The sequence below is a fragment of the Poecile atricapillus genome, chromosome 1 (genome assembly GCF_030490865.1).
Source record: "Poecile atricapillus isolate bPoeAtr1 chromosome 1, bPoeAtr1.hap1, whole genome shotgun sequence".
NCBI lineage: Eukaryota > Metazoa > Chordata > Aves > Passeriformes > Paridae > Poecile > Poecile atricapillus.
Genome location: NC_081249.1, coordinates 175,484,397 through 175,555,096, shown reverse-complemented (window position 1 = coordinate 175,555,096; position 70,700 = coordinate 175,484,397). Strand labels below are relative to the sequence as shown.

The window sequence follows — 70,700 nt, the reverse complement described above, 5'->3', positions numbered from 1 at the left end:
CCTGGAAATATCCAGAGCTAATCCATCCTTGTAAATGCTGGAGTCACCCTAACAGCAGCTGAATCAAAAATAGGCTTCTCTGCCCCTGTACCTGTACATCTGGTGTTTCAGAGCCTGGCACTGATGGCTCTGACTCGCAGGACACTGCCCCAGTTCCTTGGAGATGGTGGGTGGAGGATCCCAGCCCACACAGGAGCTTTCCAGAGGGAGCTGGGAAGTGGCAAGGCTGGTTTGCTCTTCCCAGATGCCAATTTACTGTAACACAAGGCAAGTCACCTCCTAGCTACCATCAAAGTGGTAGTGTTTATTCCAGGGGATTTTTGGGGTGGATTTGCCTAGGGCTGGTGCCTGAGCTGGAGAGGCCACTAATTAGAGCAAACAATATTGACTTTCAGCCTCTTTTGAGAAACTGAGGATCACTTTAAAGAGACAGATCCTAAAAGGGCCTTGTGCCAATCCCTCGCCATTCCAGGATGGTTGGATCCAGCCTGGCTCATCCCATCCTGGCCTGTGCCTCCTGCTCTAGCAAGGATTTCACATCCCCACTACAAATCCATGGAGGAGCTGACCTTCAGAGTTTATATCCCTGAGAAAGAGTGACATCATTACAAACAGTGCAGCTCAGAACAATTAATTGCTTGCAATGTAAATATTACAAACAGTATTTTCACCCCAAATCCCAGAATTTCTCAATCTGTGGAGAAGGGGTATGAGCTCCTGCTCCTTCAGCCAGCTACCTGGATTGAAGCCAGTGTTTTTACAGTGCCAGGGAGCAGAATTTGGAGTATTTGGGTGCAGACATAGCAGCTGTGTCTTTGTCACCACGTGCCTTGGCAGCTGGAATGTGGAGCTCCTCAAAGGCCACACCATCTGATTTCCTGGCACGCTGCAATTCCCTGGACCCTTGGCATTTTACAGCCCTCAGAAAGGGTTTCTTGCTCAGGGCTTTGTTAGTGTTTGATGTTTTAAGAACACTAAGCAGACACCACTCTCCTAATCCTGTCAGACTTGCAATGAAGCAGATATGTAATCCTTCATGGGTATTAAATTTAATAGCAATAAAGTCTATTTAAGAATTACACTGTCAAATGCCTGCCTAAGCAGAGGAAAATATTCTTAATTTAGACCTCATCAGGAATCTATTTGCAGTTATTGCCTGTGGAAGTCTCCCCTGCATGTGTGGGGGTAAAGATGAGAAAAATCAGCAACAGGCAGTCCCAGATTGCTCTTCTCTGGACACTTTTGGGGGAAACAATTCCCTGTAATGTATGGCCATATTCACATGAGTGCACATATGTTTGTACAGCTGCTTTTATATCCATAACAGCAGATGTGGGTGCACTCAGGGGCACCCCTGTGTTTGAGGAAAAGCCCCAAGCTGCAGGATGCATATTCATGCCAGGGGAAGGATTCTGGGGGGGTGGGAGGAGAGATGTGCTGGGGGCTGAGAGAGAGGAGGTGGAAACTGTGCCTCAGGCAGGATGGGCAGCTCTGGGAGGGATGAGCAGCGGGTGGGGTTGAATGAGGAATGGGGGGCACAGCCCTGAGGAGGGGAGCAGTGAGGAGAAGTCCTGAGCCTCTGCTTTTGGTGCCCCTCCTAACTGGGGAGCTGTAGCTGGGCTTTGCTTGGGCTTGGCCCAAACATTGGGGGAAGCAGGTTCATTTCACAGATGGAAAGCAGGTTTCACAGCTGAGCAAAAGGCTGAGTTAGCTACCTAATTAAACAATAATTTTAGTGCCTGAAAACTTTAACTCAGCCTCTCCTTTTGGCATGAAATGGGTAAGAGGTCCTTATCTGACCCTCAGTGCCATGGTTGGGATGGAGCCATCGTGGTGGTGGTACCTGAGACACAGCTCATAGCAGAGGAGAAAGTCCCTCAGAAAAAGGCTTTTGTGAGAATTCAGGTCGAGAAAAAAGAGGAGAACTCCTTCATCACTGGCTGTGACCTGTGCAGCACGATGTGGTGGGCAAAACATGGGGTGATCGTTTCGGATGCCGAGTAACTTTTCTCCGAGAAGAATTCCCATCCTCCTCCCACCAGCTGTGGCACAGGGAGCTGAGCAGAGAGTGCTTCGGAGGTGAGACCTGCAGAAATCCAGCTCCTCCAGAGCCTGTCAGGACGTCACATGAACAAATCCTGTGTGACATGAGTGTCCCCTCTCCACCTCCCCTCTCTGCCCCCCAGCCGGCCGGGTAGTCAGGCAAACACCCTGTTTTGCTGTGGTTTACATGAAAACTTCTTCCATGTGACAAAACGCAGCCTGTGGTGTCGCCCAGATCCAACCAGCCGCCGGCACAGGAACTGCCTGATACCACGGGCTAATTAAGGAGCTTTCAAATAGTTTCCACCATAAATGATAAATGATAAAGTGCTGCCTCTCCTCGTGAGAAGCCTTGAGAAAGGTGATAGGATTTGCCATGCCACCCCTCCTCTCCTGCAAGGAGCTACCGGCAGCTGCCTTCCCTGGAAAGCCGCTTAAGGCCGGGACAGGGATGGAAGATGCTCCTTCCCTTTTGGAGGCGTGGATCATCCCCGCCACGGGCTCTGGATGCTGTGCAGGGGATGACTGGCGGCGTGGGGTGACCTGCTCGGGGTGGGAGGCAGCTCAGCTGGCTTTGCTTAGTGCAACAGCCCGGTGCCATCCTCCCACGAGGGTCCATGCAGGGCTGGCATCTCCCGGCTCCAGGCTGCCCCACTCCCGGCTCCAGGCTGCTGCCCCGCTCCCGGCTCCGGGCTGCCCCGCTCCCGGCTCCAGGCTGCCCCGATCCCGGCTCCAGGCTGCCCCGCTCCCGGCTCCAGGCTGCCCCGCTCCCGGCTCCAGGCTGCCCCGATCCCGGCTCCAGGCTGCCCTGATCCCGGCTCCGGGCTGCCCCGATCCCGGCTCCAGGCTGCTGCCCTGATCCCGGCTCCGGGCTGCCCCGATCCCGGCTCCAGGCTGCCCCGATCCCGGCTCCGGGCTGCCCTGATCCCGGCTCCAGGCTGCCGGGTCCCGCAGGCTGAGGCTGCTCCGACACCGGCCCGAGGGAGCCGGGGAGAGCCGGAGCTCGCAGGTGCCTCCCCTCCAACAGCCGCCAAAGCGGGTGGAAATCCCAGGGCTGGGATGAGTTTTGGTTTGATCCTGATTAGGAGAGGGCAGGAGGAGCCCGAGCCAGCGTGGTCCCCGCTGCTCTTAGCCTCAGATGACCCCGGGTGGGAGTCCGAGCGCTGCAGCCCTGCGGGGCGGCTGCTGGCAGCGGAAAACAGTGCAGAAAACTCCTCTGGAATCGCTCTGCATCCCCCCGAGGAGCTCTCGCTCCCGAGGGTGGGCGCTGGAGGCATGGCAAACCTTTTGCTGTAAAGCGAGACTTCGTGGGGATAAATCTTTGCGCAATTTACAAGTCCCTCATCATTTTCCATGCATGTGCTGGGAAACCATCACCTAAATCACACTGCGGGGTCAATTTTACAGTAATACAGGCATTGGATTTCCCACAGAAAATCCAAATGCTTGGAAAACATTTAGTCCATGCAGTCTGACATTAGCTAAAACCTCTGAGATGAACATCTTTTGAATGGAGAATTTGAGCTGTGGAATAAGCAGACTGAAGTCCCCTAAACTTGTTTTTTTTTTTTTACAGAATTAGAAATGTGTGATAAAAGGCACATATTTCTGTGGCTGAGTCACTCCCTTGTAAACAGAGTGTCACATTAATGCTTGCCTTGAAACACCTTCCCTTGGAGCAGCCAAGCCTTGACCCTTCCAGACAGCATGAAAATATCTGTATATATAGTTCCAGTAGATTTGCATACTGTCTGACCAGCTGCCAGCAGCTGCTTAGGAGTTGCCTTCCCTGGAGGCAAGGACACAAACAGGAATCTGCATTACGGCTTCAATTTTCTCTTAAAGTGTAAAATTGAATTTTAAACAAATGAGAGAGGTTGGCTGATCACAGGCTATTCTGTGGTGGATGCTCTGTACCTGCTGGCTGATGGAGGCTGTAAACCTGCTCCTGATGGAGCAACGCTGATTTACATGGGCTGAGGATTGAAACCATTGGATTTATGTTAGACATTGTGGCTTTTGACTCCTGGTTGTGTCCTGGGGAGTGTAGGAGAGGCAAAATTCACCCAAGTAAAAGGCAGCTGCTTGCCTCCATGTCTGTGGCAGAACAATATTGGCCTCTTAATTTCCTACTGATTAAACTGTAGGAAAACAAAATCTGCTTTGCCTGAAGCGATTTGGCTTCAGCTCAAAAGCTTTCTCATCAAAATGAAATATCATTTGCTGTGAAACCGTTAGCAGGAGGATAAATGTAGTTATAAAAGCAGCTATTTGTAAAACCCAAGTGGAGAGCAGCAAAACGCTGTAATTTAGGCGAAAAATCTCCACAAGGACTCTGGAGGGCAAAACTCCTCATAAAGCCCAAGTTTCATCAGGACTGTGTGATGAAACAGAGAATTGTTCAGCTATCCCTCACTCAGATACAGAAGTATTTTCTTTCCTAACATCTCTCTTGGCTTGTCTAAAAGATGAGCTGGTTGGCACAGGGATCCTCCAGTCTGGTGTTGATGTCCCCAAGCTCAGAAGAGCAGTTGGAGACAACTTGTTTGGGAAGTTCGAGGTTGGAAATGGTGGTGTAGCCCCCCAAACACCCACACATGGTGATCAGCAGGGCTCAGGGCTGGAAAATGAAGTATAACCTATGTAATCCTATATAATGCTTAGTAAATAGCAGGTCATTTTAGTCCTGGGAAATAGCCACAAGAGGGAGATGTGATTGGATGTGTCAAATGTATGTCTTTAATAAGAAGGAATCTTGAGAAATTGAGTATTAGTTCAGAGCTCACTAGAAATCCAGGAAAAGGTTTCACCAAAGAAGCCTGCAGTTTTGGGGTGACCAAGTATCTGAGCTGAATTTTGGAAGTACTTTTACAACAACAAAATTGTCTATGATGCATTTCTGCCTTAAGATCTCCCTAGACCTAATGAAAAAATTGTGTTTTCTTGAACACTGCCTGAATTACATTAATAATTTTAAGTGAAAAGAGGGGAAATGCCAAGCTCCCCAAAACCCTAACAAAAAAAAGGAGACAAATTTTCATTTCAGGTTGATTCAAAGAAAATTTTTGATCAGTGAACCAAAAATTCCCTCATTCAGACAGCACAGCTGTAATTATCTTGCCCTTAAGGGCCGACTGACCGGGTGATGCTGAAGCATTTTGGAGCGTGCTAGGGAGATGGCTTGAATATGTTTCCCTTGATCTGTGCTTTCAGTTTAAACAAAACATTTCCTGAAAGCCATCAGTCTGTCACCTTTCCCCTGTATGAGAATCATTTCTGCTAAAAAATAAATCTCCTTCTTTCTCCCCTCTCTCTTTTTTTCCCCCTGTTCTCCACAAACCCAGGCTCTGATACCAGGAGTTCTGTGGGGCTGAAGATTTAAAAAGTGTAGCCAGGGCTGCGGATACTCCCTTTAAAAATATCTCTGTGCCCTTTATATCATCTGGCTCTTGACTGTCATTGTAACAATGGGGGAAAAACTTTTTTTTTCTCCTCTTAGAGCTGCTCCTGTTACATAACTGCTAATACAGGATCTGGCTCCTCTTGCCCATCTGTCCTTGGGGCTTTCAGACCTATTTACACACAAACAGACTAACACCCATCTGAAAGTCATCTCGGGCACAAAGAAAGGATCCTTTTGCTTCCCCAAAATAACAATCCTTCTCTGCAGGGCACTGAATAACTCTTTGGTGAAGTGAGTGCCAGGTTGGTGCTTAGGTTAATCTGCTTAGATCGACTACCACAGTTGTGCAAGGGTAGAAAATACCCAGTCAAGTGAATTACATCATCCAGGGAAAAGCTATTCTAAAGAAAGCTCTTGCTTTATAAGCCTGAGCAAAATCCTGCTCAGGTAAACATTTACATATATTTACAAGCAGAAGCTCATTGCTTTCCTTGTGGGAAAAAGAAAAGAAAAATGGGATCTTTGAAGTTTTTTGGCTAATAGAAAAACATCCAACTAAATTAATTAACTGGCCAAGATCCAGAATGAATTAAAAACCCATTACAATTTTTCTCACATTAGTAGTACTAAGTAGGTAAAGTCCCCAATCCAGAAGAAAGGAGATCAAGGTGTTGCTTAGCATTGTATATAAGTAATGGCACTTCCCTGGCTATATTGGGTCTATCTTTGAAATGCTGTAATTCCTTCTACTGTCACACCATATTTTAACAATCTCCATCACTTGATGCTTCACTAAAATATTTTGTTCTCTCTGCAGTCTTAAATGCAATATGAGAAGGGGCAAAAAATGAAATTAGGGTGGTCAGGGGAATTTAGAGACTGTAAGCACATCTGGATTTAAATATTTAACCCCTGCTGACTTGTTTTTTACTGTCCTGTTCAGAAAAATTTTCAGTGTAAGATCTATTGTTAGTGGTGATGCCTGAAAAGGGCTGGTGGTGATGTGCCTGGCTGCCAGCAGCTCTCTGGCTCATCTTTCCCCAGAGGAAGTGCTTGAGCTTTAGCAAAATGAAGGATAGGATCAAAAGCTAAGGAAGGTCTTGTGTCAGAGCCTGAGCTGTTGCCATCATCCTTGGGTCACATCCTTGGGAATTATAGCCCAGAGGGCAAGCACCACAACAGTCTCAAGAAGAGTTAAATGCCCCACAGATGTGTGGACAGGAAGGACAGAGTGTTGGAGACAGAGCAGATCCTGGGGTCTCTGTTACATTCCCTGGCCCAGAGCCTGCTCCAGCTGCCTTACCCCCTTGCTGGAAGGAAGTGGTTGTGCAGTGACACCTGAACACATCTCACAGGGGTCAAGCACAGAGCCCTGAACCCAGCCTTGGCAGTGGCATCATCCCTCCCTCCATGCTGGCTTTGCTTTTGCAGAAAGTTTTGCATCATGCCAGGAGCTCTGCTTCAGCTTCCTGTGGTTGCACTGACAGCTTTCCTCTAGCAAAGCTCCTTGTCATGGTTTGAGCCTTAGATTACACTTTGGGCCCAAATATGCAAGTGTGTCACATTAGGAATTCCCACAGAATAGAGTAAAAGTAATGTAGTTGGACTAAGTTCATATTTAAATGCAGCAGCTTTTTTTTTTTTTTCCTAAGCCCTTGTAAACTTCACCTTGATAGAAGATTATATAAGGGTTCATATTAATCCTTTCTTTTTTTTTTCTTCTTCCTCCCAAATTCATCTGATCAAGCTCTTGTCAGTTTTAAGAACACCAAACAAATCCATTTGTATTAATTATCTTTTGGAATAATCTTGTTTTATTACCTTTCCCTCCCATGCCTTTTCATCCTCTTTTTCCTGTGGTCTTGATTCACTTTGGCTTAAAGTCCCATGAAATGAGAACAGCCACATTAGTAACAATAAAAGGATAAGGTTTCTACAAGGGTAATTGAGCCTTTTAGGATTTTATCTGTCTGACCATGCTCAGACTGCCTGACTATTAAGCAAATGTGAAATTCAAAACTAGGTATTGTATGATATATTGGCTTCTACATTGCACCCACGTGATCAGCTGGATGGGTGATTCATCATTACAAGGCTCAGTAGTGCTCAAGAGCTGGACAAGGCAGCATTAATCTGGTTCTCCACTGGCTGCCCTGCCCTGGACTGCTCCAACCCAGCTCTCCTCTGCCTCTCCCTTCCCACTTGTTCACCAGTTTGATCTCCCAGGTGCTCCCAGATCTGTCTCCAGACCATCACTGCAGATAAACTCACTTATCCAATGGGTAAATACACCCATAGACATGTCGTGGCAGGTTGAGGGTCATAATATCATGTCAATACTATTCTGTGAGTCACACTGAGTCCTTGTGTTCATAAGAAGGAGGAAAACCCTTAGTAAGTGTTATTACTATTGGTATTTAGTGACAGCCTTGTCACTGGTATAGGTGTTCCCATGTAAGTATATATTAAATGCCCATTTAAAAACTCAAAATCCTCAATCTTTTTTTTTTTTTTTCTATGCTACAAATGAGCTGATAAATAATTGCAGCCTCTTGGGATTATAACATGAATTGACATTAAAAAAAAAATATTTCCAGCTCCATCTGTTTAGCTTACATAACTCATGATCTCAAGCAATCTCAGGGGCAGGATTTTCTGCATAAATAGTACAATTTCCAGTAAGGAGATTAAGGCTTCTTTGCTGGGAAAGGAAGAAATTACCAAAAAAGCTGTCATGTCAATGGACACAAATAAATCACGATCCAAAATACACAGGAAGGCAAATTTATGTCATTTAGTCCCTCTGCCTCAGATTCTCCCTCCCCACCTGTCAGAAAAAAGCATTTTGCCACAAAATACCATTCATCCTTTAAAGATTTACAAAATGCGGTCAGCTCTGTTTTCCACATGTTAACTCCTTAAAAAATCAGTGCTGCTATTAACATTGCACATTTTTACACTTTTAATCCAGGCTCCGTTTTTTTAATATCCGGTGGCTTTCTGTAAGTGCTGGACTTCAGTAAATCCAAGCTCTGGGAAGCATAAAATACATTCCACCAGGATAAAGAGAGGCACCCAGAGCAGCTACCATGGGGAAGCCTGGCAGCAGATCCTGCTGTGTGTGATGGAGAGAAAAGCTCTCCCCCGGCATCTGACAGCGCTGTGTTCATGCTCCACGAAAGCACACAAGTTTTAGGTTAAAAACACAGCATTTGTGTGTGTGAATAAGGAAAAACCTCCTGGTTTGGCCTCTTTCTGCACACAGACAAGCAAGTGTTTCTGCAGACAGACTGTTACCACACGTCACATCCTCCCGAGGCACAGCTCCCATTAAAAAGCTGCTGGCAGAGAGTGTTTATTAAAGAAACTCACAACGCCGGCTCTCCTGCGGCAGCGATGGCAGCGCTGCCCCACACCCAGCACTGCACAGGGTCGCTGCCCCACTGAAAATGCCCTTTGCTGGAGAGGAAAACAAAGCAGAGCCACTTGGGAAAGCCCCAGCTCAGGCTGGACCTCTGTGTAGCACTGGTGGATCGCTTCCCCAGCGCTGCCCAGACCTCTGCCAGGCTGTTGGCTCTCTCCAGGGCTCACCCTGATTCTGTCCCTCTTTATTTTTCATTTCCTGCTGGAGCTTTTATGTGCAACAAGACCCCTCCTATCTTTTATGCCTATCTTTTAGCATGGACCAAGCCATGGCTACTCAGCAGATCCGTTTCCCCTCCCTGGTGTCTTTTCCTTGGAAAGCCAAGCGAGTCTGGTGTGTGGTTAACAGGAAATGTTGTGCTGGTGGCTCCCATCTTGCTGCTTGTGCATTACCATCCCTCTGCTGAAACCACTTCATGCCTGAGTCATCTGTTCACATCCCTGTGCTCTAGGGCCACTTCCATTCTTTTACTCATCCCCTGTGCACTTCAAGAGCTCAGAGACTTCCAAGGATATCCTGGGAAATCCTCCCTCTTCCTAGGCTTAGCTATTTGCTTCTCCACCAAAATGTCCTGCAAACAAATGAAGAAGCCCTCACACTGCTCTCACACAAGTCTCCAGGATTCTAAAATAACTCTTTATCTCCTTCTTTCACCATACAGGAAGTGAACTTGCCCATGCTGATATGCAGAAGGAGCAGAGCAGCAGAGGGGGAACAGCTTGTCTGGAAGCTCCTGTGTTTGGCAGCATCAACAAACTGAGTCAAACTCAACGTGCTTTGGAGCACTGTCCCGTTTCATTCCTGGGAAATTGCTGCTTATGACCTACCACAGCAAAACTTCAGAGATGACTCGGGAAAACAGAGATTATTTTGTGTATGGGGGAAATACAGAGTCAGCACCTTCCTGCTGCCTGTCCTCCCCTCTTCCATGCACATCCCCTCAATTTGGCAGTGAGACAGTCCCCATCTGCAGGGGTTATCACACCTGCTTCCCTCCCCAGACAACAGCTTCCCATCAAAACCCCTTTGCCTCAATTTCACAAAACCCCATCCCAACTCCCCTGCACATCCAGCAGGGTAAATGGAGACATGGGTTTCCATGGCTGGTCCCCATATTCCTGGAGATAAGCTGAATATTGAAGGGGAAGGCCCTGGGTTTCCTTGTGCTGTGGCTCTGTGGACACACTGTCAGCACTACAAAGAGAACTGACTGAAGAGTTGCAAAATGCCATTGCATGTATCACTGAACATTTCCCATCATCTGAAAAGAGAAAGGACAACTTCTGGCCTGGTCAAGTGGAGAAGAGAGCAGTTGCTGGAGCAGGAGCTGCCTGGGAGCAGGGAACAGAGCCAATGACCTGAACCCAGCCCCATTTAACTCCTCCTGCCCTGCAGAAGCTGCAGTCATTTCCTAAAGGTCAAAATGGTGTTATAGCGGGACATGAACTCTGGTGTTGTTTCAGAGGGATGGATCAATACTCCTGGCATGGGAAAGTGGCCAGAGATGAGGCAGAGCCCCACTGCCATGGAGAGGGCTGGCAGCACTGTGTGGCTTGCAAGCCAGTTTACAATATGGACTTGCTAAGGTACTTATGCTTTAATTGCTGTTTAGCAATGAGGTGTTTGGGAGGAGTTGCCCAGACAGGAGAGATTAGAGAGGGCCAACAGAAGAAGAGATGCTAATCGATGAGATGATGGACTTTCTCTGGTCTGATATGTTGGCTAACTCCAGGAAATTATTTTTTTTCCTCATACCCTTCCTATAAGCCAGCAAGAACTTGGCCTGATTTCACTGGTATTCAGCACTTTGAAGGTGGCCACATCCAACCTCAGGATGTGTCTGACACTGGCCACAGCCCTGGGACCAGCAGCTGCCTCTGCTTAGCAGCACTTTTCAGGTGATTATCCATCTGCACCATTAATGTTCTTGCACTGAGACGTGCGGTTTTATAATTTATTTTAAAAAATAAACCAGTTGTGCTGTCTCAGACATGATTGACAGAACTTCATTACTCTCTCCACAGGGCTGCAGCAGCAATTTCTTTACCATCACATGCAGCAGAGGCTGCAGGACGCTCAAAAGCTTCAGAAACTCTGAGGTCATGCGGAAACTTTTCACATTAATGAGGGCTCCTGAACAGAATTCTGTTCTGCAAAATAAACATTGCTCCTGGGTAGTTTTTGCTCATTTAGGTCACTTTCAAACATTTTTTACCATCAGTTTGCTTAGCAAGGAAAAACAATAAAAGTTGTATGATGCAAGCTACTTGTCTTTTCTTCATGGGGTAAAAACATATGAGGGACTTTTTATTTGTAAAAAATCTCTGTTAGGAAGATTGTGGTTACCTCACAGATCTGTGAATCCAGAAACTGTGAATCCCTGAGAAGCTGACTGGTTGTCTGCATGATCTAGAAGAAGTCAGTGGGCTGACAATAACCTTTGGGGGTGAGCCAAGCCCACTTTGAGGGGAAAAGGGGTGGGTTTTGTTGGGTTTTATTAATGTGGCTGTTTTCTCACATCTCTGATTTTCCACTGAGAAGCCACAGGGTCAGAGCAGGCTGCCTGTCCCTGCCTTTCCTGCAGCTCAGTGCACTGGGACACCTCACATGGGCTCTGCCCCCTCCTCTGCACATACCTGTGGGGAAGAAAGGTCACACCAAGATGCCGTGGAAGGGGCACTGCTCAGCCAGCCAAGCTGGCTAGAGAGGAGCCTCAGATGTCTCTGACGTGATTCCCTAAGGGATTGGTTTTTGTTTGCTCATTTTCAAGCTTATATCAATTCAAAACCTTTCAAAAGCGTTCCTGTTAGACCAGAATGGATTCTTCCCTCTCAGAAACCCATGCTCTACTCCTGCAATTAGGCTTCTTTTCTGCTGCTTTGGGAGAAGTTGTTCAGCTGCTGGTCCTATCAATAATCCACGAGCTGCTGTACTCAGGCCTATGCTTGCTTTTACCTGGGGGAGATTGCAGCAGCACTGCCTTCTCTCACTTTTGCGTAACAGCTCCAGTAAAATAAATGAGTAGTAGAGATGCTATTGCCACAATTCTCTTGTATTTTTAAAAAGGAAGCCATGAAATGGTGATGAAATTTAACTGGTTTTTGACCTTGCCATCCAGTTTTTTGATGATGTGCTTTGTTCATGATGAACCAAGGGCTTCTCAACTAAAAATGAAAACTACATCCATGAATGAACTTTTTTTCTTCTTTCCAAGACAACAGGAAAATCAAAAATTGATTAGCTTGTGTTTCCCTGTCTGTTGTGTGCATGAATACTTATATTTACTAAAGGTTTGCCCTGAGCAAAAGCAGTCAGCATAAACAATTTTTCATTTGGTTCTGAAAATGGTGAGGTCTGTGGTCATTCTTATCATGATCAGGTTCTTACAAGATCTTTGTTTCCCACGCTCATGAGTTGACTCTTATTGATGAACATTTCATTATTTAGTGCATGATCTCAGATAGCAAAGTGAGGTTTGATGCACCAACTTTGTCATTATGGTCCTGAATTTTGCTTAGTCAGTTCCTTGGCAAACTCCTTCCATCCCGTGTTGACATCAGGGGTTTCCTGGGATCTGGGCTTAGTTCCTACCAGAACCATGCCAAAATCTTCATTAACAATATAGGGATGTCCCCAGCCCATTCTATGCCACCATTACATTACTTCTGATTTTCCTACCTGCCAAAGTGCTCTGACAACCCAATGCTGGTGGTCCTTGTATCACTGACCATCACTTCACCCTTCCTGCGCTCCACAGCATCTCCAGCTAAAGGAATGAGGAGTTTGAACAGAGAAATGGCTGGAAAGCCATCAAAGGGATGCTGGTCTCTTGCTGCTGGCTAAGGTGGGTAGCACTAAGGAGAAGAGACCAGCCAGAATGCTCAGATGCTGCTTTGTGGCCAAATACCTGCAGCTGCTCAGTCATTGCCCATCCTCAGCTCTCACCTGGCCTTGACATTTTGTGACAGGAGTTGTTTTGCTGGGAAGTGTCTGCTACGCCTTTCCTAAGTGAAGAACTCAGTCTCTCTTCCAAAGGACCACATCCACAGACTATTTACGTATCTAAGTCCAACAGATTTTTATCTCTGCTGCCTGGATACCTTTGCATATCTGGACCTGAGTGTTTTGTCTGTGGTTGTGCAGGAAGTCTATGGTAAGCAGAGAAGTGAAAACACAAGGCAAGTTAAAGCTGTAACTACTTGTGCCACTCTTCCCTGCACCGGGAATTTTTTGGGATCTGGAGAAGATTTCAGTCTTCTGTGAATTACAGCAATATGTTGCCTCTGCATTTTAATATTTGGCTCTAAAATAAAACCCCATATCACTACAGCAAATGATGCCTATTGATTATCCTCTCAGAAGCTGGAGAGCTCATTTCAGCTGGCACTCCTGTGGCTGAAAGCCAGCGCTGCAATTGATCACTTAATTAACTGGACGGAAATTAAAGGAACTGTAATCTGTGTCTCAGCTCTGTTGTTATCAAGCTGGCAAAGTGCTTGTTTCTGCCTAGAGCAATGATCAGCTCCTTGACCCTGTGATTTAGAAACACCGGTTTAAGCCTTCCCCCTCACCTACCCACCTGGATTTCTGAAAGGCAGGAAGCAACACAGCTGGATCCTTCCTCCATCTTTTTGTGCTTCCCAGGTTCTTCAGGGGTGCCTGACACCTCTCACAGTGGGCTGCATCAGCTAAACCCACCTCTCACCACCTCTGTGAAGGTGAGATTAATGTGAAGAACCATGAAGGCTCTGGATTAATAGCTGGAAAATCTGGAAAGTCTGGAAGAAAAATGGATGTACTATAGAAGTCATTTATTTAGGGGCTGAAACGAGAACATGGGAGCTCTTGAGTTTGACATTTCCTTAAAAGGATTGAGATAATGATTTTTATTTTGCTGCTTCAAATAAGTAAGAGGGAACAGTGTGTTTGAGAGGGAAATTGCTGGTCCCAAAAATTTGGCAAGCTCTTAAAGCTTTGGCCTAAACAAGCAACTTGAGTGGTCTATGAACACAGAGAGGAAAAAAAGAAAGACGTAAGAAGACATTGTTTTAACAATTGTGTTGCCATATCAAGAGAATAGACAGCTGCCTCAAACTTGTCTTTGCATGCCCAAGTAATATGTCAATTACCTCGTTCCCCCATAAATGCCTACAGTCCTCCAAAAGGCATGTTAAAACAGACATAGTCATTAAAGCTTGCACTGCATTTTCTAATGTGTTGCTGGGAAAACAAACAAACAAACAAATAAAACCTCAAGCCTTTTGTCTTTTAGCTAGATCCAAGTTGGAGAAATGTTAGGCAGAAACAGTTAAGAAACTGTATAATTGGAAAGAAAGTGTGTTTTAATGTCAAAACAGGAAAAACCCCAAACAGAATTTGAAACTTCTTTATGTTGGATCAGGTAAAAGAGTTTGGTCACCTTTACATTTTCATTTCAAGTGCAGCCCATTTAATTTCATCTTTCATTTTGGACTTTCTTTCTCTGTGTGAGAAACTTGTGGTCCAGGCTGTAAAATAACAAAGGGCTTCGTAGGAGGGATGAAAAGGATCAAAAGAAGGAAAAAGAAGCCTCTTTCTGAATGTTTCTGTGGATCATAACTAGCTGTAGGAGTCAGAAATCTGCATGAAATTGAAACCACTCCTTCTGAGAAAGGCATATTCCCTCTGCTCTGGGTTACAACTTATGCAAAGACTGTCACCCCATTCATGCTGCTGCTGCTGGCTGCTCATCTGGCTTCCCTTCCCTGTCCTTAAAGCATTTCACTTGTGTTTATAGTGCCTTCAAAAGGGAAGCAGCGCAGAGAAGAAAGTAAAACTAGCCTGGTAGGTCTGAGGTGTTACGAGCTGATTGGTACATGGGGAGTGTCCTGCTGGCTCCAGACATGTGGGACAAAACCACTTTGTTGGTCACAAGGAGAACCAGCTGGTGCCCTGCTTCCCGGTGTGATGACAGACGTCACCGCAGCCTTGGTCACCACAGGCTCACAAGAAAGCTGTGCTTGGAGTGTGAGAGCAGAGCAGAGGACGAAAAGGAGGTGTTTGTGTCTCCATCTCACACAGCGAGACTGGTGGTCATGAAAAGAGCACTTGGTAAGCTCAGGAGTACTCAGGATAGCGCCGAGGAGCACCAAACCCACTGCTCAGGCGCTCTGAGTGGGGAAAACTGCCCAAATCTCTTTTGCCTGGTTTGGTGAGAGAATTTAAACCCAGCTCCTTCATGTCCCCAAGTGTTCCTCTGGAAACTGCAGTTAAGGGGCTAAATTGAAACAGCTCCCAGAGCAGAAGCTTTGACCAAGTTGTTGCCAAACCTTGCTCTAAGCTGGACAGGACAGAGGCTGAACAAGACCTCCAGGAGAGCACTTTATGCCCCAGACTTTGGCTGCTGTTTCCAAGTCCCATTGCTGTACTTTGCTGCAGGGTGGAGTTACCAGACAATCCTGAGCACAGACATATCTTGAAAGCCAAAACCTGGACCTGGCTTTGACAAGGTCCTTTTTTTTTCCCCATATTTGCATTGTGGTTGTCTCAGTTGCTCCCTCCTCAGCTGGTTCCTGAGGGTTCCAGATCTGCCAGCCCACTGCATGGGGAACTGGACTTCATGCATGGCATGCAGTGGATTCCTCCACTCAGCACTATGGCAAAGGATTGCAACACTGAAAATAGAATGCCTTTCTCCAAGTGAGCTGTGTAGAGTCCTACAAGAAGCCTGGAACCAAACCTTGGCCCCTAGAGCCTTTGTTCAGGGCTTTGACCACAAACCCATCTTTTCTGTAAGGACATTTTTAAAATTCCATGCTGTTTTTTGTCCACATCATGAAAACCACTGTACAATTGGCAGCATCTGCTCAGGAGAGACCTGGGATAGGCAGGAGGCAGTCAACTGGTGAAAATGTACATTGTAGCCTCCTGAGTGTGCCTGCCTTACACTTTCATCTGTTGAACTCCTTTCATGGGTAGAAAATCCTCCCCCAAACCTAATTGCACTGAATTGGACACAGTGCTTTTATTACACTGCAGTATTTGTTACCATATTGGGGTACCTGTGTAGCAACAACTGTCCAGAGAGTATTTCCAAATGCCTAAGTGTACACTGACCCAAGCAGGCTTTAAGAGGTGGTCATAGTTTAAAAATTGTGGATTGTGCAGATGCAAAAGGAAAAATAAACAAGACCTTGGCACAAGAAGGAGAGAAGCACTGAGGTTAGAAAAGACCAGAGGAAACAACAGTTGCCAGAGGGAGATTTTGCCTCCTGTCACGTACTCTCATTTCAGACAATATTTCGTATTTGAGAAACAGCAGCATTAGGCTTCCAATGCCAATGGTTTTGTTTGAATTCAATTCAAATTTCAGTTAATTTTTCTGTTGTGAAATGAGTTGACCACCAGAGCTCTCAGGTTCTTGCACTCTTCCACTATTAAACACAGTAAATTGTAGTAACAACTATTAGCCTGTGTCACAGAGCCCTGGGTCTGCACAGCATTTAAGACCTCATGGCATTCCTCTGTCAACTCAACACTCCACAGCAGTGCTGTAAACAAGACAGGTTTTTTGGTCAAATATTGATAGACTAGAATGTACCCTTCATTATAGCTCAAATTCTGAACCAATGAGTGTTAATTCCCTACATGTAGGAGGCTGTGCAATGGAGCAAAAGCCCAGGAAAGCCAATGCTGAGGGCAGGCGGTTTGTGACATCCCCTGTGATGTGAGCTGCCAGCCCCAGAGAGATAAATGGAGCTTCTCTTTACCACCCTCTGCCTGCCCCGGTGAGGCCCTGCTCAGAAATGGTGAGTGTTCTTGGGAGGTAAGATGCCTTAATTAAATCCCTGATTTCTTCCCACCAAAGTCAGAAGTTCTGCCAGTTGCTATTGCCGGGGATGCATTTCTATCTTGAGAGTAAAAGCCTCCAGAGCCCATCGCGGTGACTCCTGACTCATCAGCAAACAGATCCGAAGGCACAGGCAGGAGCACCTCTCACATCTTCACTCCAGCTCCTTCTGCTGCGGAGACGCTGCCGCTGTCCTCGCCGAGCCGTTTGCTGACTCATCAGCTTGTGCATTTGCCCTAATTAGTCATATGCAAACACCATTGTATTCAGGAAGCTCTCTAACGTAAGCGTGAGTATGAACTTAGAGCAGCAATAAAGGTCAAGAAAAGTGACTAAGGTATCATATACTGTAATAAGTTTCTGTTATCAGCCACTGGGAAAGCGGGAAAGAAAGTGTATATGCAAACTTTTAGAGGAGTGACGCAAAAGTTTAATAAAGGGAAGGATGTGTGTGAGGGAGAGCATTTGTTTAACATCTCTCAAGAGCTGCTACAGTATGAAATGCTTAATTGCAGAACAAGCTTCCACTAACACCCTTCTGAAACACAGCTGGGTTTTGAAGCATTATTCTTTATTATGAGCTCGGGGTAAGCATGTTTGGCATGAAAGAAATGTGTCTTGTAAGGAGACCACAACACTTACTCACAGCTCCCCAGACAGCTCATGCTGGGAAGTCTTGATATCTTTGAGCAATCATTTGAGCAGCATTAGGAAAGCGTAGACTGGGATTTTTCTCCGGTGATTTTTACTCAGAGGTCACTAACACATCTCAAGCTGTTGTGTCCAAGTGATTTAAAGTGAGCAGAACCTTAAGAATACTCAATGAGAAACCCTTTTGATGTATTGCACATTATATGAATTTGGGTAGTGATAATAAAGGTGCACAAGTGAATCCTAAGACATCCATGCTTATAGGCACTAAAATTGCAATTCAAAGAGTGGCAAGATTGAAAATAAAATCTTATTGGGTAGGGTAAAGTGAGTTCTGTGGGTTACAACTGGGCAGTCCCTGGTCCAGACCGCATTAAGTGCCTCTTGGTCTTTGAAGGGCACTGAGATTGCAGTCAGAGTACAGAAGAGGCTTTCACTTTCAAGTGTGCCAGGCTCACCAGGAACCACTTCAACCTCAACCTGAGACATTAGAGAAGCTGCAGTGGCTGTTCTGCGCTGCACCAGCCACCTCTAAGGCACAGGAAGTACCTCTGTTATCACCACTGTACTACCAAAACTCCCCGAATACATTCCAGAGGCTCTCATGGGGAAGGTGACACTGAGCTGGCCTTGTCATTTCTGCACCCACCAGGAGATCCCTCTTCATTTAACCAGAAAATTCTCTAGGGGCTGTTATGGTGACTCTGTGAACAGACTGCACAGCTGCCGTACACAACTGAATTTCTTCCTATGTTTGAGCTGCCTAAACCTCATTTTGAAAGATAAAGTTGTCTGTGAGCCCTTGGGGAGGGCTTCTTGGTACTTATGCAAGACACTTGAGGTTGAGTCTTGCTTAGATTGTTTTTCTTCTCGAGGCCCTAGTGAGCACAGAACAACAGAAATATCAGTAGTTCACAGCCACACTGCCACGGGCTATTGTGTTGTCACAGCTCATAAGCAAAGTAGAGCTGGGCTTTGTCCATGTTTGGATGGAAAACCTTGAAGGAATAAAAGGAGTCAGAAGCACCTGTGCCTCTTCTGCGTATCTGACTGCTGTGGGCAGAAGCAATCCATTTCATACAGGAACTCCTTGTGATTGCTAACAAATGTCACAGTCACTGCTTTTTATTCTTTTAAATAAGAAAATAAATGACCCCCCCAAATACAGAACACCCATGACTGTATGCCAAAAACAACTGCTTGTTACCTGGAAGTTGGGAATCCACAGCAGAAGTGTTAGGAAGGTGCAGTACTGAAACACCATCACTTTGCCCTGCAGGTGTTCCTTATGTCACCACCACACATGCACACAGCAGCTAAAGAATGCCACTTATGCCTGTCAAAGCTGCTTTTTTTTAAAGGTATCATTACTGCTGAGCTGCAAACTGAGTAGTCTCGTAAGGTTCAGCTCCAGACGGTCACTTGAAGTCCTTGCTAGTGGAAGTCCACAAGATGTAAAGGAACCCCTGAGCTCTGTGGGGTCACTCCAGCTGGAACTGTGCCTTTCCTGCCTCTCCAGAGTGCTCACACACGCATGACCCTGAGCTAAGGGTACAGAGCTAAGGCTTTTAACTTAAAATGTGTGGGCTCTGCCCCCAGTTTTCCTCTCCTTGCTCCTCCACGGCTGTATCCTGGCCCCTGATCCAAGAGGCCACTCGCCTCTGTGGCAATGTCAGTGCCAGGTGTCGCCTGTGCAGCCCCTCCTGCTGAGCCTCCAGCGCCAGCCAGGGTTAGCAGGAGATCCTGGGGCTCTCAGATGAGCAGTGCCTGAGGCCAGCCTTGCCATGGGGGGAGCAGGGAGAGGAAAATTGGATGCATCGGGATGATGGCATTGGATTTGGGCCAGCCTGGGTGGGTAGCAGGGAAGGCAGAGGGGTCACTGTGCCTTGGCACAGCCCTAGTCCAGCCTCCTGGCTCTGCTGTTTAGTTTGGTTGGGGTTTGGGAAGTTGTAAAACTTGCTCGAAATGTGCCTAATTACCTACTGGTTCCCCTTCTGGGCTGCCCTGCCGTGGAGTTGACTGTTCCCTTTAATTAATATGAGGTTCTGAACCCTTTAACTGGAAATGGACTAGAAAACATGTCTTGTGAGGAGTGGCTGTGGGAGCTGGGTTTGCTTCATCTGGAGAAGAGGAGGCTCAGGGGGGCTTCACTGCTGTCCAAAACTCACAGAGAGGAAGTTGTAGGGAGGTCTCTGCTGCCGTGGCTGCAGTGAGAGGACGGGAGGACATGCCCTTAAGGCAAGATTCAGATTAGATACTAGAAAATAAAAATTTCACAGTTAGGGTGGTCAGGCATTGGAATATGCTTTTCGAGCATGGTGGAATCACCGTCCCTGCAGGTGTTTAAGAGGTGCTGGGGGATGTGGTTTAGGAACTACAGCGCCAGGTGGATGCTTGGACTGGATGATCTTAAAGGTCTCTTCCAACCTTCGTGATTCTATGAGTCTAAACGTCCTGGGCTTTTATTGTACTACGACACCTCGGGGAGAGGCAGCGGACTCAATCACTGAACGAAGTTACGAGAGAAAAGAAAAAAATAAGGAAATAAAGAAAGGACTAACTCCTCGCGCCGTGCCCACGGCGGTGCGATTTGTGGCAGGATCCGCACGGGCGGTGCTCGGCGCGGCAGCGAGCGGAGCGGGCCGGGCCGGGCCGGGCCGAGCCCCCGCCGGCGGCCGCTGTGGGGCCGGTGCGGATCCGCTGTGGGGCCGGTGCGGAGCCGCTGTGGGGCCGGTGCGGAGCCGCTGTGGGGCCGGTGCGGAGCCGCTGTGGGGCCGGTGCGGAGCCGCTGAGGGGCCGCTGTGGGGCCGGTGCGGAGCCGCTGTGGGGCCGATGTGGAGCCGGTGCGGAGCCGCTGTGGGGCCGGTGTGGGGCCGGCCGGGCCCGGGCCCGCCCCGCACACAGCGCCGCACGTGAGGCGCCGGCCCCCGCCCAGCTGAGCGCTCAGCTGACCCCGCGCGCAGGGGCCGGGCCGCGCCGCCGCTCCTCACTGGCGCAGCGCGGGCCCCGCGCCGCCCCCGCCGCCGCCGCGCCCGCACCTCCCCGCAGCGAGTGCCCCGATGCTCTGAGCCCGCGCGGCCCCAGACCCGGCCAGCGCCGCCATCTCCCCGCGCCCCGTGGCGGCCATCGGAGCCGCGGCCGCCTCGCATCCAGGGAGCCGGCGGGAGGAGAAGCTCATCCCGCCGCCATGGACAGCCCCGGCGGCGTCACCGACAAGAAGAGGTACCGATGCCGCGCCGCCCGCTCCCCGCCTCCCCCCCGCTCGCTGCTGCCGGCCCCCGCCGCCCCCTGCTTTGTTACCGCCGCCCCCTCCTCGTCCTCTTCTCTGCTGCCCTCCCCGCGCTCCCCTGGCCCCGCGGAGCTCTCCGCTCTTCCATTCCTCCTTCTCCTTCTCGTCCACGTCGCCATTTTGTCGGCGGGGGGAGCGGGCCGGGGCTCGGGGCTGGCGGCGGGGCCGGGGGGGAAGCGCCCGGGGTCGGCCGCGGTGCCGGGGAGCGAGCCGGGGGCTGCTCCGCTCCTGGAAATGAGCGGGCAGGGATTGATCGTGCCCCGTGCCCGGCGCGCTCCGAGCCCGCCGTGCCCGGGCTTTGTGCGGAAAAGGGCCGGTTCGCAATCTCGAGATGTTAAGCTTTAAAAAATCCCCAAAAGCCGCGTTGTGGAGGTGTAAGGAGTGAGGGGTGTGGGGAGGGTGGCGGGTGGACAATGTGAGTTGAGGAGTATGAATAATTCACCGAGGATTGTAAGCGCAAATTAGGGGAAGGCGGGGGGGGGGGGAATAAAAGCCTTTGTTAGGCGGTGAAGTTTAAGGAGCCGGGGGGCTCGGGTGAGCAGGTCCCGGCGGTGGGGCTTTGTGGGGGGATTAATTGCCGTATTCGCCATCTGCAGAAGGTTTGTTTATAGGGATATCGATACCTTTTCTCGGCTTTAATTATTCGAGATGGGTTCTGCCTGCCCTTGTATCCAAGGGTCATCTGAGCAGGTTAAGCGCAGTAAGTGTTACAGCGTGTAAGTTGTGTCGGGAAGGAGCCTGGCCGGCTTGTAAAATGGATGGTGAGCTTTGTGCTGAGCTGGGAGGAGGGATCGGGAGCGCCGGGACAGCACCGGCTCCCTTGGAGCGCCTTTGGAGCCATCACCGGGCTGGGATGGGGGAGAAGCGCCTCTGGCTCCAGTGAAATCCCAACACGGGGGCACCTGGGGTGGCACTCAGCCTTTAGTTGCTCTGCTCCAAGCTGATGGCTCGTGGGAAGCCTGGGAGAAAATGTTGCAACCAAAATGATTAATCTGTGCCTTGCTCTGCTGCCCTAATTTAGTGGCAGGTATAGGAAGGGGGTTTGAGACTTAAGTTGTTTTCTGATACTTTTTTTTTTTAATTGGGTTCTTTTGTTTCTCTCTCCATTTTTTCTTTTTTTTCTTTTGCCCTTGAGCATTTGTTATTTTTTACTTACGTTCTGCCCCACTGGAGGACTTTTTCTTTTTTTTTTTTTGCAATTTCCTTATCCTGGATGTAATCTGCTTTCTTCAGAATGCAAGAATCAGTATGCAAAGCTTATCCTTCCTTCCTAAAGGCAGGGCTTAAGAAAGAGAATTTGTTGTTTTCTGTTTCCTGCAGACAAAGTTCAAAGTTGGGAATGTTTCTTATAAAGGAATATTCAGATTAGTCCTGTTGTAGGGCTTTAATGGAAAACATAAAGCTGTGTCTGTGGTACATTCATCCTGGGGGCTGTGGATGTACAGTTGAGCGAAGATGGCTAAGCAAAAAAGGAAGGATATGAGCTCAGCAGAGAACTTAATGGAAATATCAAGCATTTCTCAAAAACCTGGGGTGTTTTTGAAGGATTTAGGTTTGACAGTGTTCATATTCAGAATACCTTCAAGGGAGAAGTCCTTTACGTCCTATTCTTTATCATCTTTGATGATAAAACTTTCGCTAATTGTATATACAGTATACCTAAATTTTGGCATGGGTTAAGATCCTTTATTCCTTGCCTCTGCCTCTGCTTGTATGTGGATAGTGTTTATCTCTTGATAGTTAATGTAAAGCTTGTTGTTTACTTAATTATGTGCTGTGAGATTCAGAAAATATGGAATTTGACCAAGTTTATGTCTCAATCTTTAAAGCAAAATTTAGTCATAGCAGTATCTGGAGGTGTGGATTTTTATACTGGCTTGTTGAGTCCATTTTTTGATGTGGTTCCAAGCTTCTCATATATGTACAGGGGTCAAGATTCCCGAAGAAATCAAGTATCAGCGCCATGATTAGATACTGAATTATTTGGGTTTTAGCCATTCCTCAGTAGTTGTATCACTTTGATGTGCTCCTGGGTTTTCCCCCAGGTGCTGCAAGGACAGCGTTTCAGTGCATGGAGTGGGTGAAACAGAGTTGTTGGGAGCTTTGTTTGCTCATCGACTCTTATTTGAGCCAAATTTAAGGCATTTGGTGAGAAGTATGAGATTTTTCTCAATATTTTTTTAATGAACTCCAGTGTGCAGATGGCTGATGCTATGAAAAGCTTTTCTTCAGGTGTGTGCTGTGACACTTCACTATTAGCAGAGGAATTCTGGTGCCTTTTTAAGTAAATGAGCCATTTAGGGTTATGGGTTAGTCCTTACTTTTGTAGTGGCTTGCAGCTGGTAGGTAACCCAGATTAATTTTTCTAGTGTGCTGCAAGTCTTTATAGCATAAAATACATATTTTTAATGCTATAGATGCTAAATAAAAATAATAAGGGATTTCTGGGCTATTCATTCTGGGTAAGATAGTATAAGCCAGTGAAATTTAATATCCTGACATGAATGCATTGCAGAAGAACTTCATCTTTTCAGTTTCTCAGAGTTGGGCCTTGAAACTTATTTTTAGTGTCTAAGGGGGATGCTTTAGAAGACCAGGGGTTTTCTGCTGGGTTTTTGCCACTGAAGTCCAGCTCCAGAACCTGTTTGAGAAGCCTGTATCCTGTGCTGATGGCTCTGGGGGGCAGTGGCTACCCTTGTTTTTTCTTAAACCTGTGTGAGGTGTTTAGGATTGTATGTGCCACTGCTTTTGTCTGTTAATTTCTCTCAGCGTTGGGGGAACTGAGCCACCATTGCTAGAGTCGAAAGTGAATACAAAACCCTTTTGTATAATCTGGGCTGTAAGAAGAGGAGGAATCTTTCAGTAAATCTCCTGTACAGTCTCCCCACAGGTATGGGGAATGCTGAGTGGTTTCTGGCTCATTAGAACAGTGGTTTTACTGCTTTCTGGATTTTTCTGGATTGCTTGCCTTGCCATAGGGCTTACCTGTGTTGTCTGTTCTTTGCACTGCCTCAAACATGAAAAGTTTTGTGAATTCCTTTAGTAAAAATGACCAGAAATGTTTTTCCAGTGCCCACTAAAGATGGAGGGGACAGCACAGTGCTACTGCCTGTCCTCATCAGCATCAAGGCACTGAAAATCAGGGAAGAATCGCTGTGGAGGATTTGCCTGCCGCAGAAATTTTCCATAATTTTGCTCTGCTGGTGCTTTGGTTCCATTTATCAGTGCAGGTCTGATAATTTGGCAGTGAGCTGATGGAAGCAGCAGGAGGGTTTTCTGGTTTTTGTTTACAGTCATGCTTGCTTTGCCCTTTAAAACACTGTCTCCAGTCTGCAGTCTGGGTCTCTTGGTTGGGGTGTCTGAAATTCCTTTAACCAGTCCACACTTAGCCAAGGGGGCTGGTGCAGCTGTGATCAGGTGGTGCAGGTTGTCGGGGGTGGTCTTTTCTAAGAGGGTGATGTGATAGTGAGAGGTTTTTCTTTGAAGCACTTTGAAGCTTGTCTAGCAATTCAGCCTTCTGTTGAAATGCTTTTTCTTTCCGGTGTCTCTGGAGGCACACCCTGGACCATTTTTGGAAGGTGTTGGTGGTGGGGGAACAAATGTAGCTGCATACTCTTACATAGGTACACTCTTAACATCTTAAGTGTGGCAGTTAAGTCAACTGTTGGTTTAAAGGTGGAGGTGTGAAGTGGATAATCGATTTTATTCTCTCATTTAATTGCCATCCCCATCTTCTGGTTGGTTTCTCTCTTATCAGAAGTGCCCATCAAGGGCTTGATTAGGTTAGGCTAAGGTGGCACGTCCTTTGTAAGCCTGGAGGAGCTGAGAAGCTGTGCCATGCCGTCTTCCTGCTGCCACCAGGAGAGAGGCCAGAGGAGACCACGCTGCTGTCATGTGTGTAACGCATGGATTCTCCTACAGGTGCTTGCTTCCTCCCCTGCACGTTGTGCAAGCAGCCCTAGACCTTTGCTCCTCCCTATCCTTGAACTGTAAAGCCTGGAGTTTATGCGTCTGGTTCCAAGACTCTAATTGCTGATGGTGAAGTGGAAAAAAAAAATTAGTCAATAAATATTAATAACACTGTCAAATGTCAGCGGAGTTGCAGTGTAAGCCCAAAACTTTTAAGATTGCGCATGTTCCCTTTGGTGTGCTTCCAGCCTGGAAGCCTGGAGGACTCTTACTGAGCCTATGTGATACAGTGAATTGAATTCTTGAGTGTGTTCATGTTGCTCAATGGTAATATTGCACCAATTTGTGTTAGAATGCTGGATTTCAAGTAGGCTTGCATGAGATTTTTGGTATTAAAGGGGAAATTGAATGACAGAAGTTGCTGATTTTTGAAAATCCTTTTTTTTTTTGTACTACCAAAGAGAATTTGACAGTATTAATTTATTCCTGAAGAGATTTGGTGTTAGGACACGCCAACAAAATAATTTTTAGCTGGTTGTAGAGTGTGCATGGCAAAGTAAACCCAGGAGGGAAGTCCCACATGGTTTAGTGGTGGTATACAAGAGCATCAAGCTTTTCCTGATGATACTTCCAAGGAGATGCAAATACCAATTCTATTACAAGATGTGTTCTTTAAAAAACAAGCAGATTCAAAACGAAAACAAATCTTGCAAGAGCCTTACAAGAAGGCACAGTTAGCCATACCTGTTCCTCGTAAGCTGGTGTCCAAAAGGAAGGAATGTTCCAGATTACAAGTCATCAGCTCAACTGCACCTTTTATCTTCACATACACTGTTACATGGGCAGGTGTTTACATGCCTCAGAAAAACCACCTAGGTAATGCATGGAAAGAACTTGGACCTTAATCATCTTTTCATGTTATAACAGCCCTTTCCTTTTTGAATTCGAGAAACTTTGAGCATTTTTAGCCTCTCCTGAGAAGCTTCCTTTGTATTAGAGTGAGTGGAAGAGAATTTGAGTTTTCCACTGATTACTGCTCTGAAATGGGAGATGCATGGAGGTTTTGTGACACTGGGGACTACAGTAATGGTCCAGGAGAGAAGATGAACCTTTGCACTTTAACTAATGACTGAAAATTCAAGGAAGATGCACGTTTCCAAATCACCATTGAGTATGAAGCCCATTGAGGTTTTTCTCTACTGAGATCTCTGCTATTTAGCTTGGAATAAAAATCTCTACGGAAATTACATTCTGAAATCATTAGGGACATGGAATCAAGCGAATGCATGCCAGCATATGTATTTTTTGAATGCAGTTTACGTAGGTGACGAACACTTCAGGGTTCTTTGATGTGGAGCCACAGCCTTGGTTGAAGCTATGCCTGTTCATACCAGCCTGGGGGTTGGGTTTGAGATCTCAGAGAAAGTGCATTGATAAAGAGGAGTTTCATCATGTGCATAACCTGTCCTTTCTTCCTGTTGAAGTCTGATAACACTGGGACTTGTAGAGGAATGTAGCCTTTTAAAAGCTTGTGATATATTAGTACCAAGAAATTAAAAATGGCTTTGCTGGCATTGGAGAAGAACTGGTGCTTCAAGATGGTCCATTAGTCGTTCCTTAAAGACAGCAAAGCATAACAAACTCTGTGTGTGTGTGTTAGCAGAGATACTGTGCAGCTTCTGTTTAATTTGGTGTGAATGAATGCTCCTTAAGCATTTTGAGAAATGTTGCAACAAATCTTTTAACTCACTGCATTAAAATAGAGCCTGAACTTAAAATGAAGATACAAATTGAGGATGCTGAATCAGTAGCACTGATTATAACTACAACGGTGGAACATTTTACCAAGGAACTTATTTAATAACCTTTTTGACTCAATTTGGAAATGTTACCTGAAAAAGATGACCTGTTTTGTTTACCAGAATGAGTTCTTTCATTGTCAATCCTAAACCAAAACTAGACTGATGTCACTTTATGAAAATTTGTGCATTTCAAGAAGCAAAAGGGTTTGAGGCCAAGCCTCCTGCTTTTGCTCACAAATGAGAATGGTAAATGGACTGTTATGACAGAAGGGGAGTTCCTAGAGGCTTACCCTCCTTATGTTTGCTCCCTGCTCTCCTCCCTTGAAAGACATAAAATAATCCACATCAAATATTAAGACTGCAGCCTCCACTTGCTAAACTAAAGAAAGGAATGGTTTAGTTGGAGTGGAATTTTGGTGTTCAGTCCTTCAGAAAGGACTTTTTCCTTGCACACTATTGAGTCTATTGGCTGTTGAGCTGACATTGCTGCAGGCTTTTTGTCCTAGCTATTGTTGTAAATGTTTCTCTTGACTGCTTAGTGGGTCTGTTTGTTCTTTATTCATACAGAAAAATAAACTTGATATCTTACTTCTGCTCTTTTTTTGGGTTTGTTTTTTTTTTTTTCTTTTTCCTTGTTCTTAAAACCTTTGATTACAAAATACCCTGTTAACTAAAAGCAGTTGAGGAATTTGAGGTGAAGGGATTAAACTTGGATGGAAGCAATGAGGGAAAATGTCCAGCCTCCAGTCTTGAAAACCAAATGCAGTGAACAAAACATTTTAGTGCCATGATTTAGACTAAAATTAGTTACTTTATCAAGAGTCTGCATTTGTCTGAAGGTAGACCAATTCTTGGCTAAAACTGAGAGCCTGACAGATATCTTGGGGATATGTTTTGCATCATTTTTTGTGAGCTTGGTAGAAGCAAAAGCAGAAAGTCTGAAGGGAGGAGAGCACTTAGTGTCTAGTTCTGTCAAGCCCATGTTCAGATATCTCTTTTGAATAGCTCTGATTTTTCTGTAATAATAAACACAGTTTAACTACCATGTATCTTTCATCCTGAAGGGTAAAGCACAACTAATTCAAGAAAAAAAAGATATGCCAGGAAAAAGCCAAATTAAAAAAAAATAAATTCTTCCATACCACCCCTGTATGCCATGTGGTTATTTTAAACCAGTGTATTATGATGCAAAGGTACATTGTGAGCAGGTTACACTGTATAGTAAGACATGGTAGAATCACTTCACCATGATCTAAATTAGAAATGACAATATTTAAGCTTTTCCCTTACACTTTCTATGTGGGGATGTAGTTGGGGTTTCGGGTCAATTCAAGGCCAGATCCAAATGATGGATAATGTTTTCAGCGTGGTGCTGTGCTGGGTTCAGGCCTTTAAGGCTCTGCTGCTGGCTCCTGTGTGCTGTAATTTGTCTGTGGGATGGATGTTTATATGGACTTTGAGATGTCGGCAGTAGGACTTCTCTAGGTGAGCTGACCGAGTCTCCTTTTGCTGCCTCTCCCCACTCCCATTTTTCAAACGCTGGTGGCTTTCAGATCATTTGTGCTGCTGTAGCTAATCCAGGCTGACCTGCTCTCCTGATTTGTTGGAGTTTTATCAGTTAGGGGTTTGTTTTGGTGGTAGTCAGGCTGTGGGAAATGCCTGTAACTACCCTCATGTAAAGAAAATGGTTGATTGCTGTGTTAGAAAGTAACATACAAAGGAATGAATTTTAATAGTTTACATACAGTGGTGTTGTTTCTGCTTGGGTATTACGTTATTTCTGCAGCTAAATCTCTTTTGAATCATTCATACCGTACGTAAGGAATTTCTGAGTTCTTTTCCTGAGTTGGATTAGTGGGCTGTGATGTTCATTAATTCATGAAGAGCAAGACTTTGTTCTGTGTAATCACATGCTTCTGATTACACACGATGTTTGAGTCTGGGTTTTTTTTTTCCTCACAAGAACTCTCTACACAGACTGTAACATAAGGAGAACTAGTAAATAAAATTTGCCATAAAGCAATAATACTTTAAAAGGAAATCGCGTCAAAACAAGGTGGGTCAAAGCTGTAACTCCAAGCTCATGGAGAACTGGCAGCTGAGAGACTGCAGTAATTCTGTAAAGCTGCAATAGGAGGGAAGGAGCACCCCTCCCAACCAATTTGGAAAAAGTTTGCCTGCTGAGGGATGAAGTCTGGGCTGCTGGTCAGGACAGACAAGTGTGTCACTGCAGGGCTGGGAGGGAGAGGGAACGGGGCTCTCAGGGCTGCCTGCGACTCTGGGCGATGTTTTTGTGGGTCTGTCTCAAGATTTGATAGATGGTGCTGACTCTGCAGCTCTGTCCCCCTCACTGAAGTTGATCAGCTCCTTAGCTCTCCGTATAACTGGATTTGAATGGTGTTCTCTTTCATTATAAACCAGTTTTTCATATGGAGTTGTCAATAGAGCAGTTCTTCTGTTTCAGTTTCTTTGTGCCAGGTGCTGGGCCTTCTTTCCATGGAGGAATAATTTAGCAAGTATCATGGCTAGCAGCTCTGGACAAAGCACCTTACAAAGACCTTACAAACAGTGAACAAACCCAAGAGATTGTGCATTCAGCATAGTCAGGAGAGTAGAACTTTGTCTAACACTCTTTGGCTGTAGGTGAGAGTGGTTGGTGGGACATGCCCAGGGCTGAGGCATTCACACTCCTCACGGACACAACTGGTTATTCTGGGTGTTGTGCAGGGTATGGCTGCAAACCAGGAGCTGCCCCTCTGTCCTGTTCAGCTGTGCTGCCAGAAATACCTGGCTTAGGCTGGGCCTGAAAAGGTGACCAAGTTTTATACCAGCCACAGGAATGCATTCAGCCTTAAAAGTTAAATGTGAGACCACTTGCAGGTCTGCTTTCCAAAGTTCCAGTACCATCCTGGTGTTACATACTTTTAGTATATTACTGTTTCGTAATATTTGCATCTTTTTTTTGAGTGATGAAGAAAAAAATGAAGCTGTGTTATAGTGGATATAGTTTGTGTGACTCCATTTGTAAGCCAGGTGTTTCCCAGAGTAGTTTTGCAGTCTGAGAGGAGAGATTGTTACTAACATAGAAATATTATCTGAATATTTTACTGGCAAATGATGGCAATTAGTGGCAGAACTGAAAACTAGTTAAAGCTCAAGAAGATGTTACCACACTTGAGGCACATTACTAATTGGGATTGTTTCTGACAATGTATATTTCTATGAAACTTTAAGAACAAATAACGTGATAAATACAAAGCCACTTGGTCAAAGAAAGCAAATCTAAAGAGAAAAATGTGAATTGCTATTGGAAGATGTTTATTTTTAGAATGTTCTCTAAACTTTTCTCAAGAAAGATGAGCCTGGGTTAGTTAATCATGCACAAGTTATTTTTCATGGGAACTGAAAATGCCTATAGAGTAAAATCTACCTGATTAGAGAAACAGTAAGTTCGAATGGGAGAAAATCTGCAAGCATAGCAAAGTGACATAAAGGAAACCTCTTTATTTTCTTAATCTAATATTATGTACACAGTACAAAAATTTTCTTAACACTGGGTGTTGATTTTAAAAGCTAGAAGGAGACAAAATCAACTGCTACACATTTTAAGTTCTATCCATTGACTATTTTTTTATCTAATTATTTTCAACCAAAATTTACCAGCTACTGGTGGTATTTTCCAGGGTTTGGTGTTTTTGTTTTTTTTTTTGCCTATTTGTCACTGGCAAATAAGGAGGAACAAGCCAACTTATATGTGGTGATTGCTTAGGTTTTCACTCAAGGAGATGAAAAATTGGGGTTGCATTTAGACAACTGGGGGGCTCACTTGTAGGAATCTGCTGTGGCGGGGTCTTTGGGATGGCATGGGGAATGGTGTGTTATCTGGGAGGTGCTGTGGCCCAGATGGTTTGTATGAACATGATGACAGGAGTTGTTACACTCAAGTTGAGAGGCCAGTATTAACATCTGTAACTGGTGGGCACGGAGTTGCTGCTGATGAGCTTCGCTCTCAAGGCTGTTGGGCAAATTCTTGCTGTTAAACTTCATTTCTATTCACCATGATTTGAGGCAGTGAGTGGGAGTCTGGGTTATATCCTTCAGCTGAGCTCTTGGTTCAGCTCCAAGTGAGTCCTGGTCGTGAAATACACTTTTGCTCTGGATATCTAACTCAAATATCTTCTGGAGCTCAGATGTTATTCAGCTATTGCATGTAAAAACCTCTTACATATAAGAAGTGGTATTGGGTTTTAAGAGATCAGTGAAACTGCTTTCAGTGAGCTCTGATGGATAACATGCTTATGAGTCTCTGCTTCTGTGTATTCTGGTGGCAGAAATACAAAATGGAAATGAATGTCTGGCAGTGAAATTGTGCAGGAAAAATCAGACCTCTGAATGCATGCAATTTCCTGTCCAGCACCGGCATTTCTGATATTTTCATTGCTTGTGTAATCCACTCGGCAGATGAGGTTTTCTTCAGGCTCTTGAGATGTTTTTGTTTTGTGCCAGACTGACAGCAGAAGGCTGCAATACAGCTCTGAAGTTTGGGGTTTGTTTTAAATGGAGCTTGGCTCCTTTTCTACAGAATGCTATTTCTGTTGAGAAGATCATGAGCTTTACGCCGGGGCAATTCCAAAAGAATGGATAAGAGAAGTGATGATTTGTTTAAACTGATATTGTGGTACTTCACATCTCACTGTTTAAAATCCCCTTCTCTGAGCTCCCTTTCCTTCCCCTCTGGTGGAGAGAGCTCTCACTTTGGAAATACATTTTCCTTACAGGAATTCAGTGTAATTTCATTGACTACACAGAGAACTGTGGGCAGCTATACATGCTGATGTGTGTGGAGGCCCAGGGGCCTGGTACCAAAATGCCTCAATCCTGGAGGGGCAAAGGCAAAAGGGGAGAGATGCCCCTCTAAAATAGAGTAAGAAAAGGCCTCTGTCCTATGGGACTTTTGCAGCCACATGTTGGTGCCTTTTGGGTTCTGGTGTTCTGATAGTGTGTGGGGATTGATGTCACCCTTGCTCAGCCCCTGTTTACCACTCATGTATCCTCCCTAGAATGTTCTTCCTTCCCTTAACCCCCATGGACTCCATTTTGCCACATTGTTCCACTCCTGTTATCCCCTTGGCTCTCCCAACCCTTATTCACTCCTGTACCCCTTTCCCTTGTCCCTATTGGACCTTGACCCTCAGATCCCCCCCTTTGCCCCTCATTTAACCCCGTGTTCTTAACCCAATCCTTGGTTCTCATCCCTGCACCTATTTGAGGCTGTGTTCAATGAACCAGTTGTTGGATTGCCAGACAAGAACCCATCCCTTTGTCTGAAATCGTCAGCGTTTTCTACGGCGTGCTCCAGGCTCAGAGAACACTGGTCACTCTCTGGGATCTTGTTGCGGCATATGCCATAACAGATGTGTATTTTTTATTTACTTTATGCAATTGTAACAAAGTTTAGAGTAGTTGCAATAGAAAAGATTTTTTTTTTTTTTTTTTTTTTTTTTTTTTTAGTTTGGTGGCATTTCAATGTTGAGGCAACAATGACTTCACTTGGTAATTAAACCTCATTTGTGAAAGACCTTTTCCCTATTAATTTGAGCCATTAAAGAAACGCTCTTTGAAGCTGGTAGTTAATCTTCCTATTTAAATGGCTGGGTTTTACTCAGATTGGTTACAGCTTAGGTTTAAATAGCAGCTAAAAATAGCCAACTGTTGTGCTGTACAGTTTAAACATCTATCTATAGTAGTAGCCTTTCTAGAAAGGAAACACGTAGTAAAAGGGAGAGGAGGCACTGGCACTTGGGCAGCACTGGTTGGTTCCAACATCCCCTTTTCCTTGGGTTTTGCCCATCAGCTCCAGCTGGCAGCACTTGATGATCTTACTCTGAGATTAATTTTTAACAGAAAGCATTATGGGCTGGATTTGAGTGGTATTTCAGTAGGTAATTAATAATTCAATGGTTGGGAGAAGTTTTGACTGTTCCTGTGGAAGGCTGCTGCCAAGGGTGCTAAAACCTGGCCAAAATCTGGAAACTACCCAAAATATTTTTAAGAACATTAGCTTGTCAGAAAGAAAATACAAGGGCTGACATCCCAACTTGTGAGGTTAGTGTTTATTTTCATCTCTTGAGTGCCCTGTATGATTCACACAAGCCTGACAAACCTGTGGACTTGAAGTGCTCAGCTTGATTGCCAAAGCAGGGAAGTTTTAACTTAAAAGTGTCTGCAGTTGAAAAGGAAGCCATGACAAAACTGCAGGAATCTGGGTGGATGGCAACCATTTACTTCCAGTAATTCTCTCTTGAGTTTTTGTTGTAGTATGAACATTTTGCAGGATCTCGGATGAGTAGCTAACAAAAATCAAAGGTATAAAGGTGAATCTACGGCAACATAATTGCTTGGGCTGCTGCTACAGTTTCAGCTGGGATGGAGTTAATTTTCTTCCTAGTAGCTGGTGCAGGGCTGTGTTTTGGAGAATAATGCTGGCAGCACACTGATGTTTTAGTTGTCGTTGAGCAGTGCTTACCCTGAGCTAAGGACTCCTCAGTTCCCCGTGGTGTGCCAGTGAGGAGGTGCACTCAGGAGGGGACACAGCCAGGACAGCTGACCTGAATTGACCAGAGGACGTTCCAAACCACAGAACGTCACGGCCAATGTGTAAACTGGGGGAGTTGGCTGGGAGGTGCCAGTCCCTGCTCTGGGATGGGCTGGACATAAGTCAGAGGGTGGGTGAGCAATTGCATTGAGCATCACTTGTCTTGAGTCTTGTTTCTTTCTTTATGTTGTCTCGCTTGTCATTGCAATTACTATTTTGTTTCAATTATTTAACTGTTTTTAAGTTGACCCATGGGTTTTACCTTCATTGCAGTTTTCCATTCCATCCCACGAGGGTGGGACAGGTAGTGAGCAAACAGCTTTGTGGTACTTAGTTGTGGGCTGGGGTTAAACCATGACAGTTACCTTGAAATACCTTTGACAAAATAGTTACAGTGAAATCTGTGATCCAAGAAAGAGGACAAAGAAAATCCAGATTTTTTTTTCACCTTTGCCCTTGGTTGTCTAACAGAAAGGCCTGTCTTTGGTAATAAATATTTAATCAGTCAGGTTAAATAGCTAAAATATTTTTGGAGCATTGTTAAAGGTCAGACTTCGTAATGGCTATTTCCAGATATACCTGTATGTCAGGAGCCTCAAGCTTCTCAGACCATGATATCCATCACTACAACAGGAACATCTGTTGTCACAGGGAAATTCAATGTGAAGAAATCTGCAATGTGGGGAAATATTGTCACATATTTTAGGCTGCCCTTCTGAGGGACATGAGCTTCTATTCAGAGGAATCAATGGGACTATTGTATGTCCAGAGTTTTTTACAACTATAATTCCCATAAGTTAGTTTTCCAAAGGTATTATTATGTCCATCTATTAATGTTTCTCATTCCCCAGAAATATTATTTTTTTTTTCTTCTGGCAGGAGTAGGAGGAGAGGATGGTGGGGATAGCATACAGTTTTATCAAGTTGGTAGAAAGGAAGGGAATTTTAAGAGAGATTCTGATAGCTTATTCTGTCTTTTTCATGGATTATTAAATATCTTCCATGTGTCAAGGTATTTGTGCTTCCAACATCCAACACAGTATTGTCACACCCTTGTTTCTGCACAAACCGAGCAAGGTTTTGGCCACTGCTGGTAAAGGACTGAAAATGTGTTTTATGGGTCTGTGTTTGCTAACACTGAAGAGGGGAGATACAGATTAGATGCTGGGAAGAAGCTCTTTACTCTGAGGGTGGTGAGGCCCCAGTACAGCTTGCACAGAAAAGCTGTGGCTGCCCCATTCCAGTATTCCAAGCCACGCTGGACAGGGCTCTGAACAACCTGGGAGAGTGGAAGCTGTCCCTGCTCATGGCAGGAGGGTTGAAACTGGGTGATCTTTAAAGTTACTTCCAGCCCAAACCATTCTCTCATTCTTTGAATCTGGTTCCTTATGTCCCAGGGATTACTAGCTCATGAATTGCTTTGCTCTGTAATTTATGGTACCTCTCACAAGATGTGTGTTAACTAAAAAGGACTTTTGCACAGATCCACAGACTTAGCAATGTGAATTTGGCAGTGGTAGTAGATGGCTTTTAAGTCTTGTGAAATCTTAAAAAAAGTAATTCCCAAACTGCAACTGCCTTTTATATCTTAAGTGAGTGCAAAATGAAGACAGGGTGCCTTCAGAAGATGTGAATGTATAAAAACAAAAGTGGACAATAATAGTGTGTGGTTTTGTATTGTTCATTTAAAAATAAAAGCACATTTATTTCCTCAGGGACCACAGCAGCACTGAGTTCTTGTTTGCACGTGCGAAAAATTTGGAGCTCCCATGTGAAAATGTTTAGTTCAAAACTCATCTGACCTGGTGCATGAGGCAGAAGTGACCTGGTCTGGGTGTTGGGAAAAGGGGGAATTATCAGTCTTAACTATTTCAGTGCTTTCTTTCAGTGAGCTGTTCTTTACCTCATGTTCTGGACGAGGCAGGCCTACAGAGGCAGTAGAAGGAGAATGAGGTGTTGCTTTCCAGTATAGGAGAGACTCTGGAAGAGGCTTTTCTGGAGAAAGAGGGAATCTTAGAATCATCATAGAATGGTTTTGGGAAAGGGACTTTCTGCATTGCTTGTAAAGTGGCATATCTCACATTAAATAAGTATCATTGCTTATCTGACCTGTTAGGTGGGCTTTGCAAGGATGGTAAAAAATGAAGAACTTGAATGATGTACATGATTCATGATACTGGAGCATTGAGCTGGAAATTTCCTCCTCTGTAATTTGTTTAATGGGCTTGAAGGGTCAGGATTTGGGGGCTGGAGAGGCAGCACTCAAGGTATGAGATAAGCAGGAAGGGTTCTAAGTACGAAAGTGTCTCTTTGAAGAACTGATCTTGTTTGAAGACTCTGTGGGTTTGAATGTAGTTCTGGCAGAGCCAAACTTGGGCAGAAGGTGATACAAAGAATTATACTTGCTCTTTTAAACTGAGGATTTACATTATTCAACTTCCACAACTGGTTTACTTGGCCTCTGGGCAACTTAGTTTCAAAGACACATATCCCAGAGAGGTCGGTCCCCTGTATTAAACTGAAACTTTGTTTCTATAGGATTAGCTCTGAACGCAGGAAAGAGAAATCGAGGGATGCAGCCCGGTGCAGGAGGAGCAAGGAGTCAGAAGTGTTCTATGAGCTGGCTCACCAGCTGCCCCTGCCCCACACCGTGAGCGCACACCTGGACAAGGCGTCCATCATGAGGCTGACCATCAGCTACCTGCGCATGAGGAAGCTGCTGGATGCTGGTAAGGGAGCAATGTGGCACCATCTGGGAGAGATACTGAGGAAGAACCCATTTGTAAGACCTGTCAGCAGTAAAATAAATTAATGCTTTAATAGCTGTGTCCTTTCCCTGAGAAGGTGAGAGACCTTACAGTAGAAATCAGCCATTGTCAATGACACAGGAAAAGTCCATTGTTCAATGGACTTCATTTTTCCCCTTTCTATTCTGGTGATCCTGGCCGCCTCATCACAGCTGTAGTGCCCTTTTCAGTCTCATTTGACCCTTCTCCCAAAGTTAGATTCCTTCATTTAAACCTCTTTTCCCCCTAAACTTGTTTGTTCCAGCTGTGCTTTCTTGACTGTAGGTAACTGGTTCAAGGTTGACTGAACTAACTAAAGTTGTGTCCCCTTAAGATAAACTGCAAGAAATAGATTTGTAAATTGTATTTCTGTGAGGTGCTCCTTTGGAGGTGAAGTCATCTGGGGATATGTTGTCTCTGCAGTTACACCTGCCCATGCAGCTGCAGGAATATCTGAGTCAGGTTGTGAGCCAGTAGCTGTTAGCCTGCCATTGGCACTGTACTGGTGACTTGTGCTCATGCATGTCTGCCTCTGCTGTATGGAGGAGTAACTTTACAGTAGCCAGACTCTGAAAACTCTTCCTGAGAGCCCCTGAGAGATGTTTATAATGCCTTTTTGAGGTGGCTGGCAAGTTTTTTGCCACACAGACCTTTTCCTTAGGGTGGAAGGTTTATTGGTCAATACATAACAGAGAGTTAAACTCACTCTGGTTTTCTGTGATTTCTGATAACTTTACTAGAGCTTGAGGAATTATCATTTATCTAAATGAATTAGACTGGTTTTGAATGGTCCTGCAAGATTGACTCCTTGCAGACTGATGCCAGAAGTCATTCCTGCTGGGAAGTGAAGAATGGCCGGTGTTTGCTTAAACAAAAATGTGTGGCTGCTTGCAGGTGAGCTGGAGACAGAAGCCAAAATGGAGAAGGAACTGAACTGTTTCTACTTGAAAGCTCTTGATGGCTTTGTCATGGTTCTGTCTGAAGATGGGGACATGATTTACATGTCTGAAAACGTGAACAAGTGTATGGGACTCACTCAGGTGAAATACTGGCATTTCCTAAGAGCGTTTCAAAAAGCTGTTCCATTTTTGTGTATGTGAAGTTAAACACCCGTATACCTCTTAATTTTTGCAGTTCGAGTTGACGGGGCACAGTGTATTTGATTTCACTCATCCGTGTGATCATGAGGAGCTGAGAGAAATGCTTACACACAGAAATGGTGAGAAGAAAGAAAAAAAAAATCAATTTCATTTATTTATGGATAGTTTTTGTTGGCATTAATACAGTTGGGTATCTGCCAGAAAATGGTGTTGAGTTAAAAAACTAATATGTTTTTATTTCTTAAATCACAAATTAAACCTTGTTGAGAGACACTAAGAACAGGAATAACCAAAATGTTTTGGCTATATCCTAATTATAGGAGAAATGAGACTTCATTAGGATTCTTTAATCTAACAAAATTAATGACTAAAATGGAGTTCTTAAGGGTTGAAAGAATAAGTGCCTACAGGACTAAAATTAGAGGTAGGTTGAATGAGAATGATTTTAAGCAATTGCTGTAGAGGGACATGGAGAAGCTCAGTTGGTGCATTTGTATTGCTCTGGCCTTGCCTTTATAGGACAGCTGAGAACAAATGCTTTCTTCCAGAAATCTGTGGTGGTATACCTAAGACAAAAAAAAAAAACCAAAAAACTGTATTTAAATTTTAGGACACCAAAACACTAATCTGGGAATGCTTGGAACAGCCTCCAAAAGGGCTTTGGGGTTGATGCTTCTCTGCACCTTTTAATTGGTGCATGAAATTGGTATCTTTTCGCAGATTTCTGGCTCTTTTCTCCATCTGAGGGAGCAGAACACTGTGTTTACATGTGCTGTATGCTTTGAAATTTAACAGTTGCCCATGAATTACAGCTTTTATGTCTTCTAAAGATTTGATAAAGACTATAAAGACTTGGCAGCCTGCATGCCTCCAAACAAATCTGCTTTACTCAGTAGTTAGAAGCCTAAAATCTGATCTCTTTACTTTCTCTTTCATCACATGAGGGTTATATGGACTCTGAATTCAGATAGTGATAAATTAATAAACCTGAACTCTGCTTTCTTATAACACTGTAAATCTTCTGTAAGTCTTACATTGTCATCCTATTTAATTCAGTGGAAAGGACCTGATAAGATACCATAGCATTAAGGGCCCAACTTTGGTTTTGTAAGCATTTTGTAAACTTGTCTGCCATTAGAATTGAAGTATGTTTCTAAGGCTGGATTAGACTTCTCTCCTGCCTCCCCCTTTGGAGTATAGTAATGCATCTTGGGGGTGGGGGAGCAATTTCCCTAAACAGTGTAAAAAACCTGGGTTTGTTGCAAAAGCTTATTCTTAAAATTGTCATATCACTGATTTTCATGCAAACCATCTCAAGCATGTCTAAATTGGCCAGACTGGAATCAGATGTCTGGAAAGCATTATTACAAAAGCTGTTTTGCAAATGACGTTGGCAGGCAGAAGTCTAAATTACAGTAGTAATAGTACATTTTTATATTTATTAGTATTCCCAGGTTGCCTTCTACTGCAGCTCTTACATCAGTGGAATTATTTTGGTTTTGAATTGAGTATTAAATATTCCCCTTTGGGACTGTAGAAGTACAAGTGAATATAAATGCGATTGGCAGAAACAGAACTGCATTCTCCTTTTATGAGGCTGCTTTTTAAACTTTCAAAGCTGGCCATTTTAAAAAATAATGTACACTGCTGCATCAGACTTGAAAGTTGCTCCATCTTTTATAGCTGCTTCTCAAAGCATCAGGACATGGTAACAGTAATGTTGTGTGATCTTCTGCAATCAATTTCTAGATTGGTTTAACTCTTAAAACTTACTGAGTTAAATAAGTTTTTGCTGCTTCTGTGAATTCTGCTTCAGTTTCTTCCCCACTTCCTCCATTATCAAGGTTGTTTTAAAGTAGCATTAAATATGCTTGAGCCCTTTAGTCTTTGCCTCTGCTAGAAGCAATAAACAAGTTAGCATAGGGGCTTTAACATTTTTCTAATTAATTTTGTCAAGACAGTAGCTGCACTGCAAGCCACCATGAAAAATTTCATAGCTACTATTGTCTGTGGAGGATGAGAGCAAATTATTGTATAAACTCGTATCAGAAGTAAGCTCACGTGTTCTAAACTTCCCCCTGTGCCATGATTTGGTCCTTGCTCTTTAGCAAGCCTCAGCAGACTGGCTCTTCCACTGCTCCTTCTCCTGGGTGCTGCATTTCCTCCTTGCACACATTGTGAGCTGCTTGCAGCTCCCCTGATAGCATCAGTTACATTTTCTTTGCCCACAACAGCAGAACCAGCAATTGACTCTGCAAGGATCTCCCCTGTACAGGCCAAAACTTAACTTAAAGCCTGCTGGTAGCAAGTGAGGCTAAACAATAAGTGCTGCCAACATTGATTTGTATTAGGGTTTCTTGACTTTTTTTTCTCCCAAGAATGTTAATATTATGTTTAAAAACTTGGTCCCTGTTTAGTCCAAGAGTGTAAATCACCGTGGAAATATTTGGATGTATATAAACAGCTGAGTTGTTAATTTTGAATTGAAAAACTTGCAGTCCTGAAGAGCAACAAGCCCAAAAGGTGCTTCACTTGAACCTCCTCATAGTGAGTTACTGATGCATTTCAGTGGAAACCACCTCAACAGGGCTTCTTATTCTAAAGATGTTTTTCTTGTCCTCTGTCACAATTTTTCTTCCTGCTCCTTTTTCCTGTAATCTGGGAGTGTGGAGCTGTCTACAAATACAATCCTGATATAAAAACATTGAAACTGGGCTGCATCAAAAGCCTCTCCTGTGAGGACAGACTGAGAGAGGGCTGGGATTGTTCACTCTGGAGAAGAAATGGCTCTGGGGAGATCTTTGAGTCCCTTCCTGTACCTAAAGCAGCTCCAAGAGAGCTGGAAAGGGACTTTGGACAAGAGCCTGGAGTGACAGGACAAGGGGAATAGCTTCACACTGACAGGGGGCAGGGTTAGGTGGTTTTTGGGAAGAAATTCTTCCCAGTGAGGGTGCTGAGGCCCTGACACAGGGTTCCCAGAGGAGCTGTGGCTGCCACATCCCTGGAGATGTCCAAGGCCACACTGGATGGGCCTTGGAGCAACCTGGGAGAGTGGAAGGTGTCCCTGCCCATGGCAGAGGGGTTGGAATGAGATGGTCTTTAAGGTCACTTCCAACACAAACCATTTTATAACTATGAAACTTCAGGGATTTTTTTGTCTTTTTGATAGTAAAACTTGCTCTGAAAAATACCATTAGATGTATGAATCTTTTTTAGTTTATTTTTTGGATCTTCCCTTAGTCTTTCTCTAATTTGTTTGTGGAGATTTTTTAATACCTTAAATGCCTTGGAAGATGATCCAACTGTTTTAAAATTTGGTTTGCTGTTTCCTTCTGCTAGGTCCTGTGAAAAAGGGCAAAGAGCAAAACACGGAGCGCAGCTTTTTTCTCAGAATGAAGTGTACACTGACTAGCAGGGGAAGAACAGTGAATATAAAGTCTGCTACATGGAAGGTAAGTAATGCAAAGGAATATTTGCATAGTTTGGCAGCTTCCTCTTCAGATGTCATAACACTGTATTTCAACATTTTTGCTTCTTTAACGAGCTTGAATTTCACTAAGTACTTTATAATTTAATGATTATGCCTCATTATGCTGAATTTTAATGCTGAATACATCACAGAGGTAACTGAAACATGGTTTTAAAATTAGTTTTTCAAAACTCTTTTAATAAATTTTTCATTTTAAATTAGGGGTCATTTACTTGCAAACAATTATAATTACCAAATGTGTTTGCATAAAGCCTTCTCTGGGAAAAAAGTACTTGACATCACTTATGCTGATCCCCGATTTCTTTTGATTTGTCACTGAAAATGTGATAGTTGAGGTCTCTCTGAAGGACTTCAATGCCATTCTTTTGAAGCTGCTGGCTCTCCCTTTTCTAACAGTTGGAACAAAAAGAGGCCAGCCCTATAACTTTCTGCAGTGAATGCATTTTCTCCTCTGGACAAAGTAACCTTTTACTGTATCCAGTGGATTATGGCTCACAGTTCTCTTTTATGATTTGAATTTGATTATTCTGGATCAAACAACTTCTTTGCTGTTGTCTGTGAACTTTTTCTGCTTCAGAATGTTTAAAAGAAAACCCCACAAAATGCAAAGTTCCTGTCTCTTGAAGAATATATTTGATCTCTGTTATCGCCTCTGCAGAATTTCTAAAATGGGGGTTGCTACTATTACCATCACTTTCAGATTTAAATTGTGGATACCTTTTGCTGAGGCAGCTGCTCATCAGAGTTGTCATTACTGTGACTAGAAAGAAGAGTTCACAGAAATGCAGCAGTGTCTGCTGTGGCTTCAGCCACTGCTGAGGAAGGAGATGGGCTGTGAACCCATCCCAGGATGTGTGGGGTGAGGAGGAGGAGGAAGGACTTGGCTCTGGGCGTGCTGGTGGAAATAGGATTATGCTGTCTGACAGACCAAACCTCATCTCTTTCCAAAATCCAACTCCCCTGTAGGTGCTGCACTGCACTGGCCACATCCGTGTGTACGACACGTGTGGGAACCAGACTCACTGCGGATACAAAAAGCCTCCCATGACCTGCCTGGTGTTGATCTGTGAACCTATTCCTCATCCGTCAAACATTGAGGTTCCCCTGGACAGTAAAACGTTCCTCAGTCGTCACAGTCTTGATATGAAATTTTCTTATTGTGATGAAAGGTAATATATGTGATTTATACTGTAAAAAATAATCCATTTGAAAGATTTGCAGGGCTGGTACACATTGGCTAATGTTTGCCTTCTCAATAACTTAATTCATCTTGACAATGCTATCATTGATGGCATACTTGGGCTTTTCCTAACTGATCAGGATGTCTTAAAAGCCAGATTTTTAGATCTAAGAAGGATGCAGGGTAATTACTTTGGAGTAACGAAAGGGAAAGGGATTTTTTATATAGGCCGGTAGTGACAAGACAGTGGCTGTAAACTGATAGAAGGCATGTTTAGATTAGATATTGGGAAGAAGTTCTTTACAAGAATGGCTGCCCCATCCCTGAAAGCATTCCAGGCCAGGCTGCATGGAGCTCTGAGCAACCTGCTCTAGTGAAAGGTGTCCCTGCCCATGGCAGGGGTTTGGAACAGGATGGTCTTGAAGGTGCCTTCCAACCCGAGCCATTCTGTGGTTCTATGAATAAATCCTTTGCCTCCTCTTTAAATTGGTCTTTAGTATAGTGGCAGTGATTGAAATGAGAAGATTCTTCCATATACTGAAAAAGCAGGATTTTAGGTTTGTTGAAGATGGGGCATTTTTGATGACTGAAAAGAGTGTGTGAATAATACTTGTCAGATGTATTTTATTGCTACTACTTCCCTTCTCTCCCTTCCTCAGGAGATCAGGGTCTGCTTTCTTCTGTCAAAAAAACCCCAGATGTTCAGCTGTACTTTTAATGCAATACATCTGCTGTTGAAAAATGAGATTTTGTGTTCTGGTGCAAATCAGGGGTGTAGTCATACACATCAGACTGACTTTCCTGTCCTTTGGGAACTTAGCTCGATAAATTTGGTAAATGCAAATGAAGGAAATAGCTCAAGGTTTGTTGTTTGGGGGTTGGTTTGTTTCATTTTTTTTGTTTTTAATTTGGTGTCATTTGTTACTACCCATTTCCTTTACTTCATATTAAAAGTGAATTTCTAGTTAGTTGTTGCAGTTAGATGCAGAAAGAGGTTGATGCAGGTAATTTCTGACCTCTGCAGTAATAACCTTTCTAGGACTGATGGTCACATAAAAAGGTACTTATTTGGTCACATTCTGCATCTAGAATGGGGCAAAATACAAGCACTTCCCTGGTTAGCACTGCCCTCTAGAGACTAAAGAAATCCCATTTGCCTTAAAAGCAGGCAGTGCTTGAGTGGGAATAGTAAATCTGACTCCTGATTTCTCTTAGTTGCAGGATTAAAACTGTTGAAGTATATCTCTGTTATTTTGTTATATTCTCATATTTGCATAAGCTGTAAGTAGCTGGTATACCTTTAAGCAAAAGGAAAAAATGCCTAAAAATTGGGGATTTGTTTAATCCTATCTCCACTACAGGATTTTTAAATACTCAGAAGTAAAATCTTAAGCCTGCTGAAATTTCTCTTTTAAAGAAGCATCAAAATTGCAGTTAATTTCAAAATGAAAAGTTCCAGTAAACCGAATTTGCTGCTGGTATGTGTGGAAGTGATTCTTAAAGGTTTTCTAGATGTGCAAGCGTCCAAATGCTCTGGTATTTGTGCTGGCCCATGTCTGCTTTCACGTAGCAATTTTTTCCCTTGTTTTAAAGAATTACAGAGTTGATGGGGTACGAGCCAGAGGAGCTCCTGGGTCGCTCAATCTATGAGTACTATCACGCACTGGATTCTGATCATCTGACCAAAACACACCACGACAGTAAGTGAAAACTGAATTTAAAGCCCTCAAACTACAGGAGATGAGAGACAGCCCTGGGGGAAAGCAGCAGAAGAACGAGGGCTTTCTTTTAGTTGCAGATATGAATCTGCAATGAATACTGACCTCAAACATTTCTGGGGTTTTTCTGCCTGTAATTAAAGCTGGTGTCCTTTCTGCTTTTAGTGTTCACAAAAGGGCAGGTGACAACAGGACAGTACAGAATGCTGGCCAAACAAGGTGGCTATGTCTGGGTTGAAACTCAAGCAACTGTTATATACAACACTAAGAATTCTCAGCCACAGTGCATAGTGTGTGTGAACTATGTGTTGAGGTAAGTTGAGTGGACTTCAGTGTTCTTTGTCATCATTTTTACTGAAGACCAAGTCAGATTCTGATGGCACTCCCCTGCTGAGTATGCTATGATGTTACTTTTCCCTGCCAGTGAAATTTTTCTTAGCCAGTACTAGGATTAGAAATCATATTTGAAAACAAAATGCTTTTTTGGTCTATTGATGTCAGTAGATATCTCTGCAGGCAAATGAACCAGCCTCTTCTGTATGATTGGGAGCATTTGTGTGCATTCTAGACAACGCTCTAATCGTTGTCCCAGGTCTGGAGCAGTTAATTCCACTAGTAACTTTGTCATGGAGTCAGAGCACCAGTAGTGGTGTCATTCTCAATCCCATCTATCTTTTTCTTCCTTAGAACTCCTCTTTTAATTGAAAGCTTCAGCTGAGGAAAGACTGGTTGACTATTCTTCTGCAAATGTCTCATAGTCCTAAATTAGTTTTTCAAAGCTTCAGTGAATGTCCCAGTATAAATCTATCAAGATACTGCTCATTCATTTAAAACAAAGAAAAGTAGTTTAGGAAATATCTTTTTCCCTTTTTTTAAAATCTTTTCCTTTTTCAGTGCTTTCAGAAAAGCATATGTTTGTTTGTTACTTTTTTATGATTGCACCACAATTACTGCTTGCTTTGTCTGTTACTTTTGAGGAAAGAATGAGTAACAAAAAAAAAAAAAATTCTTAAAGCTCTTATCCTGGTAATTTTGTGGGATATGTGTGGTGGGGTGTTTTTTGTTTGGTTTGGTTTGGGGTTTCTGGGCAGGGAGAGTGGGTGGGTTTCAACCTACAAAACTATTAAGCCAAAATTTATTCCTTTTAGCTGTTCTTTAACAGTCATCTTCCTCTCTGTCTGACAGTGGAATCGTTCAGAAGGACTTAATTTTTTCCCTTGGACAAACTGAGTGTATGCTGAAACCAGTGGAGTCTCCTGACATGAAAATGACCAAAATACTCAGTAAAGATGACCTGGATGATACCAACAGCTTATTTGAAAAACTTAAACAGGAACCAGATGCTTTAACTGTGCTGGCCCCTGCTGCTGGAGACACAATTATCTCTCTAGATTTCAGCAGTAATGGTGGGTGTGTGTTTAAATTGGAGAGCATGTTAATTAGCAAAGTTACTGTTTTATAGTAGATTTCATAAAATAACCTCCCAGTACCACTTGCCCAGTGGTATTTCAGCTGCTGTTTAAATTTAATGAGGTCCATAGACACGCACAGTACTGTTACTTAGGTTGATGGTTTCTTTTAATTTTTATAGAGTCTGATGAACAACAATGTGATGAAGTTCCTTTGTATAACGATGTAATGCTCCCCTCATCCAGTGAGAAATTGCAGAATATAAATATGGCAATGTCCCCACTACCTGCCTCTGAAACTACAAAGCCACTTCGTAGCAATGCTGATCCTGCACTCAATAGAGAAGTTGTATCAAAGCTGGAGCCAAACACAGAGCCACTCGAACTTTCTTTTACCATACCTCAGGTGCAAGAGCAACCAACCAGCCCTTCTGATGCAAGTACCAGCCAAAGTTCACCTGAGGTGAGTTTCGTAATTTGGATATGCTGTCATTAAAATAGATGTGCTGTTGGGGCTTGTGGGGCAGATCTAGTTAAGGATGCAGCCAGGACAGGAATTGGAAATTATTTCTACCTTATGACTTAAGCTCACGCCATGATCTGAGGAAACTGATAAATTGTTATATCTTTTCATTGAAGTGAGTCTTGCCAATATATGCAATACTATCTGATAGAAATAAGCAGAGCTTGGGATTGGTCTTTTTCATTCAATTGGTTCAGACACAACTTCCCTAAACAGCAAAGTAGTTGCAGTAAATTACTGTAGAGGCTACTCCCAGGTTTCGACTAAGCAACTGCTTCCCTGGTGGGGTAAATTTAAATGTCTGCAGATAAATATAAGTGTTTTCCTTGACCATTTTAATTTTGTGAAGCTACAGCTCGGGATCAGTTTCTACATTAGTACCTTTTGCAGAGAATCTGTAGGTAACTATGCCAAATGATGCAATGACAGAAACCTAAAACTGTGTTCAAAATGTTTTCACAGCCCAGTAGTCCCAACGACTACTGCTTTGATGTGGATAATGATATGGCCAGTGAATTCAAACTGGAATTAGTGGAGAAACTCTTTGCCATAGATACAGAAGCAAAAAATCCATTTTCTACTCAGGTAATATACAGTAACTTAAAATTCTTTATCATCTTATTCTGAGTGTACTTCTTTTTCTTTTTAGAATGTTCTCAGGAACCTCCTTCCCTTTTTATGTAATATTTAATTAAAGTGTAAGATAAAAATAATGGCAAGGATTTGGTAAAAAGAAAAGACTTGACGAAGTTTCTTCCAAACTGATAAGTTCAACCTCTCGTCTCTTCCAGGAAACCGATTTAGATTTAGAGATGCTGGCTCCTTACATCCCGATGGATGACGACTTCCAGCTGCGCTCCTTCGATCAGTTGTCCCCGCTGGAAAGCAGCTCTTCCAGCTCTCCGAGTGCAGGCAGCATCACCATATTCCAGCAGAGTCAGGCAGCAGCGGGCAGCGCTGAGGAGATGAAGCCGGCGGAGCGCGCGGACGATGTGAAGACGATAATTGTCCCTTCCTCGCCCGTGCGCGGGGCCGCCGAGTCCAGCAGTGCCCCCGCCTCGCCCTACGGCGGGAGCAGGAGTCGAACTGCCTCTCCCATCAGGGCAGGGAAAGGAACAGCGGATCAGGTGGAAAAACCTTCCCCAGGAGCACCCAGCTTGCTAACGGTCACTCTGAATAAAAGGTATTTTAAAAGTGCAGCTTAAGCCCTGGTATCTGTTCAAGGAATTAGATATAAATTGTGCCAGCTCTTGTGTGTTCATCCTCAGCGTTCTTCAGAGTAGAAATTGAGACATTTAAATTTGGACAAGTTAAATGAGACTTTTTTTAATAGCAAACTCCCCTAAAGTTAATGTCGTGGTAGTTTTTTTACCTAAGCACCTCATGTAAAAGCCAGCTACTGTAAAAATTCTGTTCTGCTCTTGTACTTGATGTGCAGCCTTTACAAAAATGCAGTAGGCAATTTAGGTAGTTACACCCACACAATATTTCTGGTGCTTTCCTTGTCCACTGTGTTAGAGGTAAGAGGCAACTACAGTCTGTGCTACAGATAAGTATAAGCAACAGATACTGCTTTTCAAACTAAATGTGTTTTGTTTGATGGACTGTGGTGCCTGGAGTAGATATTTATCACAACAGAAAACTATATTAAGTCAAACATGAGATTTGTAATATGTAAAAGATTTATCTGGACATAGAAATATTCAGAATAGACTTTCCCTCACCCTTCCTTCCCTTCTTTCTGTTGAAAGTGAACTGCTGAACTTTTATGCTTTTTTTTCTGCAGATTTAAAATTTTTTGTTAAAACTCATTCTGAGCTTCACAGCAAGATTAAAGGCTAACATTTGCTATGCTCATAGAAAATGGTCGTTGAAATAAGTCAATTTATGAACGAAAAGTAGTGGAGTTCATAAATTCAGTTCTGTGATGTATATATAAGTGTCCACAAAAGAAGAATGGCTTGAGGAAAGCAGAAACATCTTAACAGCCTGAATCAATTTTTCTTAGATCTACTGCACTGGATGAAGAACTAAATCCAAAGATGCTAGCTTTGCATAATGCTCAGAGAAAACGAAAAATGGAACATGATGGTTCACTTTTTCAGGCAGTTGGAATTGTGAGTTTTGTTTTACCATTTTAAAATATTCACTTTTAACCTTGCAATTTCTGAAATGAGGCATCAGTGCAGACCCCTGAGTTGAGCTGTTGGTAAGCAGTGGAATCTTGGGATGAGAGATAATTGATAGTGAAATATATATATACATATATAAATATAAATATATATATATGTGCAGATACTCCACTTTTATTTCTCTTTTACTGTCAACTTTTCAAAGGTGCCCTCTACACCCAAGTGCATTTCTTGACTAGGTAGAAGATACCTTTCTGTGAACATATGTGTTTCTTTAGTAGAATATGCTCAAATGTAAGACAGCACATTTAAATGTGTAATTGCTGTATTTATTTAACTTTTGAATTCAAACTCAGTTGTCATATTTCTCAGCACTGGAGATTAGTGTTCTTATGCTTCTTCCTATGTTTGTATTTTTGGGTCTGAGATTCCTTTGCTTAGTTCAGATGGTCTTGTTAATCTGATTGTGAGGGAAGAGAGCTCCTATAATAACCTAGCAAATGTCTATTACTGCCACTCCCTTTCATGCATGCTCTCTCTAGTATTAGTGTGGGCACTTGGGAGTAGCTCATCCTCATTTGTCCTAGCTGTTCAAAAGAAACTTTGTAAATACTCCTAGATTTGTGTCACTTGATTGGGGGTTATCCAGCTTGTTATTTAATGCAAGGGTACATTGTCTCCATAATCTTTGTCTCTCACTGTCAGTTCTCAGTATTTTGAAACCTTGAGCTTTGCCATTGCACACTGTTCTTTCTCTCATCTCACTGCAAATTCCCACTTGTCAAGTTTTGAGAAGTCTTAATCTTAATTCCTCTACTGCAATGTAGCCTTTGAGCTTCTTTGTTTCTCTACTGGGCCACCTCCTAGTTGTAGTCATCCATCATATTTTACAGTGCAGGATTATTTTTCCTCTGAACTCTCCTTACTCCTGTACTAGTGTTCTGGTCTGGGCATAACACAAATCAGTTTTTCTATGCCATTTCTATGTGGTTGTTTTAATTTGCTAAATGCTTTGCACTTCCATGCATGTTGCTCTGCTGCGTCCAGAAGCCCTGTAAGAATTCCCAGCTCTGCAAGAAATGTTATTGCCTTCCACTGCCCTTTTCTCATGCAGAAGTGCTACAGCTCAATAGTGTTGCTGATAAAATATTCAAAACAGCATGGGATGACATGAAATGCACAGAACTCGAGCAGTTCAGTGTTAACTGCTGGAACAATGTTCAGGCTTCTGTGCTTAGTGCCAGTTTAATGCTTACAGGTTCAGACTTCATGCTTTCCTAAACTTTTTTCTTTTGTCTGTATCTGACAAAAGTGTTGTAAATATTTTGATGGTTTCTCAGAGTCAGAAGCTGAATTTCCATGAAGCTGGGTTTTAGTGGAGTTATTTAAAGAAGTACTTTTGTTGTTTGGCTTCTCTCTCCACAATGGATTTCTGGGAGGATATACAGGCCTTTCACACTAACAGAAGAAAAATGATCTTAAATCCAGGCTTGGAATACATGCTGTTCGAGGGTTACACAAACACTTGCCACAAATTTTTAGCTCTAGGGAAGTGGAATGTATTTTGCAAAGAGTAAAAATAAGTGAAGACCAAAGTACAATACTACTTTAGCTTCCTAGAAAACAGGAGAATTATACAAGGATAAGATAAAATAAGGTAATAAAATATTGTGTTATAGTGAGGTTATAAAATAATGGTATAAATCATAACACTGGAACAGTTCCAAGCCATATCTTTCTTAACATGAAGGGCTGGAATGCATCCGTGGTAAAAAATCAGTAGCAGCAGCAGCAATGTAGGTGACTAATCTCACTATGAACTGCAGCTCTGAGTTAACTATAACTTCTTTCATACAGCTGCTCTTTTGACTTGCACAGGTGTTTTATAACCTGAAAACATATGCTCTTCACTATTTTGAGGATAATGGCAGTGTTCTGAAATACCTTCTCCTCTTTTTACAGCAGTCAGTATCACTAACAAGACCAAACTTTGCAGATTCAGGTACTTTTGCCAGCAGACTTGATACTAAGATGGTTCTTTTTCCTTCCATCCCATCTGTTTCAGTAGCAGCTTCTTCTTCCTTATCCCAATTATATGAAGGCCTTACAGCTTCCTAATCTCCATATCTTCTGTTCTGCTGTCAAAATAATATGCTAAGGAGCCATATCTGCACTAGACTGGTGTAGGACTGCTTTTTCCACAAAGCTTGGGTCAGGTGGCTTGGTGGCAATAACTGGAGTGCAAGCAGAATTTACATTCTAAGTGTGTAGATAGAATCGACCTACTGAGGTTCCTGACTCTCCTGCCTACACTATTAATCCCAGTGCAGAAAGCTATTAGAGACTCCAGTGAAAACCTGATGCTTACTCACCCCAGAGCAGCGGTAATTAAATGGGTGTGTTTGTGTACATGTACACGCTAATCCTGAGCGTGGTAACTGATGATAACCAGGATTTTGTAATTGTTTTCTGTAAGGGAAGTCAGGTATTGAAACCTGATTCAGTTTTCTGTTAAATAATTTTCAAGTTAGTGTACTTGGAAATATATTTCTCCCCAAATTCTGAACTAAATCCACTTTAAATTGTAACAGTGCCATGTTAGTACTTATTGATGGGAACTGTTCATTTGGAAGAGGGATGTGGAGGGTTATAAAGATATTCACTAAAGAAGATTAATTTTATTTCTTTCTAGGGGTCTTTATTCCAGCAGACAGGTGACCGTGGAGGAAATGCATCACTTGCTTGGAAACGTGTAAAGGGATGCAAAACAAATGGTCACAGTGGAGTGGAGCAAAAGACAATCATTCTACTATCAACGGGTTGGTATCTTCTTTTCCTAGGCAGAGGGGGTGGAGGGGGCTGTGTGAAAGAGAGCAGAGTCTCCAAAACTATCCATACTTAGCTCCTTGTGAACATCTCTAGGAGAGGTTAAGCATGGTAAATAAAGTGCATTTTTTCTGCTTCCCCTCCCTCTGTAGACATAGCGAGTAAACTTCTAGGGCAGTCGATGGATGAGAGTGGACTCCCCCAACTCACGAGTTACGACTGCGAAGTAAACGCTCCCATACAAGGCAACAGAAACCTGCTACAGGGGGAAGAACTGCTCAGAGCTCTGGATCAAGTTAACTGAGCTTTCACAAAACTTGCTCCTTTTTTGGACACTGGTGAATCATCACCTAAAGCAGTCTATTTATATTTTCTATATCTGATTTTAGAAGCCTGGCTACAGTACTGCACTAATTCAGTTAGTTCAGTTTTGATCCCCTTTCTACTTATTTTGACAGTCTTTTTAATATGTTCTTTATGTAACAATAACTCAAACTCTAGTGCATTTTTATAATTCTTTGGTACATACACTTTTAAGTCCATTACATTTAAAACACACTTGCAATAGCAGCTTTGAAATATGCACCTGATTTAAAAAAAAAATAAATTATTTTTTGGCTGGGGAGTTGGTCACCAAAAGTTATCATTAGTAAAATGTCAACACAGGAAAAACTGGCAATACTTCCATCCTGCTTTTCATAGGTAGTTGGAAGACTTGTGCTCTCTTACTCTTTATGTTCAAGTAAGTTTTTTATGTTAATAGTTTTTATAAGAAACAACAATGCTTTGCAGCGGTGCATTGTAGCCACAATCGCACAATATATTTTCTTAAAAAATACCAGCAGTTCCTCATGCAATATATTCTGCATTTATAAAAACTAGTTTTTAAGAAGAATCTTTTGTTTGCCTATGAAAACATGTTTAAACCTGGATTATGTCATTATTTTAGTCACGTTGTAATATAAATTGTTCTTAAATGCTGTCTCATGCTTTTGACTTCAGTGGGTGTGGTTAGTCAAAGGAAAGGCTTTATCTGGAAAGGGCTAGCAGCATTTTCTTTGGATACGTTCTCAATTTAGAGAAAGTTTGATGTTCTTAAAGTAGTCACTTTGCCAGCTTAAAAAAAAATCCCTGCCTGTAGTTGTTGAAGTTAATGCTAATATTGTGTATGATCTTAAATCTAAATGTTCAGCTTACCCTGTGTGGTATAGGTGATATTTCAAGCAGATTGTAAAACATCTTGCATTGTTAGCAAACTTTTATCTAGTACATCATTGAGTTGCTCAATATTTTGATGTTTTGGTTTTATGCACCTTGTTGCTATTAACATCCATATGTTTTCATGTAGATTTCAATAACTTGAATATATTTAGAAGCCTTTTTATTTAGAAATATATAGTTGTCACAAACATCTTATTTTCCTATATGTACTGTACAAAACTTTCATTCACTCATTCTTTTTGCTCTTTGTGGTTGGATCTAACACTAACTGTATTGTTTTCTTACATCAATAAACTATATGTGGACCAGGCCCCCTTGGGGAGTGTGTTATCTGAGAGAAATGAGATAATTTATATTTTTGTTAGTGGTTATTGTTCATCCGTGTTCCCTTTTTAACTTAGAGTTGATTGGAAATCACTGCTTCCTTATTTTGATTGTAACATCTCTGAGTTAATTATTTGAGCCTGTTCAGTACTGAAGTTTCCCAGACAGTGTTGTACTACCACTCACCAAAGACGTTACACTTCTCAACCTGTAATCACACCAGTGAGCAAACCTGGCAGCAAGGACACAGCATTTTTGTTTTACTTTAGAGCAGAAAGAATTCATCTTTATGAACAGTTTAAAGGCTTGTCTCTGGAAGCTTTATCAAGGTAACACAGGAAAGCAGGAAAAGGTAAAATTCACAGGAGTGATTGATCTGAGATGGATTTCTATCAAAAAACTCCATGATTAAAAAAACTAAGCTGGTACTTAATGAAACCTGTTCCACATTTTTGTGCTGTTGACCCAGTGACTTTCTTCACTTTGCTGTCACAAAACATAATGCTAGTGGTAACCCTGTGTTGTGTAAATATAGTCAAGATGTTCTGTGCATTCTCCAAACTATTTTTAAAAAACTTATTTCAATTTAAGTAATCAGTCGTGGAGTGTCACAGGAGTTACTTTGGTTTTATGTTGTAAACTTTTTGGCTTCTTTGCACTGTTTTGAAATCAATGTCATAGTATGTAAGTGTGACCTGTTCTCTAAAATTACTGTTTCACTGAAAGAAGCACTTTCCAAAGAGCCACAACTCTATGAAACTAAAAGGATGCTATTAGCAAAAAATGATAAGGCACTGGCAGCAGAAGAGAGTTGCATGCTTGTTAAAGTTTTGAGTAGAAGTGGCACAGAGAGGAGAAGGTATGTAGGGGCAGTCAGCTGCAGCTGAAGCTTCATGCAGAGAATATTGTCACTAGTGAGCATTTTTAATGCATTTTTAATGGCTAAAAGCAGCAGAGCTCCTCCCTGCCTGCTGTGTCTGGGTTGGCACTCTTTCTATGGCATTTCTTTCTCTGTCAGCAGTTAGGAGGTTTAAATAGTGAAGTTGGGTTAAGCCCCTGCTGTTTAGGGCATCCCTCCTGCTTTAGCTCTGCATGGATTGATGTGGTGCTTTGTGAGACTCTTGCAGGCAGGTGAAAAATTCTGCTGGGTTCTACTTTTGTACTGCCCCACCAAGCTTTGAGCTGGCCTGGGGGGAGTTATCCCTTTGCACTCCCAATAGACAGCTCAGGGGTGTTCTGCTGCTCTCTTGGCCATGTTTTGGTGGAGCCTGACCCATTTGGATCTGTCAGGTCCTCTTCAGTGCACTAAGAGGGCAGAAAGTTTTTAGAGTAAAATCAGTGTTAAAAACAGAAGGAAAACTGAAGTGACCGATATGATTTATGGTCATGAGCCCAGCTGGAGTCAGAGAATGGCTTGGGTTGGAAGGGACTTTAAAGGTAATCTTGTTCCCACACCCCTGGCATGGGCAGGGACCCATTCCATGAGATCAGGTTGCTTAAAGCCCCATCCACCGTCCTTGATCATCTGTGATCTTAGTGACAGGAGCTGGGGATTTAACTGAACCATGTTTCATCTAAAAATCTCAATTCTAACATTTTTTACTATACACAGTAACAACATTTACTATGCAAAATAATATTTTGATTACTGTGATGAACTGCAGTAGCTGTATTGGTTTATTGTAGAGGAAAAATAACATAACAAAACCCCCCAAACCTCCTAGAGACACTGAACAAGGCACAGAAAAGGAACAGTAATTGCTCTGGCCTTGTAACAGCTTTGCTAAACACAGATGCCAGTTTGCAAAATCTAGAAGTACACCTTTCAGTTGCTTTGTTTTTATTTCTGTTTTATTAACTTTCTTTTTCCCCCCAATAAATTTTTTGTTTGGTCACGTTAGACTCCAAGAACCCACAGTCTGATTCTAGAGCTAATCTGGAGTACTAGCTTCTAGAATAAATAGCTTTCTAAGTGTTTTCTTAGTGATTGTTGCATACTTTCTTTGCCAACTTGCTGCCTCTTTAAAATGTTGAGGCAACATATTAGAATTATGAGGAAATTAATGACTCTGAGGGTGGTGAGACATTGACACAGGTATCCCAGAGCAGCTGTGGATAACCCAGCCCTGGAAGTGTTCAAGGCCAGGTTGGATGGAGCAACCTGGGATAGTGAAAGGTGTCCCTGCCAGTGGCAGGGGGTTGGAACTAGATGGGTTTTAAGGTCCATTCCCACCCAAATCATTGTGTGATTTATTTTTTGTTGTAAAGAAGAAACTGTGGGTAAATACAGTATTTTCCTCTGCATATAGAACATGCTGATTATGTGAAAATGGTAAACTGAGAAGAATAACAATGTTATCTTCCAGGTTTTCCTGACTACAGCAATAGTCAAGCCAGGCCTTCTTCAAGGCACAGTACAATTATTGTTTTTTACATACAGATATGAACTGATGTTTTAATCAACAGTGATGATTTTTTAAAGAGTAAAGGAATTTTTAAACTAGTATTTATGATGACATAATTCCTTCTTTTACTTGAAAAAACAGTTAAAATTAACTACAGCTGTAACTCCCCACTTAAATAGGCTGTGCAGTAACTTATCTTGGGCGTAAGATACTGAGTAAAGAAGGTAGCCTGGAGTCCAAAGTACCTCTTGCCAACATACCTTCCTCCCACCTAGTGAGACTGGCTTGGACTTTGGTGATCTTTGAAAACCTTTGGGTGAAATGGAAACTACCTACCTTGGAAACAAAACTTAATCGTATCTGTGTACACACATTAAACTCTCCTGAAGTAATTACTGAATTAAAGAATCGAAGGTTAGGGCCCAAAAGAACCATTTGCATGTAACACCAATGAGGATATTAAAGACTTCAAAGCATAGTTTGGATGAAATGATCAGCTCTGCTTCCAGTGAAATACAACTGTCAGGTTAGATAATTCTGATGATTACAGGTTATATTATTGCATATTTAATAGTAATTTTTCATTACCTAAAGAGCTGTTTCATTAAACAGCTAAGCACTGGCAGCTAAAGGCAGTATCTGTTGGCAAGTGTTCTCCCCTGATCCACTGCCGAGTGAAGCTTTCCCAACAGTGCAGTGGGATCTGGGAGCATCCTGCCACTGTCAGCTGGGCTGGACAGGCCCCAGGTCAGCCATCTGTCCCCTTCCCACTGCTGCCCTGCTCCTGACCAGAGCAGCAGCTCACTTAAATATCATTGCACTTAGGCACGTTACCCAAACTGTAACTGTCCAGCATGAAAATAAACACCTCACAGGCCACAAGGACTTGGTAGAAGTCCATTGTCATAGGAATTTCACATGAGTTGGGTATCCAGCTTTCATTAAAAATACCATTATTACTTCACTCCCTGAAAAGCTCCGTTCTGGAGGACTGTGATTTTTGATCCAAATTCTAGAAATGAATTGTCATTTTTCTTCTGCTTCCCTGTTTACCTTGAGCAAGTTACCAAAAAAGTTAAAGAGTTTGCTGCTGGATTTATACAGTACAGTAGATTTTGTGAATAATAGCAGTATTCTCTCATGAAGAAGTGGTATATTTTAATGGAATTCTTTTTTGGAACCAAGTATTGCAATTGATATTTCTCTTGAAACATTTTGACGTACTTGTGACTGTATTTCTTTTTGATTGTGTAACAGTATAAAATTCAATAAAAGAGAGGGTTTGTTTCTAATTTGTGACATCTGTGATCTTTCTGTCTGTCCCTTTTCCCTATTGTAAAAGGTGGAGTTGACTTTAAAGCCAACTAAACCACTGTGCAGAGTAACAAACTCCTTGCACAGGTTTGAGACTTTACTGCCTGCTGCCAGACACTTGGACATCAAGCAGACATGGTCACAGTCCCCAAAAACATTTCATATTAAACATAATACAGATATATAATATTTATATATAAGCTGAATCCTATTCACATGGTTATCCCACCTGAGTGAGGCAGATCACACGCAGGAACAAAAGAGGTCAAACATAGAATTTAACAAGTCGGATATGGGGATGGTGTAGGTTTTCCTGGAGGAAGCCAGAGAGAGACAGAGGACATTTATGAAGCCTCTTTGATTAATCACACCAGGAATTAATGCCCTTAGGAACAAAACACAAACTCGTTTGAATCCATGCTCATGTCTCCAGGTGATTTCAGTTGCTGTCGGTACACGCAAATGACTTGACAAGAACTTGTGACTCCTGCTGTCCTGTTAAATCAATGCCACTTCCTACTGCACAGATTAAAAAGCTTTTGCAGTGTTTGTTGGGAAGTCTGAAAGCAGGAGGCATGTGCCAGTAGAGTATGATCCTGTTACTTGCAATACGTTTGTACATACCGAAGGTGAAATAAGCTATTTAATGAAATATATTCATGATTTATTTTCCTACAAATCGATAAAAACGTGATTTATTTTCATGTTTTCAACTTGAAAACGTGTTCTAATGCAATCATATAAGGTATTAAAAAAAGAGACTTATTTTATGCCATATACACCTGGAAAACCCAATTATTTATATCAGTGCAGGATAAATGGCTTTTAAATTGCAACTTATAAACTGGGAATTAATAGAGCAAATAGGATTTCATCCTTTTGTTTAGCAGCTGAGTATGAAGAAGATACAGTAACCAGCACACTTCCTTACATCATCTAATTATTTATTTTTTTTTTAGTTTGAAGGCATTAATTGTACTAAAATGTACTAATGAATAATCTGAAGGAGCACTGAAAACAGTTGATGAAGAGTGTTAATTAGTCTTAAAATTGATACTGCATTTAATTTTATATACCACACCAGAGGAATTGTACAAAGAGACCCTGTTACTTGGTTTTATTCTTCTGCATTTTCATTCTTTGCATTGTACCCAAACTTCCTGCAAGGGAAGACTTAGGGCACATTCACATGAGCACAACAGCCTCATCCTCACTACATCTTGCATCATGCAGCCCCGACTGCCTTAGGAAGAAAAATAATTCCATGTAGTGTTCCTTGAAACATCATCTCTGAGAAATCACCCCACTCACTGCACGCTTAAAATACAAAAATCAGAAAACACACTCCGAGCTTTACAAATTCAGGATCACTCCAGAGCCAGGTTCCTCTGCTCCTGTTAATTTAAGGGATGACTCCTATAACTAAACAGGGCTTAGCTTGAGCTGTAATGGTGAATTTGCTCCATGATGTGTCATTTTTTACTTACTTGTGCTTTGAATCCTTAAATCCATTGGGGAGGATCCATTGCTTTCCTAACAGTGTTGGCATTCTGTTCCAAAATCAGTACAATCTGTTGAAGTCAGGGTCACATACTGGATGAACAGGTCACTGCCCTACATCTCTGAACATGAATCCAAGTGATAGATGAAAGCGTCTTTTCAGAAAAAGGAAAAAATGCAAACCAAACCCTGGCAGGTGCAGCTCTCCTGCTAAACCCTGTAGAGTGCACATGCAACAGCTCTGCAAATATCCCTGTTCCTATAGTCAATGACATTGGCAACCAGTGGTGCTCACAGGCAACTGCTGCTCAGCAAATTACCTCCTAATAAAGGCTGCTAAAGGTTGTGTTCCAGCAACCTTTTGGGAAATGCAATAAACATGGAAAGATGCTTGCATGCCTGGAGCACTGTGGGAGCTCCTGACATTGTAGGAGCTGACAGCTTGATGCGCCTCGCTGTAAGGAGCGACCTTTGGATCAATTAGTTGATGCTAATGGTGAACTGGAGAACATCACGGTACCGTAGACAGCAGAATTCAATTTCATTTCATTTCAAATTCATTTCGCAGCGTATGATTATTTGAGAAAGCAAAATATCAATTTTTTACGCGGTCGCCGGGAAAACTGCAGATTTAAACATCCCAAAGGCACCACGCAAGGTTCCATCCGAAGCCCGTACTTTCCCTACACGCTGTTTGTCACCCGCTAAAGCTTCCCCTGCGCAGGGGGGATCTCGCACCTGCCGAGCCCGCATCCCGTGTGTGCAGAGGCACCCGGCCGCTCTCCTGCCCAGCCCGGGACCGCTCCCGGCGCAGGTGCCGCTGTCCAGCCGCGCTCCCACAATCCGCAGCCAAGCCCCGACCGCAGCGGCGATCACCGCAACACCGCCTTGAAACCCGAGCCCCGTGCCTAAACCCTCTGGGGACCCGCCCGAGGAGCTGCGGAACCTCCCGGGCAGCAGAACCGGCTCGCCCGGGACACCGCCGGTGCCGCGGGTCCGTACTCACCGCGGCTCGGGGCTCTCCGACGCCGGCGCTGGTCCCGGCAGCCGCCTCGGCGGCCGCTCGCCCCTCTCTGTACGTGCGTGAGGGAGCGCGGGCAGGGGAGCCCCCGCCGCCCGCTCCGCGCCGCCGGCGAGGCCGCACCCACCCACCCTACGTGCGGCTCGGCAGCCGCGGCCCCCTCCCCGCCCGCCCCGCTGCCCCGGCCGCCTACGTGTGGCCGTGCATGCGGGGAGCGGGCGGCACGGCACGGCCACGGCAGGGCAAGGAAGGGCAGGGCACGGCACCCCGCCGCTCGGGGGGGCGGCCGCCGGCTTATCCCTGCCTGCCGCGCTCGCCCAGGCGGAAACGGGGCTCCCGCAGCCGTCGGGGTTTTGGGACAGCCGGCGGAGCAGCGGGGACCGGCGCAGGGCGCCGGCACTGTCCCTTCACCGGAGCGTGGCGATGTGTCACGTCCCCACAGCCGCGCGGGACCGCCGGACACCCTTCCCGCAGGGGAGCCGCTGTTCCCGAGCCCGTCGGGTCACGGCCCCCGAGCTCTCTGCCGGGGCCGTCTGCGGGTACTGGGGCGGAGACTGTGAAGCCCCTCGCCTCTAGAGCGTCCCCGGGATCTCTGGGGCTCTGGTACGGCGGCGCCTGCCCGAGCGGATCCGCCGCTGCTCATCCCGCCCGAACCCGCTCATCCCCGCGGGCTCGCCCCGGGACCACCAGGGATGCGCTTCTCGGAGAGGCATTTTGCCCGTGGACCGGGGCTCGCACTCCACAGCGGGGGAGAGGGGGACAGCGCCCGGGGCGGGCAGAGCGAGCGCCCGTCACTGCCGGGGTCTCGCCACACGCAGGGGCAGCGGCACCGGAGCGCACGGGGCCGGGGCCGGGGCAGCCGCGCTCCCTCACGGGCAGCCCCAGCGGCTCCTCCCGGCCCCTCCCGGCACGGGCCGTGCGCAGGCGCGGGGCGGGCGCGCAGGCGCCGCGGGGCTGTTGTGGAGCGGGCGCGCATGCGCGGAGCGGCCGCGGGGTCGGAGCGGAGCCGGCGGGATGAACGAGGTGCCGGGGCTGAAGGAAGACTGCGAGGAGCTGCTCAGCGCCTTCCAGCAGGCAGACACCGTCCGCTTCGAGCGCTTCGCCGAGCTGTGGCGGCAGCGCCGCTTCCACACCGTCTTCTAGTGAGTGAGGGACGGAGGGAGGGGATGGCTCCCGGCCGCCCCTCAGGCCGAGCCGCGCCTGCTCCTCGCCTCCCCCCCTGCTGCCCCTCGCCTTTCCCCTTTCTGCCCCTCGCCTTTCCCCTTGCTGCCCCTCGCCTTTCCCCTTGCTGCCCCTCGCCTTTCCCCTTGCTGCCCCTCGCCTTTCCCCTTGCTGCCCCTCGCCTTTCCCCTTGCTGCCCCTCGCCTTTCCCCTTGCTGCCCCTCGCCTTTCCCCTTGCTGCCCCTCGCCTTTCCCCTTGCTGCCCCTCGCCTTTCCCCTTGCTGCCCCTCGCCTTTCCCCTTGCTGCCCCTCGCCTTTCCCCTTGCTGCCCCTCGCCTTTCCCCTTGCTGCCCCTCGCCTTTCCCCTTGCTGCCCCTCGCCTTTCCCCTTTCTGCCCCTCGCCAGGCCCGCAGCCCCCGCTGCTCAGCGTCCCCCCGTGTAGGAGCAGCTTTAAGGGAGTGCGGGTGAGCTGTGTGCCCCCTCAGGCCTGGCTCAGGGAGAGGTTGCCTGGCTGGGCTCTAAAGCAGGTGGAGCATCGGTCCCTCTGTAATGATGGAAGAGTTTTAAATTCGGTGTATTCCGTGCATTAGGAGTGTGTGTGATTTGAGCGCTGACTCTGCAGGGGGCTTGGTGCAATCCTCTTGGGATTTAAAAGTGTGATCGCAGAACATTGCATGTTTCACTGACTCATAGAATATCCTGAGGTGGAAGGAACCCCCACGGATCATGGAGTCCAACTCCTGGCCCTGCACAGGATGCTCCAGGGGTCATACCGTGTGAACTTTGTCCAAAATCTTCTTGTAGTCTGCCAGGTTGTGATTCTGGAGGTCATCCTCTGCAGAGCCAGGAGTTGGACTCAGTGATCCTTGTGGGTCTCTTTCAGCTGAGGACATTCAATGATTCTATATTTTTTAAATATATAAAGCTTGTTTCTGCATTATTAATTTTTCTGAAGCCTGCAGTTTTACATTTATCTGCTTTAACATGCTCCTTTTTTTTTTTCTTTGTTTGCTTTAGTGGTAGAATAAGAGCTTTGGAGAGGAATAAGCTCTCGAAGAAGACTCTAGATGTGGCCCTCCAGTACTTCTTGCCCCCCTACTCCTTCCAGATCCGAGTTGGTGCTTTGTACCTCCTATATGGGCTCTATAATGCCCAGCTTTGTCAGCCAAAACAAAAGGTAATCGTTACCTCTCAGGAGATACTAGGCATAAGATATGTGGTACACTGCTGTTTGCTTTGTCATCATAAATGGTTAGGGCATTTCCTCTTCCTTTCTTAAAATAAAAATACTTAAAGCCAGATTAGAAGCTATTGGAAAAGGCAGGGAGGGAGAATGTGTTCATCAGGGTAAGAGAACTCCATTATAGCCTGAGTTACTCTTTAGAATTCTGACAGAATGGAGAGTGACTGAATTATTTCCACTTCCCATTAACCAGAAAATGAATTCATAAATAGGTTAAGAGTGTGCATGCCTGAATGACACCCTGCTTGCTGCTTTTAGGAGACCAATATCTAAAGGAATTATAAACTCAGTGCAAGGAGAAGTGGTTTGCTTAGGAACTTTGTGATATATGTTGTGTGCACATGCAAAATTGAGTCCAAATTCTTTAAATAGCAAACTGAATTTGGAGTAGTCTACAACGATGCCATGATGTCTCATATTTTGACCTCAGAGAAATCTTTGGCATTTTATGAAGATGAATTTAGGCAATTTTAAAGCCACTGCTGGAGAGCAACTGTAAGAGGGTACATGAGTTATCAAGAAAGTTAAGCAGAGAGAAGGTGAAGTGGGCAGAGTGGATGTGACAGGAGAGAAAGGAAAAGCTAAGGGAAATTTGAGTATTTCAGTGGCAGCACAACCTGGTATGAGTATTGTTTACTGTCACTAGTGAAGGGGAATGTCCTAGGTGCAGACTATTTTTCACACACTTCAGGATGTGAAGAATGAATATTTTCACATATCAGAAAGGACTTGTGTTTCATGTCCCTGTCAAAAGAAAGTATAATAATCTTATGTTCATAAAATGATGATGGTAATAACAAATATATATTTATATCTTGTGGGATCCTTTCTGCAGCTCTGGACATCCAGGTGTTGTCTGTAGTCAGCTCAGTTAATTTTTATGGTTGAAATACTGGTTTAACAGTTTGTAACTCTTTTGTTGCAGATCAGAATTGCACTCAAGGATTGGCCTGAAATCCAGAGATTTCAGCAGGATTTGGTTGACTCCCTGCATTATGATGCAGCCTATGTCTTTAGGAGACTGCGACTTGCCAGAGCCTTCCATTTCACAGCAATGCCAAAGCTAGTGAGTTATTACATTAATAACTTACATTTTGAAATAAAATACCCTCATCATTCAACACCTGACAGTACAACAGCACTCATGGTTAGCTCAGCTTTGAGGTCATGGTAAAATGTGGTATGTATAGCTTTACATAGGTAGGTGATGAAAAGCTTAGAGGATGTTTGAATACGTCACACCTGAAAATATTTTTTCAGTATCTGATGTTCTTAATAGATTTGAGATGTCTTACCAGCTGGGGAGTGCTGGATTAAATTCTTAACTGGAGAATAATTTGTGAAAAGTGCTGGCTCTGAACATATGGCAGGAACAGTGTTGTTGGTGAAATGGTTTTATGCCTTTCAGTATCTCCCATCTCCTGATTGATGGATATGCAGTAGGAATTCTCAAGAGGAGGTTCCATTTAAAGTTTTCTTTTAGGTTACAAACATGGCCTCTTGTTTCAGCTGACCTACAGGACTAAGAAGAAGATTGAGGAAAATTATTTAAAAGAAGAATTTAAGGACCCGAGTAACAGAGTAAACAGCCTCATCAGTAATGATGTATTAGAGGTACAGTGATCTTTAAACTACAGATTAATCATGGGGTTTGTTTTGTTTTAATTTCTCTGTTGTCCAAGAGCTTTAACTTCTCTGATCAGCACTGTCTTGTCATTGTCAGTCCCTTGTGGAACAAAGACTAAGATAATTTTATCAGACACCCAGAAATGTGGCATTTAGTTTGGAAGAATTGTGATATCTTTTCCAATACTGAAAGATGCCCTAATGTTTTGTGGTTTTGCTTCAGTAAGATGTAAAAGGGTTAATTGTCACTTAGAGAAAAATGGAAAATGGGGGAAAGCATGTTTGTTTTGATATGTCTGCAGGTTGCAGCCATAGGATTGATACTTGTGGTAATATGAATTTACTTATCTGCAAGTTCATAGCCTTCTCTCACCTTTATTTCTCCTTTCAAAGCTTGTTGTTTCGTTGTTTGTTTTTTTTATTATATGATACATTTTATAAAAACCTGAGTAATTTAACCCAGGTAAAGGTTCTTATATCACTCAGTGGTAGAACTTTCTTTGCAGGTTTTTTCATTTATTGCTGACAAATGTGTATCAGTAAGGTTGACTGCACTGTTGCAGAAATTTGTAAAGTAAAATGTTTCCTCCAGAGAGATGAAAATAAACCACAGTATCAGAATGAACCTTGTGTGAACAGTGGCCCTGAATAACCTTCTCTTTAGCTTATTTGGTGGCTCAGTTCTGGTTAGAAGGATTTCTTGACTCTAAATAATCTTGACTCAAATAATCTAACCAGAATCAGTTTCTAACATTCCTCCTGGTCCAGTGGTCTCCTTAGAATTTAGGGTTAGGGTTTCTGTAACCCTGGGTTTGTGTGTTGAGGACTAATGTTGTTTTACTGCTGGAATCTTTTTTCCCTGAAAGACACTTTTTTTAAAAATATTTTCAGGAAATGATGAATATTCACGAGCACTATCAGAAAATGAAACGTATAATTTCAGCCGACAAATCCCAGCCGTACAAGGCCCTGAGCTTGATAAAAGATGACTTTGTGGTTAATCTCAAAGACATAACCTTGGAACATCAGGAATGGCAGCAGGGCAGAATGGTAGGTACTGCCAGCCACTATGCTGTGGTGATTTAGCAGGTTGGGTGAACATGTAAGAACTGGATTTCTGGTGTGATTGCCTCTGAGCTGGTACATCTCAGACTGAAGGAGAGGGAACTGACACTTAGGCATGGAAAGTGTGAAACCTGAGGCAATGATGTGGATGGAAGAAAGGACTTATGGGTGGTCTTGCCTCTGGCATACCACAGCTGACTGCTGAGAGAGATGCCCTGAAGGTCTGACCTCATGAACTACCTCTGTAACACATTCCTGGATCAAAGAAAGGCCACAGTGTAAGGTGGATGTAGAAAATGGATGTGTGTAAATAGTTTTCTTGGTTTTTTACAGTTCTTGGATTTTAGCTGTCTTGTAAATGACAGATGTTTAAAGAAAAACACTTTTCTCCCACAGAAATCATTCCAAAGTACTAAAGAAACTGATGAAACAGAAAAGAGAGAAGAGACTTTGCTAAAATCAGAGGTAAGGAAACTGAACTACTTTGCTGCATTGCACAGGCCAGATCTGTTAATTTTTTGACTTCAGATCTCAGGCTAAGCAGTGTAGGTCAGAGTTTGATAGTGTTAAAATAAATTCCAGGGACAGCTGGTGGGGCTTTGTTTTGTTTTTAACTCGTACTGTTTTCTGTCGAGCTGTGAGCATTTACTGCTGTGACAGCTCTTAAAAGATCACAATAAAAAGTCTCTCTCAAGTAAGGAGGGAAAAGAGCTCGGCCAAACTCCTTTGCACTTCCTCCTTGAGTTTCAACTTAAGGCAATATTCATTTTTTGTGCTACAAAATTGTCTCATGTTGTATTTGTCTGCTTATTTCAACTTTGAATAAGATGTGAAGTTTCAAGTTTGATTTTTCTCCTCCTGGGCTTTATAACAGTGAAGGCAACCAAAATTATGCTCCATCTTTTTAATGAAATTAAAACTTTTTTTTTTCCTTGAAGTAGCATTCTGGTGGCGTTGAAATTATGTAGAACTAATTATAAAGTTAGAGCTGTAGTGAGATATTACTCAAGTGGTTGACTGATGTAATATCTCATTACAGTACTGCTATAATAGAATAAATATATTTTCTGACTGGACTTTTGTTTCTTTACAGGGTTCTGAAAGAGCAAATGCCCTGGCCAGAATCAAATACAGGTCTTATTCTGCAGCTGTTGAGGTGGGCATATGAATTGATAATACAAAAAATTGTATTAATTTTTCAAGAACAGTTTTAAAAGTACCAGTTTAATGTAAATGTTGGATCAAAAAGGAATGAGTTAAACTGCACTCCAGTTTGGAATGTTCTGGTTTTCCTAACACAGGGAAACCCAAAGCTCTTATTCTTCATTTACAGGGTATCTTAATGTCTGTGCTCTGTTTAAGATGGAAGTTTAAGAAGATGTATAAAAATACCTGAAAGTTTAATTGCTCAGATTCCTTTGATCTTAGATACTGACATCTTGGAAGATGCCTGTGAAAATGGGACTTAGGAGTTTAAAGTCAGTTGCAAGTTCTTGGAAACTTTGTTTTAGTAGCTTCTCCCTTGCAAGAATATTGTTGATTTGTCTTTTTCTTAGCAGTCCTATGAGAAACGTCTCAACTTTCTCTGTTGATTAAAATCTTACATCGAAAAATGTGTCATTAAATGAAACAGAGCTCTGGATTTTATACATGAGTCCAGACTCGTCAATGTGCAGTGATGTTTTCTAGGCACTTAAGCAAAATAAGATGGTATGGAGGCTTTACAGAGCAGCAGTTTTTGGAAGTGTTTCTTTTGTGTAGGGGGATGCAACATGGTGTAGGTTGGTAGTAACAGAGAATGGATTGAGAATTAGTCAATGTTTCATTATCTGCATTTTAATTTATACACCCATTAAATCATAGAAGGGCACTGTCCTGTTACAACTGGAGAACAGCAACTAGTGGGAGCCCTCCCTCCCTATCTCTTTTTCACCCTGACATCAAGTTGATGCTTTGGTCAAGTGGCCCCCAGCAAGATCTGGCTGTAGAAATTCAGCTTTTTTTGTATCATTCAGGTTTCCAAATCCAGGAGACATCGTCAAGTGCAGTTAGAATCCTCTGAATCAGGATCCAGTTGTGGGAAGTCTCCGAGTCGAAGTAGAATCACCAGCAGGAGACCACAGCCAGCAAGGAGAAGATGTTCTTCAGAAGTTAGAGGTACTTCTCCATTCAATCCATGAACCTGGGGAGATTGCAAAAGTTTATCAGTTGCTTTGCTAGCTGGGTTAAATTTTCCTGTTGATCAGTGGGAAATTACATTCCTGAAGGAAATTCTCTTTCTGATATCCAACTTTTCAACTGATAGAAGTTGTTCTGCTGTCTTAATTTTCTGTTTACTCCTTATTTGTTATAGGTTAAATGAAACTAAACAGCAAAATGGTTTTGAATTGTCTTTATTTTTTAAATTATCTTTATTTTGAAGATGGCGATTTAATTTCAAAGTTCCAAACTGTTTTCAGACTTGTTTAGCCTCTGCTAGGGAAAAAAAGTTACTGAGGAAATAAATCCCTCTTCAGAGATGAGCATTAGGCAGTGTTACCTTTGCTTGACTTGAAAAGAGTAGATGGAGTGTTCTGGAGCAGTAAGGTCATTTTGAATTATTGAACTGAGTTGGTGATTATTTTTTCTTCAAATTGATGGTGTTAATTACTGGTTATTGAAGGTTTCTTAGTAAACCATATTGAAGGTACTGTGAAAAGTAGGTTTGTCTACGGCATTTGACAGCATCTCAGGAGAGCAGCAGTGAACAATCTTTTAACTACTAGATGAGGGATGTGGAAGCAAAAAAACTGACACTTTTTCCTTAAAATCTGTGTGCAGGTGAAATGCAAGTGGCAAAGGAAACTGTAACTCAGCATATTGGGATGCCAGTAATCACAGAAGAGGACTCAGATGAAGGAGGTACAAAGATTGGAATTCCAGCATACCAGTGACTTGTTTTTACATATCTCTCTGTTGTGTTTTTCTGAAACTAAAGTTGGTATTTTGGATCATGTATTTATGATTTCATTAGTTTGGATCATGGATCAAAACTAGATTTGGTTTTAGCCTGCAAATTGTTGTATGAAAATGGAAACTTTGAAACGCCGTAACAAAATCCCAAGTGTAATTTTTTTCTACACAGATTTCATTGTAGTGTGTTCAGAGTTAGACTTGGTCCAGTTTAAAGGAGTCTCATTCTTCTGTAATGCAAGTTTGTCTTGAGGAGTTCCATTGTATGGGGAAAAGTGATTTTTTTGGTCAGTCACCCAATTCCAGAAAATGCCTGTTCTGGTGCCTCTGGGATCTTAGGAAAGAATAGCCCTTGCTTCCCTCACCTTTGTTGAGGGGAGAGAAGGTTCCTCTCTAGCCTTAGTTTCAGCTGGGCAGTGTTTCATGGATTGAGCATCCTCTGCTGTGCTGGAAGTTATCTGACATCGTTGGGGGAGGACTCTGGGAACTGCAGCAGGGGAATGAATGGATTTGCTGTCCCTCAGGTTGCTGGAGATAATGGAATTTTAATTGGGAAGCAATGGTAAAGCAAATTGCTCAAAGCTTACAGTGGAGTTACTCTGCAGAAGCATCAATGTTGGACGATACTGGGCTGCTCTGCAACTCAGAAACTTCAGGGTCTGTTCTCAGCTGCTTGAGGAGAACATGGCACACTATAAAGAACCTTAATATACTATCCAAAATTGTGTGTAATGGAAGGATATTTAATACAAGGGATATTTAATATATTTAAATGTGTTAAAATACATTTTTAGTGACATTGTATATTTCTATTTGCTCTTTTTAGAAGCAAAGGAGCATCTCGTAGTATGGAAGTGAGATTACATTCTCTGGTCACTTTTATTTGTAGACAGTGAGAGTTCATTCAGTTTTAAATGGTCAGATTGAAGATGCCATGGAGCATTTAATCTTGTACTTCGTTTATTTTCCCCTCACTTGTCTACTTGTGGACAAAAAGTTTCTTTCTAAATCAGGAATATTCTCCATTTCTCAGAATTTTCTGGTAACTTCTGAAGCATTAAAAATACCCATAAGCAGTCTGTTCAGAGAGATTTTGTGAGTATTCCATTTGTCAAATTCACAGCAAAATCTGAAAGATGTTGATGAGGAGCAGAAAGCTTTTAAGATGGAATAAGTTTTGGAACAATATTCATCAGTGTCATTTCAGTTGATACTTTGAATGATAGTGTGCTGTAGAATCTAGAAAGATTTTTTTTCATATTTAAAAAACCATGGGGAGAGGGACTGGGAGGGGATCTCAGGAGCTCATCTAGTTAAGTTCCTGTACTGGATAGGATTAATTTTACTTGAACAATTCCCATGAGGGAAGATGGATTTAAAAGCTTGTAAAAAAACCCTTCTCTTTATTTCCTTTCAGAAGTATCTCTCCCCAAGAGGAGAAGATGACATTGGAGGATCCAGTTGGAAAAGCACTAATGTTTTAATGACAAAATGAAGATGTCAGAGGTAACACCAAATGCTTGTTTTGGATACCTTTGAACATAAAAGAAGTGTCTGGGACCTGAGCCACAGGTGATGCTGGAATACTGGTAGTGACTGGGATACTTCAGCTGTCTCGTGGTGCCTTTATTCACCTGGTGAATGCCTCTTGTGGGACACCAAAGTTCCTGTGTCCTGGTTGAGATGAAAAGAAAAGGCTCAGAAAATATTTGCCCATGTAAGACATGTCTGTAATCCTTTATCTCTGAACATCAGGTTATTGACTGTTGAAAATTAGTACAATAAATTATTTTTCATGGTTGACTCGCTCCATTTTATGGCGTGTAAACTTCACTGCTTATCATGGTTTGATCCCACACATGCAGAAATGAACTTGCTGATCAGCTCTTTGTTGTGCCCTGTCTCCAGCAGATCTGGAGTTACTGTGCATTCAAATGGGGGCATGTAAAGGGTGTTTATTAATTCTGTAGATAGCCCTAAGCTGTACAAGGGCACGACTGGAATTCAAAATGAGGGGAGTGAAAGAAGTGGTTGTGGAAATAAACATGGATCTCAGTACTGAGAACAGGCACAGCATGGGGAAATGTTTGCTTGGCAACAGTGCAGCAGAAAAAGCAAATGGACTGAGAATCATCAGCTGGAGTGTTTTCTGTAAACACTAAAACCAGTAGAATTTGTGTCACTCAGCCTTGGAAGGCTGAAGCCTTAAATATCCCCATCTGACCACAACAGTTTAAGAAGAACGTGGAGTTACTCTCCTTGGAATTTCTCCAGTTGATCACAGCTGTTCTCTAAAGAAAGGCCAAAGGAGTTAAGTGTCCTTTTCTACAAGAGGAAATATAAATTAGACATCTGAAAGATTTGGATACAAGAGGAACCTAAATTGAATTAATTAGTTTGGGAGTATGATTCTCAAGGGCCAGAGGAATTGAAGTGCTCTTACCTAGAAGAAAAAACATTTAAATGGAGATACAAATGGTTTTACCATAAAAGGTTTCCATATTAAATGTGTTGGTTGACAAGGAGGAATGGGCCAAAATGACAAAGAAGTCAGACACTGGAAAAGCTGATGATGAAGTGCCAGTGTTGCACTCGACCTTGTTAATGAGAAAAGAGGAAACACTTTGTAATAAAGAAAAACCTTACTGCACTGTAAACTGCACAAATACTCAGCTGGGTAACCAAAGTCTTGATAGTTTAATCCAAAGGTCATTATTAGCCTAGATCTAATTATTATAGAAAAAGAATACTACTACACCAATTAAAAATCCCTATAGTGGCAACAACACAGTTAAAGTCATCAGACATGCATTTAATTTCTAGTATTTTTTTTCTGGTTTATCCTTCACTCTCCCAGTGCAGTCTTTGTCCTGAGGCTGGGCTGAGGCTGTGGATGGAGTATGCCTCAGATGTGGGCTTCTTAAAAGGACTCATCTATGGCTGTAAACGTTTTGGAGGTATCATTTCTATAAAGTTTGAGCAATTTAGTTTTATTTGGGTTTTCTGACAGTGACAATGCCTGTGCTTTTGTTATCTGCACAAGCCCTGCCTCTGTGCATTTCTTCTACTTTTTGGTGAGCAAGTACAAAGAAACCAGAAGATAACTCAGAGAAACTTGATCAGACTATTTTTGCTCAGTACCATGTTTAAGGAACATATTTAATACTGTTAAATAAAGTTCCCTGCACTTTTTCGTAACATGGCTATCTAATTTGCCTCTCCTTGTACCTTTGAGCCATCCCAAGAGCTGAGTAATGGGTGGAATTTGTCACAATTTTTGATACTCGGTGATTTGAGTCCTCCCTGCACTCCTCTGCAAATGATTTACAAAGCGTGCAAAGGCTTGGCTAGGCACAAGGACGGGTGCATTCAACCAGCAGTTATTTTCATATTGCAATCATGAAAACAAATGTTCTGAAATTTGTTTATAAAATTACATAGATGTAAAATGGAAGTCATGATTAAGAATAAACTTAGAACTGCTGACTGGTGATGTTTCAAAACAGTAGTCCTGAGAATCTGGAGGCAGCTGTAAGCAGAGTTTCACAATGCTGGTGTAATCTTCAAAAGAAAAAAAATCCCTTGCTGTATTCTGATGGACAATTACAGGCTTTGAAAAACAGGAGAGGGACTTCCTAAAATGCTTCATTGGAGCAAGCAGCTGACATTAAAAAAGCCCTCAACAATAATTCTGGACTTCCAAATAGTAATAGCAGTAGTAGACGTTCTGGGATCTAAATTCTCTCCTGGTTGGAGTCACAGCTACTGCAGTAGTTGAAGTCTGGAAGGAAATTTAATCTGTAATCACTCCAGCCTAACTTCCAGCTGTGCTGGTGGACAGGAGTGAGGCCATATGACTGTATCTGGATGTTGTTAGGGTTTTCAGAAATAAATTAAATACATATGTTTTGGCTGAAGCTTCTCTGAGGTTGATGCACAACTGTCTGTACATCCACAAGTAATAACCATTTCTTTGGCAAAGCTGTAAGATCCTCTTCTTGGAGGATTGAGCCAGTGCTCAGTGTTTGCAAGGAAAATGTGGGTGATGAAAAGCAAAATAAACCTAAAACACCTAGAGGTGACATCAGTTTACAGAACCACAGAATCAATTATCTTGGAAAAGACCTCTGGCACCATCAAGTCCAACTTTTGAATGATCACCACTTTGTCAACCAGAGCATGGCACTGAGTACCATGTCCAGTCTTTTCTTGAACACCTGGAAACTGTTTAAGTGAAAATATACAATATATTTTATATTCTTATTAAAACAACCAACAAGGTCTAATTAAGTCAAAATAAGTGCAAAAGGCTGGACAAATTAAGCTCAAATAGCAGCTTGGGAATGCTCCTGTAAGCAGCTGTGCTCAATCTGGAGTTTTTTGCAGCCTTCAAACTGAAGCTGAAACAGCAATATGGGAGTGATGTGAGACAATTCCAAATGCCATGGATGACAGTGGAGATCTGTGTGTGTACAGCTTAGTGTCAGTGTAGACAACTTAGTGTCAATCTGGAATAACTGGAGAGCCCTACAGTAAAAGGGATTTTGCTGTTTGTTATAAGGCCAAATTGTTAACTGTGAAGTAAATTTGTGTTGCTACCAATTGCACATCTCTACTGTAGTGAGCATGGAGAACAACTAATTAATCACCGTCTGCAAAAAGACACATTACAAAGCTGGAGAGACTGTTCCATTAATTCTAAACCCTTTCTTTTTCAGGCTAAAATCAAAAGCAGTCTGCTCTTTTTTTTTGTTGCTTGT

General features: G+C 43.2%; 2 protein-coding genes across 3 annotated transcripts; both read left to right on the top strand.

Annotated features, from left to right (window-relative positions):
• The first annotated feature begins 20,315 nt into the window (after positions 1-20,315).
• Positions 20,316-55,350, top strand: HIF1A (hypoxia inducible factor 1 subunit alpha). 2 transcript variants are annotated; one of them, XM_058841410.1, is made up of 15 exons: positions 20,316-20,571; positions 35,483-35,673; positions 36,625-36,770; positions 36,865-36,949; positions 40,170-40,282; positions 41,287-41,489; positions 43,094-43,200; positions 43,384-43,531; positions 44,404-44,624; positions 44,810-45,090; positions 45,613-45,735; positions 45,942-46,333; positions 47,159-47,267; positions 49,975-50,101; positions 50,261-55,350. In XM_058841410.1, exons 1-15 carry the CDS (start codon positions 20,537-20,539, stop codon positions 50,410-50,412), a joined length of 2,433 nt encoding a protein of 810 aa, XP_058697393.1. In that variant the 5' UTR covers positions 20,316-20,536; the 3' UTR covers positions 50,413-55,350. The 2 variants fall into 2 exon arrangements, 1 of the variants encoding a protein (XP_058697393.1); XR_009277849.1 differs by lacking the exon at positions 47,159-47,267 and having other exon boundaries at positions 50,261-50,392.
• A 3,511-nt stretch (positions 55,351-58,861) lies between these two features.
• Positions 58,862-67,741, top strand: SNAPC1 (small nuclear RNA activating complex polypeptide 1). Its single transcript, XM_058829291.1, has 10 exons — positions 58,862-59,035; positions 60,072-60,231; positions 61,223-61,363; positions 61,807-61,911; positions 62,815-62,973; positions 63,385-63,453; positions 64,082-64,144; positions 65,004-65,145; positions 65,809-65,889; positions 67,358-67,741. The coding sequence occupies exons 1-10, from the start codon at positions 58,908-58,910 to the stop codon at positions 67,384-67,386; spliced, it is 1,077 nt and encodes a 358-aa protein (XP_058685274.1). The 5' UTR covers positions 58,862-58,907; the 3' UTR covers positions 67,387-67,741.
• Positions 67,742-70,700: the final 2,959 nt, after the last annotated feature.

What these genes read in the sequence shown, in the direction of transcription:
- HIF1A (XM_058841410.1), top strand. Translation starts at nt 20,537, where the DNA reads ATGGACAGCCCCGGCGGCGTCACCGACAAGAAGAG. An exon ending in GAGGAAGCTGCTGGATGCTG is followed by an intron (nt 35,674 to 36,624) that starts GTAAGGGAGCAA and finishes GGCTGCTTGCAG; the next exon opens with GTGAGCTGGAGACAGAAGCC. An exon ending in AAAATCCATTTTCTACTCAG is followed by an intron (nt 45,736 to 45,941) that starts GTAATATACAGT and finishes CGTCTCTTCCAG; the next exon opens with GAAACCGATTTAGATTTAGA.
- SNAPC1 (XM_058829291.1), top strand. Translation starts at nt 58,908, where the DNA reads ATGAACGAGGTGCCGGGGCTGAAGGAAGACTGCGAGGAGCTGCTCAGC. An exon ending in CTTATTCTGCAGCTGTTGAG is followed by an intron (nt 64,145 to 65,003) that starts GTGGGCATATGA and finishes TGTATCATTCAG; the next exon opens with GTTTCCAAATCCAGGAGACA. An exon ending in AGAGGACTCAGATGAAGGAG is followed by an intron (nt 65,890 to 67,357) that starts GTACAAAGATTG and finishes ATTTCCTTTCAG; the next exon opens with AAGTATCTCTCCCCAAGAGG.